We start from the raw sequence: 72,089 nt of genomic DNA, 5'->3' as shown, positions 1-72,089 counted from the left end.
ATCAAATGTAGAGTTGGCCGAAACGGTTCGCCGGCGAACGGTTGCAGGCGAACTTTGGGTGGTTTGCGTTCGCCTGCGAAGGGGAAGTTTCCCGGAAGTTCGGTTCGCCCCCATAATGCTCCATTAGGGACAACTTTGACCCTCTATATTGGCACATTGTAGCCAATCAGGCTACACTCACTCCTGGAGACACTCCCCCCCAGGCACGTGCAGAGGGGGGTGCTCTGGGTGCTCAAGCACCCCCCCCCTTTGTGTGACCCACAGTGGGAGGACCCTCTGACCTCTTGGACCCACGTGGCTGCACTCAACCCAGCATTGCTTTTCATCCCCCTTCTTTTCTCCAGCACACAGCGGGCACCGAGCAGGAGAAGCAGGACTTAGCCGACAGCTAGATGGGGAGGAGGATACTAGTAGCCAGCCAGCAGCATTCTGTGCTCTGTAGCTGCGATGTGACAGGGTAGAGTTGCTTCCGTCTGCTTTCTGATATTGCTGGTGCTCGGTGAAGAACTGGAGGAAATTCAGTTCGCTGTCAAACAGGTACTACTAGACGAGGATAACACTGAGGTGAACACCAGTAACTTGCATGCTTTCTGCAGTGAGGACCCTGGCAGCACAGCAGTAGAGCCTGATAGCAGTAGATCTTTCATCATGCTGAATGAGGGAAATAGAGGAAACATGCATGTAAGCGCCTCTATTACAGGGTGTTAGCTGGACATGAGACCAGACAGAGCCTGGCTGGCAGGAGAAGAGGGGGAACCGAGAGATGCACTGAACGGAATGTGAGGTGAGGAATGCAGGGAAGCCTGACACATTGGAGGGGGAAGCCTGCTCAAGATGTTCCAACTCCCCAGCTTTAGCTTCAAAGCAGGACAGGAGCACATAGCTAATCACAGCTGCTGATTACAGTGTGATTGATTAGCCCTCCCCCCAGTTCAACTCAGTCTCCTATCCAGGGGCGGCGCCAGGGGGGTGCTTGGGGGTGCTCGAGCACCCCCTAGAATTGTCCAAGCACCCCCAAAGCACCCCCTGGAGTGAACTGACTTCAGGCGTCTAAATGACGACAAGTCAGTTCACACAGCGGCAGCACGGAGGGCTACGGTAAGATGGCCGCCCGGAGCCCTGTTCTGCAGACTTCGAGTCTGCAGTGCATGGCTTCGGGCGGCCATTTTCCCGTAGCCCTGCTCTCTGCATGCAGGCAGGAAGTCTCGTCGTGACGTCGGGAAGGAAGAGGATCGTGGGCACGCGGGCGCTGCGCGCCACAAGGAGGTCGGGACAGAAGGTCGGGAAAGAAGGTCTTCTGGCTGTAGGTGAGTAAATGGGTTTTTCTTTTCTTTTTCAGGTGATGCTGATTGTGCATATTGGGGTCATATCTGCTACCGATTGTGCATATTGGGGTCATATCTGCTACCGATTGTGCATATTGGGGTCATATCTGCTACGGATTGTGCATATTGGGGTCATATCTGCTACCGATTGTGCATATTGGGGTCATATCTGCTACCGATTGTGCATATTGGGGTCATTTCTGCTACCGATTGTGCATATTGGGGTCATTTCTGCTACCGATTGTGCATATTGGGGTCATTTCTGCTACCGATTGTGCATATTGGGGTCATTTCTGCTACCGATTGTGCATATTGGGGTCATTTCTGCTACCGATTGTGCATATTGGGGTCATTTCTGCTACCGATTGTGCATATTGGGGTCATTTCTGCTACCGATTGTGCATATTGGGGTCATTTCTGCTACCGATTGTGCATATTGGGGTCATTTCTGCTACCGATTGTGCATATTGGGGTCATTTCTGCTACCGATTGTGCATATTGGGGTCATTTCTGCTACCGATTGTGCATATTGGGGTCATATCTGCTACCGATTGTGCATATTGGGGTCATATCTGCTACCGATTGTGCATATTGGGGTCATATCTGCTACCGATTGTGCATATTGGGGTCATATCTGCTACCGATTGTGCATATTGGGGTCATATCTGCTACCGATTGTGCATATTGGGGCCATATCTGCTACCGATTGTGCATATTGGGACCATATCTGCTACCGATTGTGCATATTGGGACCATATCTGCTACCGATTGTGCATATTGGGACCATATCTGCTACCGATTGTGCATATTGGGACCATATCTGCTACCGATTGTGCATATTGGGACCATATCTGCTACCGATTGTGCATATTGGGACCATATCTGCTACCGATTGTGCATATTGGGACCATATCTGCTACCGATTGTGCATATTGGGACCATATCTGCTACCGATTGTGCATATTGGAGCCATATCTGATAACGAATGTGCATATTGGGGTCATTGGACGTGTTTTTTGTTAAAATCTGCTCACATTACGTGTATTTTCTTGAGAAAACCTGCACAATTATGTGAATTTTCTGGGAAAAGGGTCACCAAAACTTGGGCCCTCTGTCTTTGCGTTGCACTTTTAAAGGGAACCCGAGGTGAGAATAATATTGAGGCTGCCATATTTATCTCCTTTTAAGTAATACCAGCTGCCTGGCTGCCGTGTTGGTCCTCTGCCTCTAATTCTTTCAACCATAGACCCTGAACAAGCATGCAGCAGGTCAGGGGTTTCTGACAATATTGTCAGAACTGACAAGATTAGCTGCATGCTTGTTTCTGGTGTAATTCAGTTCACTACTACAGCCAAATAGATCAGCAGGGCTGCCAGGCAACTAGAATTGTTTAAAAGGAAATAAATATGGCAGCCACCATATCACTCTCACCCTGGGTTCACTTTAAATTAGAGTTAGCCCCGCCCTCATCCGGTCATGACCACGCCCATTTTTTCGTAGCCACAGCTCCCCCGGAAATTGGTCCAGCACCTGCATAGCACCCCCTAAAAAAAATTCCTGGAGCCGCCACTGCTCCTATCTCACACTGTATAGCCCCCTTGGAAGTCAGGCCAGCAAATGTGCCTTTTCACCTAGCACTGTCCTTGCACAGCCCACCCCCTCTCCCCACTTCTACAGCCAGCTCAGTGATATAGACATATACAGAACATCATACCTCCCAACTTTTTGAGATGAGAAAGAGGGACACTTAAAGAGAACCCGAGGTGGTTTCTAAGAATGATATCCGCACACAGAGGCTGGGTCTGCCTATACAGCCCAGCCTCTGTTGCTATGTAGTGTCCCGGAGGCCTCCACTGCACTCTGCTATGCCCTCATAAGTCATAGCCGCCCTGTTGACACGCAGCGGGCTGTGTTTACTTATGTAGTATCACTCTCGCCGCTCCCCCTGCCTCCTGCATAGCTCCGGTCCCCGCCCGCGTCCCTTCCCTTCAATCAGCGGGGAGGGAAGGGACGCAGGTGGGGACCGGAGCTATGCAGGAGGCGGGGGGAGCAGCGAGAGTGACATTACATAGGTAAACACAGCCCGCTGCGACACGCTGCGTGGCAACAGCGCGGCTGTGATTTATGGGGGCATAGCAGAGAGCAGGGGGGAGGGGGGGACACTGCATAGCAACAAAGGCTGGGCAGTATAGGCAGACCCAGCCTCTGTGTGCGGATATCATTCTTAGAAACCACCTCTCTAAGCCACACCCCTGATCATGACCCCGTTACACCCCCTAGTCATGCAAACCATAAAGATTTCATAGGAAAATATATTGTTTTATAGTTCAAACCACACTGGTCCTTTCTATCCTTCATTTTAACATTTTAAAATTAGTAATATATCAATTTAAAGGATAGGAATGAAGTTTAGAGTCAAACACATTCTTTTTGTAGAAAAACATATTTTTACATAGAAAAAAGGGACAAAGTCCTGAAAAAGGGACAAATGAGGAGGAAAGAGGGACAGAGGGACAAGGCTCCCAAAGGGGGACTGTCCCTCCGAAAGAGGGACAGTTGGGAGCTATGAGAACATGCAGGCAGCCTGTTGGTCATGTTTAAAGTGTACCAGAGCTGAGTTAATAGGAAGAATCAATACTTACCTGGGGCTTCCTCCAGTCCCATAAGCACATGTGAATCCCTCACCATCCTCCTGTGGTCTGCCGCTCAGCTGCAATCAGCCCCGGTAATTGGTTCAGTCGCATCAGTCGGGGTCTTCTGCACATGCACGGGAGGTCAGCGCATGCACAGAAGGCCACGACTGACGCGACTGAGAATGTTACTGGGGCTGATCGCAGCTGAACGGCAGACCGTGGGAGGACAGCGAGGGACTCACATGTGCTGATGGGGCTGGAGGAAGCCCCAAGTAAGTATCGATTCTTCCTATTAACTCATAGTAAATATTTACATAGTAAATATTTCCCTCTTCGCATTTTATTTTCTGTGCTTTAAAAGCTCTGCCTTTTTTATTTATTTATTACAGCCTAAACTTACCATTTTTTAAAGTGAGTCTGAAGTGAAGTAAAAAAAAACAAAAAAAACCAGATATCTCAGGAGAGGGAAGGCTCTGAGTCCTTATAGAGCAGGGGTCTCAAACTCGCGGCCCGTGGGCCATTTGTGGCCCTCGATACAATATTGTGTGGCCCTCGCCGGCAAAAGCTTCCTTATAGTTCGCTTCAGTGCTCCCAAGTAATCCGCCGCATCCCTGCCGCTAAACGAGGGCCAAATCGCCAGGGGGCAATCCGCCAGCATTTCCTGGAAGGGGCAGAGCTTTCAGCTTCAGCTCTGCCCCTCCTGACCTCGAATTGCGGCGGGGACACGGCGGATTACTTGTAATGGGAGCACTGAAGCGAACTATAAGGTAAAATAGGCAAAATAGTTTGCGTCAGTGTGAATTTGATTTCGAAATAAAAATCAATGCAAGGGACGGGGGGGGGGGGGGGGGTTGTCGCAGGAGCTGCTGATTGTGAAAACCCTTATGCGGCCCAGCCTCATCCTGACTTTGCCTCCTGCGGCCCCCAGGTAAATTGAGTTTGAGACCCCTGTTATAGAGCCTTCCCGGTACTCCTACAGTTCCTGGGTTCCAGCACTGTGCTATCGAACACAGGCCATCCTGTACTGCACATGCGTGAGTGCGCTCACACAGGTGCAATATGGAGCAGCCCGTCTTCAGGAACACTCAGGCTCCCAAAGATTTCCCAAGCCTGCAGAAGTGAGCAGTCTCTGAGCCAATGGTTGGAGACTACTTATGGGGGATACAGCACTGGAACACGGGGACTGTAGGAGGAACGGGAAGGCTCTATAGGACCCAGAGCCTTCCCTCTCCTGAGATCTCTGTTTTTTTTTTTTTTTTTTACTTCACTTCAGACTCACTTTAACCATTTACCGCCATCCTAACGTATTAAAACGTCATGCTTACCTCTATTAACAGCAACATGACGTTTTAATACGTCGCGCATTCCCGCCGCTGCTACCGCCGTGTGTCCGCCGCTACCGCCGCCATTACCGTCGGGATCCCGTGCTGGGCGATTGGGGAAGAGGACTGAACAGTCCTCTACCCAATCGCAGTGCCTGGAGTGAATGGACGTGACCGCGAACAGCGGCTACGTCCATTCACATAAACAGGAAATGTAACAGTTTAATAAAGTGTGCAAAAAAAAAAAAAAAAAAAGTGAACACGTCCTATGAGTGTTCACCAGCGCCATCTTGTGGCCAAAAAGTATATTACACTTACAAAATACATACATTTTCAAGTATATACACATCATTAATAAAATTACACTTCCAACCCTCCCCCCCAAAAAAAACACTTGTAAAAAAAAAAATCAGCTTAAAAAAAATAAATAAATAGTTGCCTTAGGGACTCAGCTTTTTTTATTCTATATTTTATGGGGGAAAATTAATTTTAATTTATTACATAGGGGCTTGTAGTTATGGCCAGAACAAACAGAAAAATAACCACTTATATTTCAAAATAATATACTGTCGCCATACATTGTGGTAGGGACATAATCTAAACGGTTTAATTATCGGGACCACTGGGCAAATAAAACGTGTTTGTTTTATCCACAGGAGAATGTTTAATTTTAAAACTATAAAGGCTGAACACTGAGAAATAATGATTTTTTTTCTTTTTTTTTCTGTTTTTCTCATTAAAATGCATTTAGAATAAAAAAATTCTTAGCAAAATGTACTATCCACAGAAAGCCTAATTGGTGGCGAAAAAAACGAGGTATAGATCATTTTCTTGTGATAAGTAGTAATAAAGTTATTAGGGAATAAAAGGGAGGAGCGCTGACAACTGAAAATTGCTCTGGTCCGTTAGGATAAAAACCCTTGGGGGTGAACTGGTTAACCACTTAACATCTCAGTCGTTTTCAGCTTATGCATCCGAGCAATGTTCACCTCCCATTCATTAGCCTATAACTTTATCACTACTAATCACAATGAACTGATCTATATCTTGTTTTTTCTGCCACCAATTAGGCTTTCTTTGGGGGGTACATTTTGCTAAGAGCCAATTTACTGTAAATGCATTTTAACAGGAAGAATAAGAAAAAAAATGAAAAAATTCATTATTTGTCAGTTTTCGGCCATTATAGTTTTAAAATAATACATGCCTCCATAATTAAAACCCACGTATTGTTATTGCCCATTTGTCACGGTTTTTTCACCATTTAAATTATGTCCCTATCACAATGTATCGCGACAATATTTTATTTGGAAATAAAAGAGCATTTTTTCCGTTTTGCATACATCACTATTTACAAGCTTATAAAAAAAAAATAGAGAGAAATATTTCATCTTTACATAGATATTTAAAAAGTTTAGACCCTTAGGTAAATATTTATGTGTTTTGTTTTTTTTTATAGTAATGTTTTTTTTGTTTTTTTTTATTAAACATTTTATGTGGGCATTTTTGGGAGGGTGGGATGTTTTATTTGGGGAAATATTGGTGTAGTGTAATGTTTTTGGGTATTTGCTTGTAGTTTTACTTTTTGGCCACAAGATGGCAATCTCGATTTTTTTTACATGACGTCACTCTAAGCGTACAATGTACGCTTAGAGGGACACAGCTTCAGAAAGAGCGAAGCTTCCGAGAGAAGCTGTCGCTTTTTCAGCGGGGGAGAGGAATCAATGATCGGGCTCCCCAGCCCGATACATTGATTCCGTGGCTACCGACTCCGCGGCCGGGAGTGCGCATGCACGCGCGCGATCGGCCGCGGGAGCGCGCGGGAGCGCGCCTGTCCTCCTTGACGTTTTTATACGTCAAGGAGGACAAAGTGGTTAAAGAGTACCTGAACAATGGATAAACGTATGAGGTGGCCATACGTGGGGCTTCTTCATTGCCCTCATAAGCTCCATGTTCCTCAGATTCATATCACTGCAGGGCAAGGGGGTTGGGGTAAGGTCCCCCACAACTTGTTGGTTGGTACTGTTCATTTCGGGAGGGGGGGCCCTTTTGTAAATTTGAGCACCCCTCACTTAAGGACCCTCTGCACGGCCCTGCTCCCCCCTTATATAAGGCAGGCTCCGCCAGCCATTACGCTCACTCGTGTGCCTGCTATAGTGAGAGTAGAGCTAGCTGCTGCAGACTTTCTCCTAGGGAAAGATTAGTTAGGTTCTTGGCTTGTTAGCTTGCTCCTGGCTGAATCTTATTGCTATAATAGCACCCAGCAACAGCTCTCTTCAGAGCTAATCCTGTTGTGAATTTTTTTTTCTGTGTGTCACTGACACTTGTGTTGTTTAGACAGCTTTTGTAATTCATACTGTGTGCCAGTGTCAGCCCAGGCCAATCACACACCTGTTCTCTTCTCTTTACACAAATCTGATTTATTAATTATACACACTTTCTTGTACAAGACCACCTAAAATATAACTTTTAATTTATTATCTAAAATATTTATCTACTATTCATGATTAAATTCACATTAACCTAGTTGGGTTGTTTCGGAGACCAAGTATAAATAAAGAAGGACTAAAACCATGTTTGGTAGTCAATTCTTATCTACCCCAATACTAGGCACTAAAAATACATGTGCTGAGCTACTTCTAAATAAAGAAAAACCCTCCACCTAAACCGACATGTTTCGGCTCCTTAAAAAGGGGAGCCGTCGTCAGGGCTAGAGTACTAAAGTGCTTAGGGTGCTAAGTGCATAATAGAAAGTACACACAGCTATTTGCAAATCATGAATAAAACAAAAAAAGTGGGAGCTGTGCTCCCTAGCAAGGTGAATTTTTTTTTCTGTGTGTCACTGACACTTGTGTTGTTTAGACAGCTTTGGTAATTCATACTGTGTGCCAGTGCCAGCCCAGGCCAGGCCAATCACACACCGGTGTCAGCTGCACATTGTGCAACAACATTACTGCACTTTTGTTGTATAGACAGCTTTTGTAATTCACACTGTGTGCCAGTGCCAGCCCAGCCCAATCACACACCTGTGTCAGCTACACATTGTGCAATAACATTACTGCACTTGTGGTGTATAGACAGCTTTGGTAATTCATACTGTGTGCCAGTGCCAGCCCAGGCCAACCACACACCTGTGTCAGCTGCACATTGTGCAATACCATTACTACACTTGTGTTGTATAGACAGCTTTGGTAATTCATACTGTGTGCCAGTGCCAGAACGGGCCAATCAGACACCTCTATCTGCTGCACATTGTGCAATACCCGTTACTGCACTTGTGTTGTATAGACAGCTTTTGTAATTCATAATGTGTGCCAGTGCCAGCCCAGGCCAATCAGACACCTGTGTCAGCTGCACATAGTGCAATACCCATTACTGCACTTGTGTTGCATGGACAGCTTTTGAAATAAGTATATATATATATACATATATATATATATATATATATATATATATATATATATATATATATATATATATATATATATATATATATATATATATATATATATATATCTAGCTAGCTAGCTGTTGTGTTCAGTGAACCCACCTCATCACAGCATATACCTAGCTGTTGTGTTCAGTGAAACCACCTCATAACAGCATATATCTGACTGTTGTGTTCAGTGAAAGCATCTCATCACAGCATATACCTGGCTGTTGTGTTCAGTGAAACCACCTCATCACAGCATATACCTAGCTGTTGTGTTCAGTGAAACCACCTCATAACAGCATATATCTGACTGTTGTGTTCAGTGAAACCACCTCATCACAGCATATACCTAGCTGTTGTGTTCAGTGAAACCACCTCATCACAGCATATACCTAGCTGTTGTGGTCAGTGAAACCACAACACCACCTCATCACAGCATATACCTAGCTGTTGTGTTTAGTGAAACCACCTTAACACAGCATATACCTGACTGTTGTGTTCAGTGAAACCACCTCATCACAGCATATACCTAACTGTTGTGTTCAGTGAAACCACCTCATCACAGCATATACCTGACTGTTGTGTTCAGTGAAACCACCTCATCACAGACTATGCCTGACTGTTGTGTTCAGTGAACCCACCTACCTACGTAAGTGCACGCAGTGTGATATACCACTCTGTGCATACCTGTTAACTGCTGCACCTCGGTGACTGCACATTATATTATTCAAATCAGTGCATACCTTTCACTTCATCCCCCCGATATGGACAAAACTGACAAAACAGGTAGAGGAAGAGGTAGAGCCAGACCCAGAGGAAGGCCACCTGGCAGGTGTGTGCGAGGTCGTGTTGATGTGATTTTGTGCGGCCCTGGCCCAAAGTACAGTGCTCAGAAGAAGGCACGTCACATCACTTCCCAAGATTGTCAGGACGTGGTTGACTAACACAGAACACCCCATCTCCCGCAGCCACCAGCGCTACTACAAGCACCACATCCACTGCATTTGACACTTCGCAGGAGTTATTTGGTGTAGAAATCACTGATACACAGCCAATACTGCTACAACAAGATGAAGGCGCTAAGCAAGTTACACCACCTCACACGTCTGAGTTAGGTGGCGATACTATGGACGTAACGTGTGAGGAGGGGGATGATGAAGTACCTGGTGTTGGTGCAGTTTTGGAGGTGTCTGAGGAAAGTGAAGCTGGGCAGGATAATGATGACGATTATACGGATGTCACATATGTTCCCTATAGAGGAGATGACCAGGGTGACAGTTCAGAGGGGGAGTCAGAGAGGAGTAGGAGGAGACGAGTCCCTGAAAGAAGCAGAGGGACCTCGTCCTCAGAAACAGCTGGTGGCAGTGTCCGGCGCCATTTATCGCCAGCTATGGACAGCCAGCCAACATGTCCTTCAATGTCAGCTGCTGATGCCCCCATAGTGCCATCACCCCAGGGGGGCTTAGCGTTTTGGAAATATTTTAATGTGTGTGCCTCAGATCAGAGCAATGTCATCTGTTGTCTCTGCCTCCAAAAATTGAGCCGTGGAAAGGCCAACACTCACGAAGGGACAAGTGCCTTACGAAGTGTAACGATTGGTGTCAGCACACAGAGAGAATCTGATGTATACTTGATTATGGATGATCTGCAGAATCACCAATAATACAAGTATGACTAACCTCTGGACACCAAATGAGTGAAGTACTATATGAACTGAAAGCTATCTCCCGAAGAGCGGGAGATATAAATGGCTTGACCAGGAGCCACCTGAGGGGCAGGTGGCCCTGGGCAGTGCAGAAACTATCTCCTAGATAGCAAAGGCCTGGTAACCAGGGATCTGATGGTAAACTGTACTGCAGCCAGAGAGAGAGACCTCTGGCTGCTAACAGGCTGGACTCTCTGAGGAGCGGGAGTCCTGTATGCAGCTGACACCTGATGAAATGGTGTTACTGCTAGTACAGATTGACTGAGCACTCTGGGAGAGTGACAGCTTGAGTGGTCGGGCAGGCCAGGTCGGCAACACACGAGCAGATAAGGTACAGAAAGCGAGACTGTTTCGGTAACCAGGTACAGGCAGGGTCTGGCAACAATTAGGCAGATATGCAGAGGTACCGAATCAGAAGACAAGAACAAGGTCGACAGAGCAAATAGTCATAACCTATCAATATAACAATCTCCTAGACTGAGGTGTGAGTTCCTTGGTCTCGACACCCTGGAACTAGCCTAGAGTATGACACAGTATTGGTATAGTATTACTAAACTCGAGTGTGTGGTCCTTGGTCACAACACCCTGGAACTGGTCTAAATGATAACACAGCAATGACACAGTATCCCAAAGCTTGGGTGTGAGGTCCGTGGTCACAACACCCTGGAACTGGTCTAACGTATAACACAGCAATGCCACAGTATCCCTAAGCTTGGGTGTGAGGTCCTTGGTCACAACACCCTAGAACTAGTCTAAAGTATAACACAGCAATGACACAGTATCCCTAAACTTGGGTGTGAGGTCCTTGGTCACAACACCCTGGAACTGGTCTAAAGTATAAAACATTAATGACACAACGTATTCTGGCTAAGTGTGAATTCCCAGGTCCTCCTGGTTCTAACACACTGTGGGATCTGACTGGTCTGAGTGCTCACACGTTAGTATTCGCAATGGCAGACAACCAGCAACTGACAGGCAAGAAGTATATATAGTGCAGCGCTCCTCAGCGCTGCCCAGCCCCACTCAGCCAATCACTCACTGTGCTGGGATCAGCTGACAGTCCTGATCAGCTGATCCCTCTCCTATTGGCATAAAGGTCCTGCCTCCTAGCGCGCGTGCGTAGCTCTCCATCTGTGTGCACTAGGCTCAGACACACCAGACGCATGCTGCTGTGCAGAAACCGCCGGTCTGAACGCGGAGACAGCCGCCCCCGCTGCCAAACCGCGCGGCGGTGTCTCCGCAATCCATTACACGAAGGCACCTGGAGAAAAGGCACAAACAGCAATGGGAAGAACACCTGAGGAAAAGCAGCACACAAAAGACAAGCCACCCTCTGCATCCTCTTCCTCCTTCAGGTGCAGCTGCATCTTCAGCCGCTTTCTCCCTTGCACCTTCACAGCCACCCTCCTCCACTCCGCCTCTACCCTTGAGCGGTTCCTGCTCCTCTGCCCACAGCAGCCGGGTGTCCGTGAGGGAAGTCTTTGAGTGGAAGAAGCCAATTTCTGCCAGTCACCCCCTTGCCCGGCGTCTGACAGCTGGCGTGGCGGAACTATTAGCTCGCCAGCTATTACCATACAAGCTGGTGGACTCTGAGGCTTTCCATAAATTTGTGGCCACTGGGACACCGCAGTGGAAGATACCAGTCCACAATTATTTTTCTAAAAAGGCCATACCCAAACTGTACCGTGAAGTTGAGAGGCAAGTGGTGTCATCTCTAGCGAAGAGCGTTGGGTTAAGGGTCCACCTGACCATGGATGCCTGGTCTGCCAAGCACAGGCAGGGTTGATACATTATGTACACAGTCCATTGGGTCAACCTGGTGAATGATGGCAAGCAGGGAGTACGTGGCTGCACATCAGCCTCCACGGCTTGCAGGCAGGCCTCCTGCCACCTCCTCTCCTTCTCCTCCTGCTACATCCTCTTCGCTGTCATCCTCCTCCTCCTTGCCTGAGTGGCAGTTCAACTGGTGCTGCCATCTCTTCCTCTCCAGCTACACAGCCCCATCTCCCCAGAGCCTACGCTGCATGCCAGGTACGACGGTGTCACGCCATCTTAGACATGTCTTGCCTCAAAGCGGAGAGTCACACTGGACCAGCTCTCCGGGCTGCTTTTAACAAAGAGGTGGAGCAACGGCTGACCCCGCACCAGCTGGATATCGGCAACTTGGTGTGTGACAACAGCAGTAATCTCCTTTCCGCTTTGAATTTGGGAAAACTGACACATGTACCCTGCATGGCACATATGCTGAATCTGGTCGTTCAGAGATTTGTGTCAAAGTACCCAGGCTTAGAGGACGTCCTGAAGCAGGCCAGGAAGTTGTGTGGGCATTTCAGGCGGTCTTACACGGCCATGGCACGCTTTGCGGACATTCAGCAGAGAAACAACTTGCCGGTGAGACGCTTGATATGCGATAGCCCGACTTGCTGGAATTCGACCCTGCTCATGTTCTCTCGCCTGCTAGAACAGGAGAAAGCCATCACCCAGTACCTGTACAATTACAGTAGAAGGACACAATCTGGGGAGATGGGGATGTTGTGACCCAACAACTGGACACTGATGTGAAATGCATGCAGGCTCATGCGGCCGCTTGAGGAGATGGCCAACCTGGTGAGTCACAGTGAAGGCACCATCAGCGACTTGATCCCCTACGCTTACTTCCTGGAGCGTGCCGTACGTAGAGTGGTGGATCAAGCTGTGGAGGAACGTGAAGAGGAACAGTTACGGCAGTTATATTCGTGGGAGCGATTTTCATCAGACCCAGATGTTTCCTCAACACCTGCGGCAGCACAGAGGGGGGAGGACGTCACTCAGGAAGAGCAAGAGGAGATGGATAGTACGTCTGCAACCAAATTTGTACAGATGGCCTCTTTCATGCTGTCCAGACTGTTTAGGGACCCCCCGTATAAAAAAACTCAAGGGGAATGACCTGTACTGGGTGGCCACGCTACTAGACCCTCGGTACAGGCACAAAGTGGTGGACCTGTTGCCAACTCACCTGAAGGCGGAAAGGATGCAGCACATGCAGAACAAGCTGGCAATTATGCTTTACAATGCGTTTAAGGGTGATGTGACAGCACAACGCAATAAAGGTACCACTGGCAGTAATCCTCCTCCCATGTCCACGCAGGCAAGGACAGGACACTCCAGCAATCTCATGGTGATGTTGGACATGCGGACATTCTTTAGTCCAACGCCTCGCCGTAGCCCTTCGGGATCCACCCTCCACCAACGTCTGGACCGGCAGGTAGCCGACTAACTGGCCTTAAGTGTGGATGTAGACACTGTGAGCAGCGACGATGAACCCTTGGACTACTGGGTGCGCAGGCTTGACCTATGGCCAGAGCTGTCCAAATTTGCCAGTCAGCTGACGCGCCTCCTTCCCGCATAAAGGTCTCGTCTGTGCGCGCGCGTGTGTCAAAGCTACTCTGTGAGCCACTGACAGTCCCCTCCTCGGCGTGATGCCGGAGGGATGGGAGACATGCCTGACAGGGAAACCGAAGCAGCTGCAGAGGCATCCAGACTGCCCGCAGCTGCTTCTCCAGGGATTGTTACATGTGGACTTTTTTGTGTGTGTCTGCCTCAGATTAGAGCGATGCCATCTGTACTTTCTGCCACCAAAAATTGAGCCATGGAAAGACCAAGACCCGCGTAGGGACAACTGTCTTACGAAGGCACATGATGACAAAGCACAAATGCAATGGGATGACTACCTGAGGAAAAACAGCACACAAAAGCAAAGCCACAAACTGCAGTGGAAGATACCAGGCCACAATTATTTCTCAAAAAAGGCGATACCCAAACTGTACTGTGATGTTGAAAGGCAAGTGGTGTCCAGGGCCCATCTGACCACGGGTGCCTGGTCTGCAAAGCACAGTCAGGGCAGGTACATTACTTATACAGCACATTGGTTCCTTCTTTGGATGTGTGGTGGTAGCCGTTTCTCAGGCTCCCACTCCGGACCGAAATTGACCCCTGATTCCACGGCCATTACCCCTGGTCACCATGGTGCAGAAAGAATCAAAGAGAGTTGATCACACAGTTGGATGAATGGCAGACTTGACCTCCATAACAGATTCCCGTTAAAGGATTTCAAGTGTACTCATCATTATACAGGGCCTTGAAAGAGTCCTGTATTGTTATTTTTCGTCACTACCTCCCCGAGTCGGGACTTGCGTGCCATGCCTGTTGCCTTCCTTGGATGTGTGGTGGTAACCGTTTCTCAGGCACCCACTCCAGACCAGAATTGAACCCTGATTCTACGGCCGTACCCTTTTTTTAACAATGGTAGAGAAAGAACCATCGGCAGTCTGAGTAGTGTTGGGCGAACAGTGTTCGCCACTGTTCGGGGTTCTGCAGAACATCACCCTGTTCGGGTGATGTTCGAGTTCGGCCGAACACCTGGTGGTTCAGCGGTAGTACCCTTGTGGTACTTCCGCCCTTTCTCTGACCTCACGCTCGCTGCCCGGCCTCCCTCAACGCGTCACTCTCCGGACTCCTCCTCCTCACTCCACAGTGCCACTGCCAGGCCATCCACTATTACAGGTACTTTGCTTAAACTTTTGTATGGGGAAGCGGGCAGAGGGAGGAGTGCTAGCGGAGGGGGTGGGGGGAATTTCCGACCCCCCCCGCGATCGGGGCATGCTCCCCCCTTATGCCTGCGACCCCATAGGGCCCCCAAAAGCAGGATGTTCGGGAAGTTCGGGGTTCGGCCCGAACATGCCGAACATCTCGGCCATGTTCGGCGAACTTTCCCGAACCCGAACATCCAGGTGTTCGCCCATCACTAAGTCTGAGCAGCGATGAACCCCTGGACTACTGGGTGCCAAGGATTGACCTGTGGCCAGAGCTGTCAAAATTTGCCATTCAACTTCTGGCTTGCCCTGCCTCAAGTGTCCTAGAAAGGACCTTCAGCGCAGCTGGAGGCATTGTCAGTGAGAAGAGAAGTCGCCTAAGTCAAAAAAAAGTGTTCAGTACCTCACCTTTATTAAAATGAATGAGGCATGGATCCCGGAGGTCTACTGCCTGCCCGAAGACTAAGTCAGTCCCCACACACACACAGCATCTCTACCTGCACGCCGTGTGACTGCCTGCCCAAAGGCTAAGTCAGACCCCACACAGCATCTCTGCCTGCCTGCCTGCCAGCCGCTGCTGCCTGCCCGCCAGCCACTGCTGCCTGCCCGCCAGCCACTGCTGCCTGCCCGCCAGCCACTGCTGCCTGCCCCAAGACTAAGTCAGTCCCCACACAGCATCTCTGCCTGCAGGCCACTTGACTGCCTTCTCCCCTGCCACCACCAACAGGGTCCAGGACTCCAGGTGGATTCTGGAACAAAAAGAATAATTTTTCTGGTGCGCGTACATGCCTGCCTAATTTTTCTGGATGCACTGGGGCTGCAACAACAAAACAAAAGGCATGTACATGTGTCAATTCCCCTTTGTGATTGTTACCTTGCCGCGGTGAAGGGACTTGCATATCACAATGAAGCAATGACCTATATGAGTGTGCTGGGGGGCAGACCTGACCCAAGATAATAAGGCCATTGCTTCATTGTGGACAGACCAAATTCGATCAGCTGGACAGTCACTGTTGTTCTGTCATTGAGCTACCTCAGCCCGACCATATGGGCTTGAAAACCGCCATCGCCTGCACTCTCACCATGGTGCGCACCAGTCCAGCACGGCCATCACTACACAAACAGCTGTTTGCGGTGCGATACACAGTGAGTTTGGTCTGTCAGTATGAAGCCGTACACTAATTACATTACCGGATTGATGTATATACACACACAAGATGTTTTCAAGCACTTTATGCCTCCAATTTAACAATGCAATGTGATTTCTGCCCTTAAAACCCTGCTCTGCGTCAAAGCTGTAATTTTCCCTGGGACTTTTGGCCTGTATCCCACTCTACCATGCCCCCTCCAGGTGTTAGAACCCTTGAAACATCTTTTCCATCACTTTTGTGGCCAGAATTAGTGTTTGAAGTTGTGAAAGTTCGCCTGCCCATTGAAGTCTATTGCGGTTCACAAAGTTTTCAGGTTCGCTGACTTTTACGGAAGTTCGCGTTCGAGGTTCGCGAACCTAAAATCGGAGGTTCAAGCCAGCTCTACAGTGCGGGTGCCAGGTGGGCACCTAAATGACCTCTCTTGACAAAATCACCCATCACAGAGGCACCCTAAAGCCTCTTTTCCACAAGCAGTTGAACTGTGTGCTCAGCAAGCAGTTACCAGGCAGCAGCGAACAGTTGCCAGGCAGCAGCAAGCAGTTGTGAAAGTCTGAGAGGCATTCCACTGCCCATCAACTGCCTGTGGAAAAGAGGCCTAATGTATGAGCACAACGATTTAATGGAGAAAGTTTTCTCACTAGTAGTGGTCAATGAAATGCTAATAATACTGGTTTGCATGCAGATTTTATGCAGCTTGGAAGTTAGGCCAGCCCAAATGCATTTCCTATTGATTCTGACTACTCCAAGTCCAAGCTGCATGCAATTTACATGACATTCATACAAAAGCCAGAATTATTTCCATCTCAAAGACCATCTGCTTCTCTGTTTCATACATCGGCATTCTGGATTGTGACGGTCGGGTTCACAGGCAGAAACGCGCCATCTGCAGAATCATACAAAAATGTGCACAAGATATGAGTTGGAGAGCCCCTTTAATTCATTCGCTTGGGTTTTAGAAAATCAGTGTCCTTCCATCCCACAACCCCTGCACTGGGGGGATGTAAGTGTTTGTTTGTGCTTCCTGAGAGAAGCCATAAAACCTAAACCAGAGCCATTCACATAGCTCAAGATTTACTACAAAGGTTTTGCTAAGAAGGTACATAGACAAGAAACTATTCTGCATGTCCAAGCCATCCACACATTAGAGGAAATGGTGTGGTGCTTATTCTGCCTAGTGAGGGGTACATAAGCCATGATGGCAGAGTCACTGGTTCCTAGATGATACTAACTAGGCCAAAAAAAACACCCGATCGTAAAGCTATAAATCCATCAAAGAGACATTAGACAGGCCTGTACACTAGAAGCAGTGAGTGACCCTTATACTTTGATATATCATTCCACATGATTCCATAATTCGATGGAAATTGTGGAACCACTGGAGCCCAGTGGTCCACAATTTACGGAGCGTCATGAAGCAAGTGCAGTACACCTTCTGAGATGTCGATTGATCACATAGCTGCCTCACAGCCTGAGATATCGATTCCATAGAGAGAGAAGGTGTCACCCCAAGTAAGTTTGATATCGATTGGTTCAGAGTGTAATGACAATGTAAAATGTTGTTTTTTAAATGATATGTCTGATATCCACCAAGTTATGACCTAATTGGAGAACATACACAATTCAGTCCCTAAGACAATAGGGGCCGGACTTCAGCCTGAGGTCAGATTGCTAAGGGTGGGGAAACCTCTCTTGTTACCATCCTCAACCTCTAGCAGAGAAAGGGTTAAAAAACTGGGCACCCAAGCTGGGAGAGAGAGTCCTGCTGCAGCCATCCATATCATCATGGATTGGCTATGTTATCAAAGGACTTCCATCCCTTCCACAGAACTTTCCATAATTGGACTTCATATCTTCTGTTGGACTTATTACCGCAAAAGGACATACGGTAACTTGACACATTGCTCAGACTATCAATAGTTATTTTCACATTTAATCCTTATTATTTCTGTATCGATTTGTTACAATTGCTACATTTAGTTCTGCATTATTTCTTTAAATAAATTATTAAAAATTGTTTGTCTAAGTGCTTTTCTGAAAAAACTCCACAAAGGATTCACATCTACTTAAAAAGAGACGTTACCATAACAGTTTTGATATTAATATTGCAGTAGGAGAACAGAGGCGCCAGCAGGATAAAAAGCGGATAAAAACTTTAAAATTTGCTGGGAGAAAGCGGTGGACTTACCTCCATAAAGCAGACACGAAAGACTGTCTGAATAGTAGCAATCACATTTATTAACTAGTACCCCAAAACAGTGCAACGCGTTTCGCAGGCCCAGCCCGCTTCATCAGGCAATAAACATGGGGACAAGACTGTAGACAAGAGACAGTACATTATGCTATAGTAAATTCTGCAAATTTGCATATCAATATATTGCATATCATAAAACATACCATTTGAAAAATTGCTTCGTGGAGATGGCATAAAATAGTTGGGTGTGCAAGTAAACAATAGGGGGTAGAGGCTATGGTGCTCGTGATAGTAATGGGCTATGGGGTGTTATTTTACACAGATTTGCAATGAGTGGTATTGGTAATGGAAAAGGGTATATGTCAGACAAGAGTAATGGGTAATAGAGCATTGAGAAGAGAACAGGGGGCAAGAAATACAGGGTAAAGCGTGCAAATAAAATAACATAAAGAACTCACCAGAATTTCAGCAATAGCAGGTGTAGCGCCTCAGTGAAGTGGTGAGGACGCTCAACTCCTTATATATACAGGTTCTTGCTAAAAGGGCCAATTAGATGTATGGGAGGTGTTAGGTGGGCGGGGTTAGGGCGAGTGTGCGAGCAGCCAATGGGCTCTCGCCACCTGTGTTCAGTGAGTTGGGTTTTTGGGAAGGGTGGGTGGGGTTAGGGCGGGTTTGTGAGTAGCCAATGGGCTCTCGCCACCTGTGTTCGGTGTATTGGGTAGTTAGGGGGCGGATACAGGTATCATGGTTACCAAATGTGAAGCTGAATAGCGTACTAGTTAAGGGTGCTGCCTTTAACATGGGAGACCAGGGTTCAAATCCCGGCCGGGGCAACATCTACCCAGTGGTGTTTGGATGCTGTAATTGGGCAAAAAAATATAAATTAAGTAAAAAAGTATATGCAAAGGTCTTTTTCAAGATTTAAATAAATATAATGATTCGATCCAGTGTGAATAGACTGTATATTTGTACACATTTGTATGTGTATATTTGACAGAGGGATTGATGTGTAAAAGTATTTAGCTGCCATCTAGTGGACCAAAAAGTTATGACCCGGTCCTAAGACACAAGCATCAATAGACAAGTAAGAGCAACATAAAAAATTAATAGAATAAATAGACATGTAAGAGCAACATAACATCTATTGATGCTTGTGTCTTAGGCGCTCGGCCATGCTACACACTACAGACTTTCTGGAGTTTCTCCAATTATTGCCTGATGAGGCGGGACTGTCCCCGCGAAACAAGTTGCAAAGTGGAGCCTTTTAATAAATGTTATTTTTGATATAAAGTAACGAATCCCTGTCTGTATTTCCTTGAGGGAGGTAAGTCCACCGCTTCACTCGTTTTAAAAGGTTTTTAGACGTTTTTATTCTACCTTGGCGCCTCTGTTCAAAATTTTCAACATTGTCTAGTCCAGGACTTTTCAACCCTGTCCTCAAGTATAACCAACAGTACATGTTTTGCAGAAAACCACAAACATGCACAGGTGAGGTAATTAGTGTCTCAGCAGAGCTGATTAACTGCCTCTGTGGATTTCTACAAAACATGCACTGTTGGTGGTACTTGAGGACAGGGTTGAAAAGCCCTGGTCTAGTCCACCCTGGGTGGAGGGGTGTTACCCCACCTTTCTTCCTATCTACAGAGAGCGACTTCTTAAACCTGTGTGGGGTCAGGTAACAATTCTCCCCACCTGTGATTACAGTGGTTGCATATGTGATAACCCATGTTTGTGAGAATCATTTCACATTCTTATACAATACATTCTGAATATCGAAGGTGCTACACAATATTGGGCTCTCGGTTCTCACTTTTTCTCTTCTTACAACCAATCCAAAAGGTTACTTTGCCTGCAGTGCTGACTGCCTTCAGGATTCCCTATGGGTCTGAGGCTGAATGGTAAACTGCGGCAATGGGAACAGGAATTGGAGGGTGACTGTGCATATGTCACATGGATGATCACAGATATACCATTTTTTTTTTGAGTTGACACAAATTTATGCTAATTTTTATGCAAATGTATTCAGCTTGAAAATGAACCAATCAATTTAAACCTGGGTTTAAATTGATTGGTCCATTTTCAAACTGCATACATTTGCATACAATTTATTATTTTCATACTGGTTTGCATTGCATTTTTATATATAATTCTAAAGTTTTAGACTGCGTTTGGATGTGACGCTATAGATTCTCCAGTACTACCTCTACTCCCTAGAACTCCCTCAGGCTCGCCATGACCTTTGATTCATTCAAACAGGCCTTAAAGACTCATCTGCTCACCAATGCTTACCTGCCATCTTCATAGCTCTAACTCCCTCCCTTGGACATATAACCCCCTTACGTGTTCCTCTCCTCCACCCCTAAGCCTATTAGCCAATATGGCAGGGCCTTCCTCCCCATGTTCTCTTCTCTACCACCATACCAACTCAGAGATTTGTCTGCAATAGTTATCTCTACATTACTATCTACTTTACATTGTTTATTGTTACATCACTATTTTGTGTACTATTGTTTATTACTGTAATGCCCCGTGTAACACAGTTTATTGTTGTAATGTCTCCCCTTATTTAAACAACACTGCATAATATGTTAGCACTTTCAAAATACATTTTAACAATAATAATATTATAATGTAAGTTACTGTATTTTTCAGAATATAAGACACTTTTTATCTCTCAAAACTTGGGGAGAAAAGTGGGTGCACCTTATATTCCAACGATACAGAATATAGATATGTAGAGTGCGCAGGGAAGCTACGGGTATACTATACCTGCTCCTCCTGCCGCAATCCTCTCCCCTCAGGCTGCGGGTTCTGCATCCTTCTCAATCCTCTTCAATCTTCTCCTCCTGCAGTGCGCTCCCCTTCTGTTGTAGTAGTAGGCAGGGACACTGGCCGCCTTCCGCTGTGCAGAACTGCTGGGTCCTCCACTGGCTCTGTACACACTGATCCTGTTAACTAGCGGCACATGTACATCGGGGAAAATGCATGACGTCATGTGTAAATCCATGGTGCCCGTGCACCGCTAGTGTACAGGATCATCGTGTATGCAGCCAGAGGTATGGAGGACCCGGCAGGTCATGCACAGCAGTAGGCAGCTATTGTCTCTGCTGCGATAAGAGGAATGCAATGCCAGGAGGAGTTGATTGAAGAGGATCGCGAAGGATGCAGAACCCAGAGCCTGGGGGGGAGAGGATTGTGGAGGCAGGAGCAGGTATTGTATGAAAGTGAACTGCAGTGTAGTGTAATGTAGTTAAGGGCAGTAAAGTGTAGTTTTGCTAATTGTAGTGTAGTTTAGTGTAGTGTAGTGTTAATTTAGTTTAATTTAAGTGTTGTGTAGTGTATTGCTTTATAGCTTAATTGGCAGGTGAGCAGGGATAAGTGTAGTGTAGTTGGACAGTCTAGGGTAGATAGAGTAGCTTAGAGACAGTTTTAGGGAGTAAACGGTCCTTAAGACGCCCCTGCACCATAGACGCATCTAGCTTTAGTTATTTTGTTTTTCCTGATTTTTGCCCTCTAAACCTAAGTGCATCTTACATGCCGGGACACCTTATATTCCGTAAAATATGCTTAGTTAATGAGATTTAGTGAATATACCTCAATGTAACATGTTGTTTCAGGTTGACTTTTATGATTTTATTTTTTTAGTTCCTTCCATGTCATGGATTTTTTTTATTGTTGATTGTACATCTTGATTTCTCAAAGTATATACAAAAGGATTCAAGAGTGGAGTGAGAATGGTGTATATAAGAGCAAGAAATTTGTCATTTTGGTCACCAGAGGGTCTCATGTACACAATAAGGGCAGTACCATAGAACAGAGTAGACACTATAAGATGAGAAGAACAGGTGGAGAAGGCTTTTTGCTTGCTATCTGCACCTTTAATTTTTGAGATGATCACCAAAATGTGAATATAGAACGTTATGATAAAGATAACTGGGAAAACTGTAGAAAGAATAGTTGCTAGTATTGTGGCTAATTTACTCATGAAAGCATCAGAACAAGCCAAGTTCTGAAGCGGAGCCAAGTCGCAGAAGAAATGGTTGATCTGATTCGGACCACAGAATTTAATCTGAGCTGTGTAACCAGTTGTCATTGAAGAAAGTGCAAACCCACCAATCCACGGAGCCACAGCTAGCACTGTACACAGTTCCTTCCTCATCATTGCTGAATAGTGCAAAGGTTTGCTAATAGCCAAATGCCTATCAAAGGTCATTACCAATAATAAATAACATTCTGTCATCCCTGAACCATTGAAAACAAACAGTTGTGTGAAACATCCCAGTACAGATATCTTCTTATTTTCAGAAATTAAATTATGTAAAAGATTAGGTGCTGTGACAGTCACAAACAGGATTTCAAGAACAGCAAATGTGCTGATGAAAAAATACATCGGAGTTTGAAGCAAGGGTTCAGTTTTCACTAAGATGATAATGGCAATATTCCCTGTAGTGCAAACCATGTAGGCTAGTAAAATAAACAAAAACAATAATATCTGCCATTGTTTTAAGTTTGAAAAGGCAACTAAAATAAATTCCTGCACTGTGGTCTGGTTGACATCTGGTTTAACGCACGACTCGGATACCTGTGAATGACATACACAGAACTGTCATTAAAGATACACATTAAGAAACATGTTTTATGTTGACACATTCCAGTGTTGAGTTGAGTTGAACCTCTGGTTCCTTTTAACCACTTCACCACTGAGGGGTTTTACCCCTTGAACACCAGAGCAATTTTCACCTTTCAGCGTTCCTTCCATTCATTCATCTATAACTTTATTATTACTTATCACAATGAAATGAACTATATATTGTTTTTTTTTGCCACCAATTAGGCTTTCTTTAGGTGGGACATTATGCCAAGAATTATTTTATTCTAAATGTGTTTTAATGGGAAAATAGGAAAAAATGTGGGAAAAAAATTATTATTTTTCAGTTTTTGGCCATTATAGTTTTTAAATAATGCATGTTACTGTAATTAAACCCATGAAATGTATTTGCACATTTGTCCCGGTTATAAAACCGTTTAAATTATGTCCCTATCACAATGTTTGGCGCCAATATTTTATTTGGAAATAAAGGTGCATTTTTTCAGTTTTGCATCTATCCCTAATTACAAGCCCATAGTTTATAAAGTAACAGTGTTATACCCTCTTGACATAAATATTTAAAAAGTTCAGTCCCTAAGGTAACTATTTATGTATTTTTTTTTATTGTATTTTTTTTTATTACAAAAAAAAATAAAAATTGGGGGAGTGTGGGAGGTAATGAGTTCATTTATTGTGTAATACCAATGTATTTGTATACGTAAAATGCTTTAGGGTGTAGTTTTACTATTTGGCCACAAGATGGCCACAGTGAGTTTGTTTACATGCGACCTGTAAGCGTCCGGAAGGTCGCTTACAGGAAGCACTACGAGGCTGGGCAAATCACAATGATCGCGCTGTTTCTCATAAAAGCAGCAGATCATTGCGGGGGCTTAGATCAACGAACGGGAATGGATTTTTCCATTCATTGATCTCCGGGCAAGTGCACGAGCAGCGGGAGCGCGCGCTCGAGCGACGGGACCGCGGACATTGGCGGTAGCGCGGGAGGTACGGATTTCTCCGTCCCTTGGTTTTTTAGGGGGTGAAAAAGAGACGGAGAAATTCGTACCGTGGGGGGTGAAGTGGTTAAGGGTGCATACACACAAACAGTTTTGAGTGACCACAATCAAATTGGCCAATTTGACCACCTCCATGTAGCTTACCTACACAATCTGTTCATGTGCTTATGCATAATCTGTTGGCCCTCATACTACAAAGAAGTAGTAAAATAAGAAATCACTGGACAATCAAAATTGGATGTTTGTATGCACCCTATCTGACACATGGTCTTTTAGCCAAACCTGATTGTCATTGCATGATGGGAAAAAACAGACTCTGATTCACCTTCACATCATATGACAACCTTCAGGGTTCAGTTACTTTTGCAAATAAGTTGTTGTATAAATGTTGTGATCATTTTTCAATAAATATGTGACAAATATAGATAGCAAAGTGTGGAGGATGTGGTTAAACTTTCATGGCTGATGTTTATATTATGAATTGTTAGATTTTTTTATTATATCTTTATTGCAGGCACTTTTTAATTTGAGTTGACTTGAGAAAGTGGGCAATTACCTGCAAAATGCTTTGTGTTTTCTGACGCTTGAATAAACTCTTTGTCACTCACAATCTCACTTAGGACATCTTCTGTTTGTTGCAGCTGAGCTGCAGCCAGACAATGCTGACTCGCTGCATGCGTGCTGCTGCAAAATGTTGCATGCATTTGCAGTGAGTGTCCTATCCATCTGCAATCAGCTTGCAGTCTTCAATCAGAGTAGCAAAGGACTGAGTGTTAACCATTTAGCAGTGCTGGAATTTACCTCTTGCAGTCATAGTAAACACACAAGACCCAGTAATGCAGATATGGGGTAAACTGATCACTGTTTGTTATCTTGCCTTGTTCCCTTGGGAGCATGTGCTATTCCTGTGGTGGAGTGGAGAAAAGCAGTGTTCCCTCTTGCCTGTCTGGACGTTGCTATCACTGTGATTGGGATTGGCAGATGCTCCTTACAGTCCTGATATGTGGACGTTACAATATCTGTGGTTGCTATGGTTAACGCTCATTCTAGTCTTGTCTGTATGGACATTGGCTGATGCTTCTTCCAAACCTGCTGTATAAACTTTACAGTAGCTGTGTTTGCTATTGGTAGTGCTCCTTCTAGTCTTGCCTGTCTGGGCATTGCTATCACTGTGGTTGTGATTGGCAGAGACTCCTTCTAATCATGTCGTGTGGACATTACAATGGCTGCAGTTGCTATTGATAAGCTGCTTCCTGTCTTGTCCGGTATTGCCATTTCTATGTGGACTTTAACCATTGCTATGGTAGCAATTGGATTGGTTAATGCTCCATCCTGTCTGTCCTGTTCAATGTGGTGGTTTATAGAAATCAAGACCTGCGGTCGCTCTAAACTTCTGATGGTTCTAGGGGGTACTTGGGCTTGATATTCTTAAGGAAAACATGAAGATGAAAAGAACTGGGCACTGTCCTGTTAAAGCATTTATTCACAACTTGCAGCCAAGTGACATGTGGTAATGAGCAAAATCATAGCATCAAACCTGTCAGGTGTCTTGCATCGATATATTCATAGATACATCCAGTGAGGCTTGCGAGGGGATGTGGTGACCAGGGGATAAGGGATGTGCACAACGCTGAGCGCTTGCTCACGTGCGTATCTGGGCAAATGACGGCGCTTCTGGGTCTCGGAGATCAAAACTCGAGACTCCGCCCACGGTGCACAGCATTGGTCCGCGAGTGGAGGTTACAGGAAGTGTTTTGTGTCCAAAGGTGAAAGGACATCAGTGCTGGCGGAGGTTGCCGGGCAAAGAGTCCGTGCAAGCGCCAGTACTGGCGGAAGTGTTGCATAAGGATAATTTTCTTAAAATGAAAGGAATTAATGTGATTTAGTGATAAGAGGGAGTGATCCCATTGGTAGATGTGACATTAGAGTGATAATTATGATAAAACTAGGTGAAGCTATTGCTCTAAATTACATAAACGTCACCACAAACTATCAACCAATTCTTCTAAAACCAACACCTGTCAAAATTCTATTTTGGTGTTATATTAAATTTAAAACCATTACGTTTATTCAAAAATTACCTACTACCTAAATTAAAAACACTGTAGGGGAGCCTGTTGTTTAAGGAGGTAGTGATCCGGATAATTGCCCGATACATTGCCCGACCATGGTCATAACAACCTGGTCCTTGAAATTGGACATTTTTAAGGCTAAGGCACGCGGGGATGATACACACAGGGAGACACTCCACTGGTACCGGATTAATGCCCTGGGCTCATTGCCCCAGGGCAATACCCATAAGCCAATATGTCAGAATAGACATACAGCTCAGGCGCACACCAAGTGTGCGTCATCGCTGCAATATGTCATTATCTCCCCGGCCACGGGCATCCACACCTCAAAGGGGGGAGAGAGGTGCACCCCACTTTTTGTCCCAAGGGCATAGCGGGGGAGATGGGGCATGCAAGAGGACGGGGGGCAGCCAAAACCACGCCGACCATGATAGTTACCCCCAAAAGAGGACATGGGGCCATTGACTGGTTTCGATGGAAAAGAAAATGGCACTGTACAGCCATATATCCGTGTGTATCAGGTCAAAGCGGGGCTGCCCCCCGTGTACGCACCACCCCTCACCCACACAGCCTCAGTAACCATTACAAAAGTTTCCGGGACAGGGAGAGCCAACTGGCAAACCCCAGTGTAAATTACACTCACTGTAGGGTGCATCACCTCCTATCGGCGTGGATACCCGGCCGGATCAGACAGGGTACCCTGGGGATTGTAGACGAAGTGCGTTCCTATCAAAAAGGGAGGAGAAAGGGAGTCCCTATATAACTCACGGGGGAAGGGAAAATACTGGAAATGTTTCCTGAAGTTATAAATATTAAAGGCAAATGTATGGGGGATCAAGGAGAAAAGGGGGGCAGAAAAGAGGAGGGAAGAGAAAGGGGGCGAGTGAAAAGATCACCCATGGAAGGAGAAAGTGGGCAAAGATAGATTCTCCAGCTGGGTGGCCATCCCACATTAGGGATCAAGGAAGCATGCCAATTCTAGTCTGTCATTAAGGCCCAAAGGCCCCATTGCATCCGTCCGTAAAATAATTCGCGACTCACGTCTGGTTAACTCGCGATCTCGATCGCCTCCTCGCCTTGACGGTGCGACGTGTAAAAGGCCCGCAAATCTCAAACAGGAGGATTTACCCCCATGTGCGTTGCGGACGTGCTCGATCAGACGTTGGCACCCCTAACCACTCTTTATGGAGCCATGATGTTCCCCCACTCTCTCCTTTAAAGGCCTAGTTGTCTTGCCCACGTAAAAAAATTAGCACGGGCAGAACATAGCATATGAAACAAATTTGGTCTGGCAGGTTATAAAAGTTTTTACTTCCCAACTCACCGCGCCCAACTAGTAGCTCGTGCCCTCCACCATGTATGGGCAGAACTTACAGTGGCCGCAGTGGTGGTTCCCTTTAGGTCGTCTGGCAGATAGCCAGTTCAAGGGAGAGGGTGATCGGTACTCGCTCTGGACCAGAGTGTCTCCCAAAGTGGGTGCTCGACGAAAGGCTATTCATGGGGGTTTGGGAAAGACCTGTTGTAACGTGGGGTCCCTGGTAATCTTTGTTCCCTCCTTATTAGAAGGGAGGCCCGATCCCTATCTCTGGCTCGGTCTCTTGCTAGCTTTAGGAGATCTTTCCCATAACTTCTTGCTTCAAGGTGTTTGGTTAAGTCATCAGACTGTATCTCAAAATCCGCCATAGTGGAGTTATTTCTTCTCAGACGTAAATACTGGCCGTATGGCAAGGATTTTTTCACATGCCTAGGGTGAAAACTGTGCATGTGGAGCAGTGAGTTAACAGCTGTCTGCTTCCTAAAGCCCTCACAGATCAACCTGGCACCATCTGGCTTTATCTTTAAATCTAGGAAGTTGATTTCTCTATCACTGAGTTCGCTAGTAAAGTGCATATTGATGTTATTTGAATTCAGATAACTCATAAACATCTGAAACTCTCCATTGGTTTCCTGCCATACAGCCAGCACGTCACGAACATCATGGCTCCATAAAGAGTGGTTAGGGGTGCCAACGTCTGATCGAGAACGTCCGCAATGCACATGGGGGTAAAACCTCCTGTTTGAGATTTGCGGGCCTTTTACACGTCGCACCGTCAAGGCGAGGAGGCGATCGAGATCGCGAGTTAACCAGACGTGAGTCGCAAATTATTTTACGGACGGATGCAATGGGGCCTTTGGGCCTCAATGACAGACTAGAATTGGCATGCTTCCTTCATCCCTAATGTGGGATGGCCACCCAGCTGGAGAATCAATCTTTGCCCACTTTCTCCTTCCATGGGTGATCTTTTCCCTCTCCCCCTTTCTCTTCCCTCCTCTTTTCTGCCCCCCTTTCTCCTTGATCCCCATACGTTTTCCTTTAATATTTATAACTTCAGGAAACATTTTCAGTATTTTCCCTTCCCCCGTGAGTTATATAGGGACACCCCTTTCTCCTCCCTTTTTAATAGGAACGCACTTCGTCTACAATCCCCAGGGTACCCTGTCTGATCCGGCTGGGTATCCACGCCGATAGGAGGTGATGCACCCTACAGTGAGTGTAATTTACACTGGGATTTGCCAATTGGCTCTCCCTGTCCCGGAAACTTTTGTAATGGTTACTGAGGCTGTGTGGGTGAGGGGTGGTGCGTACACGGGGGGCAGCCCCGCTTTGACCTGATACACACGGATATATGGCTGTACAGTGCCATTTTCTTTTCCATCGAAACCAGTCAATGGCCCCATGTCCTCTTTTGGAGGTAACTATCGTGGTCGGCACGGTTTTGGCTGCCCCCCGTCCTCTCGCACGCCCCATCTCCCCCGCTATGCCCTTGGGACAAATAGTGGGGTGCCTCTCTCCCCCCTTTGAGGTGTGGATGCCCGTGGCCGGGGAGATAATGACATATTGCAGCGATGACGCACACTTGGTGTGCGCCTGAGCTGTATGTCTATTCTGACATATTGGCTTATGGGTATTGCCCTGGGGCAATGAGCCCAGGGCATTAATCCGGTACCAGTGGAGTGTCTTCCTGTGTGTATCATCCCCGCGTGCCTTAGCCTTAAAAATGTCCAATTTCAAGGACCAGGTTGTTATGACCATGGTCGGGCAATGTATCGGGTAATTATCCCGATCACTACCTCCTTAAACAACAGGCTCCCCTACAGTGTTTTTAATTTAGGTAGTAGGTAATTTTTGAATAAACGGAATAGTTTTAAATTTAATATAACACCAAAATAGAATTTTGACAGGTGTTGGTTTTAGAAGAATTGGTTGATAGTTTGTGGTGACGTTTATGTAATTTAGAGCAATAGCTTCACCTACTTTTATCATAATTATCACTCTAATGTCACATTTACCAATGGGATCACTCCCTCTTATCACTAAATCACATTAATGCCTTTCGTTTTAAGAAAATTATCCTTATGCAACACTTCCGCCAGTACTGGCGCTTGCACGGACTCTTTGCCCGGCAACCTCCGCCAGCACTGATGTCCTTTCACCTTTGGACAAAAAACACTTCCTGTAACCTCCACTCGCGGACCAATGACGTGCACCGTGGGCGGAGTCTCGAGTTTTGATCTCCGAGACCCAGAAGCGCCGTCATTTGCCCGGATACGCACGTGAGCAAGCGCTACAGAGTGCGAAACGGCTGTTGTGCACATCCCTTATCCCCTGGTCACCACATCCCCTCGCAAGCCTCACTGGATGTATCTATGAATATATCGATGCAAGACACCTGACAGGTTTGATGCTATGATTTTGCTCATTACCACATGCCACTTGGCTGCAAGTTGTGAATAAATGCTTTAACAGGACAGTGCCCAGTTCTTTTCATCTTCATGTTTTCCGCATCATTTGGGACTTCCTTCCGTGTTTCTAAAACTGTGAGCGCGTCACTGTGCATATTGTTTTGCGGCCAGAAGAGTGAGGACTTGTGAATGATACAGCAGAGCAGGTGTTGTTTATCCCCATTTTTTGCCGGGTGCCCAGCATCCATTCTTTCTTTATTTTTCACTTGATATTCTTAACCAAGAATAACAAATTTAGAGTTTTAGAAAATGATAAATCTTATGTAAACAACACTAAATTAGTGTGTTAGCTAATTAAAAGCATTAGTAAATGCTTGGAAATTGTTTAGAACCAATTGTCATATATATATATATATATATATATATATATATATATATATATAGATATAGATATAGATATAGATATAGATATAGATATAGATATAGATATAGATATAGATATACAGTGGGTTGCAAAAGTATTCGGCCCCCTGAAGTTTTCTACATTTTGTCATATTACTGCCACAAACATGAATCAATTTTATTGGAATTCCACATGAAAGAGCAACACAAAGTGGTGTACACATGAGAAGTGGAACGAAAATCATACATGATTCCAAACATTTTTTACAAATAAATAACTGCAAAGTGGTGTGTGCATAATTATTCGGCCCTCTTTGATCTGAGTGCAGTCAGTTGCCTATAGACATTGCCATGAAGTCCAAAGAACACACAAGACAGGTCAGGGATCAAGTTATTGAGAAATTTAAAGCAGGCTTAGGCCCGGTTCACATTAGCGTTCGCTATCCGGATTTTCCGGATCTGATCCGGACCGCATACTGTACAAACGGAACGTACGTTCCGCATAGCAATGTAAAGTCTATGCGGACGTTCACACGCGTCCGTTACGTATGTACCGGAGCCGGATCGGATCCGGACTCCGGACTCTTTTCCAACATGCGCTATTTTTTGGGTCCGGACAGCACCATCCGGAACACAGAAACCCATGGGAAACGGAAGGCACAGAACACACTGCCTACAAAAACCTGACGTTCTACCCCACTTCCTATGCGTATCCAAGCGGCCATTTCGGATGGGGACACATGGGCCAAGCATGTCTGGAGTGGAGCAGCAGTGACAGACGTGCTGGAGCTGTTTGGCAGAATGTCGGAGGTGGAGGTGAGGCCTACAGCGGAGGAACCTGATTCTACAGATGCACCAGGTGCACCTTCTGCTGACCCCAACATTTTTTTCTTAAAATTTCGCTATTTTTTGCCCACGGATCCGGATGGCAGCCTGATGCATGCCTGATGCAAACGGACCGGATCGGATCCGGATCGGAACCAAACGGTTCCGATCCCGATCAGGTCCTGATCCGATCAGGATCCGATCAGGATCCGGTCCGTTTGCATGGCAAAACGCAAGTGTGAACGGGGCCTTAGGCTACAAAAATATTTCCAAAGCCTTGAACATCCCCAGGAGCACTGTTCAAGCGACCATTCAGAAATGGAAGGAGTATGGCACAACTGTAAACCTACCAAGACAAGGCCGTCCACCTAAACTCATAGGCCGAACAAGGAGAGCACTGATCAGAAATGCAGTCAAGAGACCCATGGTGACTCTGGACGAGCTGCAGAGATCGACAGCTCAGGTGGAGGAATCTGTCCATAGGACAACTATTAGTCGTGCACTGCACAAAGTTGGCCTTTATGGAAGAGTGGCAAGAAGAAAGCCATTGTTAACAGAAAAGCATAAGACGTCCCATTTGCAGGGGACGCCTGATCCCTCTCCTCCGATCATCAGCGACTTAAGCAGGCACACAACAGCCCTCAAATGGCCTCCTCACCTCCCTCAACCTAGGGGGAAGAACCCATGGACTCAGAGGTCTCACGGAAGAGAAAGAAGGGAGACGGACGCCCACGGAAATTATACTCCATGTTGGCCTGGACAACATCCCAGCCCCTTATAGACTAGAAATTACACAGATCTTATGCGTCACCCGACATCTGATAGTATCAAACTGGCGCATTCCATCACCACCCACATTAGTACAAATCGTAGCTCAAGTCACCGCCAACATGAATATGGAGAATAAGCTACGACATATGTCTAACCAATTGCCCTAATGCCTTATCCTCACTATAATTTTCTAAGGAATTCCCTTCGCACTACATCACTACACCACACAAATATAGCCCCAGATTTGTTCTTTGTTGTTTCTTGATGTTGCTTTGTTCTGGTTCTTAAACCCAGCAATTTTTAAATTCTCTTTCATTAAGTGTTTCTTTGATCAACACCTGTTTATGCCAAATGCCAAATGTATGCTCTCCTCTAGGTACTGATGCTGTGTATACTTGTACCCATACATCTTTGGCAATAAAAATTAATATTAAAAAAAAAAAAAAGTCCCATTTGCAGTTTGCCACAAGCCATATGGGGGACACAGCAAACATGTGGGAGAAGGTGCTTTGGTCAGGTGAGACCAAAATGGAACTTTTTGGCCAAAATGCAAAACGCTATGTGTGGATGAAAACTAACACTGCACATCACTCTGAACACACCATCCCCACTGTCAAATATGGTGGTGGCAGCATCATGCTCTGGGGTGCTTCTCTTCAGCAGGGACAGGGAAGCTGGTCAGAGTTGATGGGAAGATGGATGGAGCCAAATACAGGGCAGCACGGTGGCGTAGTGGTTAGCTATCTCGCCTTGCAGCGCTGGGTCCCTGGTTCGCATCCCAGCCAGGGCACTATCTGCAAAAAGTTTGTATGTTCTCTCCGTGTCTGCGTGGGTTTCCTCCGGGCACTCCAGTTTCCTCCCACATTCCAAAAACATACAGATAAGTTAATTGGCTCCCCCTAAAAAATTGGCCCTAGACTACAGTACTTACACTACATAATATAGACATATGGCAATGGTAGGGATTAGATTGTGAGCTCCTTTGAGGGACAGTTAGTGACAAGATATATATATATATATATACACTGTACAGCGCTGCGTAAGATGTCGGCGCTATATAAATACTAAATAATAATAATCTTGGAAGAAAACCTCTTGGAGTCTGCAAAAGACTTGAGATTGGGGTGGAGGGTCACCTTCCAGCAGGACAACGACCCTAAACATAAAGCCAGGGCAACAATGGAATGGTTTAAAACAAAACATATCCATGTGTTAGAATGGCCCAGTCAAAGTCCAGATCTAAATACAATCGAGAATCTGTGGCAAGATCTGAAAACTGCTGTTCACAAACGCTGTCCATCTAATGTGACTGAGCTGGAGCTGTTTTGCAAAGAAGAATGGGCAAGGATTTCAGTCTCTAGATGTACAAATCTGGTAGAGACATACCCTAAAAGACTGGCAGCTGTAATTGCAGCAAAAGGTGGTTCTACAAAGTATTGATTCAGGGGGCTGAATAATTACGCACACCCCACTTTGCAGTTATTCATTTGTAAAAAAATGTTTGGCATCATGTACGATTTTCGTTCCACTTCTCACATGTACAGCACTTTGTATTGGTCTTTCACATGGAATTCCAATAAAATTGATTCATTTTTGTGGCAGTAATGTGACAAAATGTGGAAAACTTCAAGGGGGCCGAATACGTTTGCAACCCACTGTATATATACATATATATATATATATATATATATATATATATATATATATATATATATATATACCGTACTTTTCGGCGTATAAGACGCACTTTTTCTCCCCAAAAAATGGGGAGAAAAAGTCCCTGCGTCTTATACGGCAAAGGCAGGGAATCCCCGACTTACGAACACCCGCCGATACGATCCGCAACCCGCCGTCGGGGATTCCCTGCCTGTGCATCCTCCTGTGGCCGTCTCCTCCTTCCCGCCTGCTTGCCCCCCTCCTCGTGTCCCCCGTGTGTGTGCCCGGGCCCCCCTGTGATTGAGAAGCGGCAGCTCTTACCTCCTCCATCTTGCCCGCGGCGATTGAAGACATCCGGCTTCTGTGGGCGGCTTCCTCTAGTGCCGGCTTGTAATGACGCGTCATCGATGACGCGTCATTACAAGCCGGCACTAGAGGAAGCCGCCCACAGAAGCCGGATGTTTTCAATCGCCGCGGGCAAGATGGAGGAGGTAAGCAGCTGCCGTTTCTTAATTAGGGGGGGCCCGGCGAGCACACACACGGGGGGACACGAGGAGGGGGACAAGCAGGCGGGACTCGGCGAGCAGACACAGGGGGACCTGGCGAGCAAACACAGGGGGGACCTGGCGAGCAAACACAGGGGGGACCTGGCGAGCAAACACAGGGGGGACCCGGCAGACAGCAGGACACATGGGGGCAGACAGCAGCACACTGGGGGCAGATAGCAGGACACATGGGGGCAGACAGCAGGACACATGGGGGCAGACAGCAGCACACTGGGGGCAGACAGCAGGACACATGGGGCAGACAGCAGCACACTGGGGGCAGACAGCAGGACACTGGGGGCAGACAGCAGCACACTGGGGGCAGACAGCAGCACACTGGGGGCAGACAGCAGCACACTGGGGGCAGACAGCAGCACACTGGGGGCAGACAGCAGCACACTGGGGGCAGACAGGAGGACACCATTTGGGGGAGGTCATGTACAAGACGCTCCTGAAATATGGACGCACCAGGTTTAGTTTATTTTTTTTTTTTCCCTGGATTTTGCCCTCTAAACCTGGGTGCGTCTTATATTCCGGAGCGTCTTATACGGCGCGAAATACGGTATATATATTTGTCAAGGGGTACTTGTGATAATGTTTACTATGCTAGGGGGTACTTGGTGAGAACAGGGTTTTAAAAGGGTTACATACCAATAAAATGTTGAGTAACACTGCTCTAAACAACCATCCTGGTCTTGTTTATTGTGGTGGGTATAGGATCCTCAGAGCTGCAGTCGCTCTAAGCAACCTTCCTCCCTTTCTCTAGTCTAATACTCCTGCTGTGATCCGTGTTGTCTCCTCTACAAGTGCATTCTGCCTAATTCATGATAACACCCAGTAACATTAAGGGGTTCTGGTAGTACTCTTGTCTTCTCAGCCTCAGTCTCTATACCGATACACTATACCTATACTACTTATACATTTGCTATATGTTGAAGTCCTGCAGGGTAACAGTAGTTGGGTAGGCATACTTGTCTCCCATTCATGGAGGGGCTTATTGTTTAGGTGAACAACATGGTAATCAGGGGCGTAACAATAGGCCCTGCAAGGGATGCAGCCGCAGGGGGGCACAGAAGTCAAAGAGGGCCCCGTCCTGAGAAACTGACAACTATAGGCAAGGAGAGAAAAAACATTCTGCTCTCTGCACAATTGTTGTAATGACTGCATCTGCTCAGCCACTGATAAGAAATCAAGTAGACAAAGATTTGTAGACAGTCCCTATTCAGAGTGCAGCAGGATGTACAGCGCCCAGCCCCCAACCTTTCTACCCCTCCCCAAGTGATGTGTACTTTAGTGATGTTTCAGAAGTCTACAGATCCAGTTCTGTCCAGTTCTGCTCCATCAGGGGCAGTCAGAGTGAGTGTAATACGTTGAGTGTAATAAGCTGTCTGTTTTTATCTGCATGGGGAAAACACATTCAAGTGTACACTAGTCAAATGAATAACATTAGTGGGGTCAGGCTGTCAGGTTTGGTTGGGGGATGTTAATGGAGGGGGCCCCATCCAAAGTTTCGCAGGGGGGCCCAGTGATTTCTAGTTACGCCCCTGTATAGATTGGGGTATAGAGGCTGAAGGATGGCGATAGATCTGCTAGGCCTTACACTCTTTTTGAAGTAAGAGTGGCCCTTTTCTTTAGGAGAGGTATGACCAGCACTGCCTCTCATTTTTGACAAAGCAATATACTCTGTATAGCACTGCAGAAGTTGTCGCACTATATAAATACTAAATAACAAAAATAATAATGGGTGCATCCACCCCTTGCTATTATCAGTTTTACACCTTTGCTGGAAGAAAGGCATTTTTTAGCTCTATCAAAAGAACCTTAGGAGTGCAAGCACGCAGTTCCTGTTTACAGACCTGGAGTACCTAGCAGGAAAGGTTATTTTCCTACAGGCTCTAATGGTAGTTGCAAGGCATTGCAACCCACCTTTGTTAGTATAATAGTCTACAATATTAATCCACCAATCTTGTAGCGATATTACACCATTGGGCTCCTTGTCTCTCCCTTTTTTATCTCCTAGGTGATCCTGGGGTCTTGTTTACCACAGGAATATCATTATAATTTATCATAACTAAATATAGTAAATTTTGGTTCATTAAAGGTGCACTATTGCAAAAGTACCCAAAAAATAAAATGAAAAATGTTTACATAACAAATAAATAAAACAAGTAAAAGCTGGTGATATATCCATATGAAAAACAAATGTCCATCAGAAGATCCGCTTACTGACAGACTTCTCCCAAAGGATTAACAATTGTAAAACCGTTGTTTACACCTAGCTATACTGTCCTAATGACACCATAGCAACTAGAGGATACCATCACACTTACAGGCTCTACTGAAATGTAATGCGCACATCACAATGCTGCTTATATGCCGTACTTTAGTGGAACAGTAAAATTATTTATTGAGTCGCTTGCCCTCACTGTTTTTCCACTTACACTGACATTACTTTTTTTATTTTATTTTTTTTTTCAATGAAAAACCAACCTAACAGTATTTTTTTCTGTTTACATTTATAAATGTTGTTCTTTTTTTTTTTTTTTTTTGATGTGACAACATAATTTTTTTGTGCCAACAGAAAAAAAGATAAGCTATTCTGTTGATCGCAATTCTGATCCAGTGGCTGCCAGCACAATCCTTTCACTTTCACCCTCTTATTCTGGGAATACACTGCTCGATTCTGAGATGGCTCGATAGATAATGTCCGACATGTCTGATCTCCCGCCCGATCGTTTCTGCGCTCGATTCCGCATTGAACACAATGGAAAAAGATAAGAAAAACGAGCGGAAGATAAGAGAATCGCCTGCGGAATAGAGCAGGGAATCGAGCGGTAAAATGGAGCCATGTATTCCCAGCATTAGGTGCAGCTTACTTGCCTTGCTAGGTGTAGGCGGGGAGGCAGAGTGTGTGGCGTGTTCAGCACTTCTGCTCCTATTGGTTTGGTGTGAGAGGGCAAAGTGCCTCTATATTGAGTGGGCAACTGCACTTGCCCCAGGGCAGTTTCTAGGCTAAATAGCTCTCTGAGTGTGTGTATAAAAATGTCTCCCCAACATACACACATACATGCATATGATACTAAATGAAATTGGAAGTTTAGCGATGTTGCTAGAAATGATATTTCTAAATATATTTATTTTATATATGAATAAAATATCAAAATAATCAAAATATCAAAATAAATGTATTTTAATTTTTGTTCCATACACAGACAAATAATATGATTTATACTGCCCATTATTAATGAGATATAATCTGATGGTAATGATGAACACTATGATCCTAATACAATACAAATTAAAAAAAAATGTTAAGCACAAGATGTGTGAAACGACCAACATTTGTGTTTGGGCTTTACTAGCTTTTTAATTTAGCATTAAATATACATTTTCTTTAAAGATAATGTCTGCTTACTAGAGATTTCTTATCCATATTGAAGACTGGAAGTAGCATTGTGATGAAATAGATAACATTCTGGTAATATTTCCGAGGCAGATAACATTAAGCTTACTGGTAATTTTCATGTAGATTCCTGTATAAATAGTGCCCTTATATGTGTTGTGAATCAGAAAATAAATTTAGAAGGGCCTTGTGGAATTAATACACACAGGGACCATTTACCTATCTTCTCAAACTGTTTATTCCCATTTCAAACAAAGCTTTAGAATACCCAAATAAATACAAATAAAAAATTGGTTTGATAATTCTGCCTATTGGGTAATTTGTTCCTATTTAAATTAAGTTCCCATTTGTATTTGAACCCAGCTATGATTTCCTAAACTTGCTAGGAAGTTCACATTTCCTATCAGTGTGAAAATGGTAATCATAAACACACTGGTCAACAGAAACTTTGCTTTGTTGTATATAATGAGCTTATATGGGTCTGTGATTTGTTTACACTGAACTGTTAGGGCTGAAAGAAAGATGGGTAGACACTATTTAAGAGATGGGTCTTGAGGGCATGTTTGCATGTGGGAAAAAACAGCTGGAGCAGCACTACACAAGTATTAGAGTTGTGCCTGGGAATAGGGTATGAATATTGAGGACATTATAAGCCATTTCATGACTACAAATATTAGTTGTATTTTTGTATGACATCAAACATATATGAAGGAGAGGACATATCCCATTGGTAAGTGTAATAACTGATGAGAAACCCTGGCAGCAATTTCTAAGATGATTTTACTATGGTTCTCCACTAGCTCGGTTTAGTGTTGGCGGTGAGCAGTGGGGGGTCAGCTTGCATGGGTGTCAGGGGTGCTGTGGGTGCTGGGAGGGGGTGCTATGCATCTCAATGCTATGCAGTTCAATGCATAAAGGCCCTAGACAAGGCCTTAGGATCAATAATGAAAGGTAAGTATTTTTGTTATTTATGATAAATAAATGGAATACAGTTGGGGACATCAAACTTGGAGAAGGACTTAGGAGTACTCATCGACAACAAGTTAAATAATCGTACTCAATGCCAAGCAGCTGCAGCTAAAGCTAACAAACATTTTGGGATGCATTAAAAGGGAAATAAAAACTCGAGATGCTAGCATAATATTGCCCCTGTTTAACTCTCTAGTAAGGCCACATCTGGAATATGGAATTCAGTTCTGGGCACCACATTACAAAAAAGATATTGCAGTTTTAGAGCAGGTGTAGAGAAGAGCAACAAAATTGATACGTGGGATGGAAGGTCTCCCTTACCAAGAAAGGTTAGATAAACTGGGTTTATTTAGTCTAGAGAAAAGATGCCTTAGAAGAGATCTAATTAACACGTATAAATACATCAGAGGGCAATATAAAAGCTTGGCGGATGAGCTTTTTGTCCCTAGGCCTTCCCAAAGGACTAGAGGACATGATCTGCGCATGGAGGAAAAACGTTTTAGCCATTTATTTAGGAAAGGGTTTTTTACAGTAAGAGTGATTAAGATGTGGAATGCATTGCCACAGGAAGTCATTATGGCAAACTCTATACCTGCATTTAAAGGGGGCTTAGATGCTTTCTTTGCGTTGAAAGACATCCATGGCTACAATTACTAGGTTATGCCTAATGATGTTGATCCAGGGATTTTATCTGATTGCCATCTGGAGTCGGGAAGGAATTTTTCCCTTTTGGGGCTAATTGGACCATGCCTTGTAAGGGTTTTTTCGCCTTCCTCTGGATGAACAGGGATATGTGTGAGGGAGCAGGCTGGAGTTGTACTTTGTACTGGTTGAACTCGATGGACGTATGTCATTTTTCAACCAAAATAACTATGTAACTATGTAACTATTACTAATAAATGAACTTATTCATTGTTATGATTTTATTAAACATTTTATACTAATTGTGGAAACGGGTAAGTGGTATATTAGTACTTCAATAACAATTTTTCCTGGAAGTGATTTTTTTTTAATGTGGATTACAGCTATTTTTTCCAGGGATCCTTATACAGCAATATTGCAGCCATACAGCGATCCTTGGCTATGATTTTCTAACACCATAAGTTTCCCTGTTTCTGGGGATGTACAGTATATAAATTTTCAATAACGATGGGTAGATAAAGTATTTTCCATTTAACTGCATTTTAAAAAAAAAATCATATTGTAACAATAAAATGTTCTAAAAAATTACAAGGTATTTTTGAAAAGGAATGTTCTTTTGTTCCCACTGTTCTCCTTAACATATTTAGCAAATCTGGTGATTCAATTTCTAGCATGTATGGGAACTTTGCTATTAACCACTAAAGCTGCACCAATGATTTCAATGCAATTTGTAAAAGTGTTTCAGAATTTGCAGTACCACCTAAAGTTGGAGAAAATTATTGTGAGACAGTTAGTGGTATATTCGCTCATCCCTACTCATTAACAGATGCCAGACTTCCAACACGTTACACCAGTAATACCCTTTACCCTTTACTGGACGGTCTTCTATGGGGCTAGCAGGAGATCGCACACAGGCTGTGCGCATCTCCTGCTTAGGGGGCGGAGCTCTGCCCCGCCTTCAGGCTCCGAACGGCGATCACCGCTCAGGAGACTGTTAGATGGTGAAACCGCCATCTAATCACTTTATACAGCATTGCGATCTGCAGCAGAGCTGTACTGGGGACAGCCAGGTGACACGGCTGTCCCCTCCATAGGCTGGGGAGTGATCGGCTGACAGCTGAGTTGGACGGCCCTGCAGCTTGGCCTTAAAGCTGTAGTGGCCATTTTAGTAAAAAATAGCCTGGTCACTAGGGGGGTTTAACACCATGGTCCTCAAGTGGTTAAGCAACTGCCACTCTCTGGTTGATGGTCAACAAATTTAATCCCAAACTGCAGACGTCACACTTTCTATAGAATGGTCTTTATCTTACCTCCAGTTTACAAAGGGGGTGAGGGAGAAGTAGATAAAACTGAATTAAAAACAGGTAAAAATAGAAAAATGGAGGTGGCTTACCTCAATAACAACAAGTTCATTTAAATATTAATTTTATTAAGCTAATTATTTTGTTATTGAGGTACGCCACCACTATTCTTCTATTTTAAGCTGTTTTAAACTCAGTTTTATCTACTTCTGGACCTCTTACCCCCTTTGTGCTTTTCACCCTCCTTTGGGAGGGATGTATGTTGGTACCTAATGGCTTTGTCATCGATAGTACCTTTGTTGTTTTTCCCCAGAGTGTGACCGCATCTAGCTTCTGCCGGACACCCGAGTGAAGTCAGGTTTATAGATCTCCACCTAATCCTTTTTGTTTTTTATCACTCTTCTTGTGACATACTGCACCATTTGGGCTCCTGTGTTCTTTTTTTTTATGGTGTTTGGCCATCCTACTTTGCAGTACTAAAATGCTTGTACATGCTCTAATTATGTCTTGTTTTGATTACTGTAATATCCTACCAAAAAACATCCTGCACCTTTCCACTCCCTACTGAACTCTGCTGCTCACCTTATCCACCTCAGCTCCCACTCTTCTGATTCAGCCCCACTATGCCAATCCCTTCATTGGCTACCAATCACCCAAAGGATCCAGTTCAAACTCCTAACCCTATCATAAAAAGCTCTACATAGGTTATAGCCTCTATACATTTCCTTATTAATCTCCAGCATCCATCCCAGAGCCGTTGCTCCTCCCCAGAGACCCTCTTGTTTTCCAGCTTGTTCATCTCCTCTCACTCTTCCATCCAGGACTTCTCACGCGTGTCACCTCTCCTTTGGAAATCTCTACCACATCCTATCTGCCAGTGGAGTGGCATGCCAGTGCTGGTGCAGAGTTTGGGGATGCCTCCTGTGTCGCAATCCCTGCTTCTCAAAATGCCACTAGAGGATGTCATAGACATGAGATAAGGGATTGCGACACATGAGGCATCCCTGAACACTGCACCAGTGCTGACACGCCACTCCGTTCCACAAGCTAATATAAGCCGAGGGGGTAACTTTTCAGCAAATTTTTTTGTGCTGGAAATTTAGACTTATAAGCAAGTACAGTGGGTTGCAAAAGTATTTGGCCCCCTTGAAGTTTTCCACATTTTGTCATATTACTGCCACAAACATAAATCAATTTTATTGGAATTCCACATGAAAGACCAACACAAAGTGGTGTACACATGAGAAGTGGAATGAAAATCATACATGATTTCAAACATTTTTTTTACAAATGAATAACTGCAAAGTGGTGTGTGCATAATTATTCGGCCCCCTTTGATCTGAGTGCAGTCAGTTGCCTATAGACATTGCCTGATGAGTGCTAATGACTAAATAGAGTGCACCTGTGTATAATCTAATGACAGTACAAATACAGCTGCTCTGTGAGGGCTTCAGAGGTTGTCTAAGAGAATATTGGGAGCAACAACACTGTGAAGTCTAAAGAACACACCAGACAGGTCAGGGATAAAGTTATTGAGAAATTTAAAGCAGGCTTAGGCTACAAAAAGATTCCCAAAGCCTTGAACATCCCACGGAGCAATGTTCAAGCGATTATTTAGAAATGGAAGGAGTATGACACAACTGTAAACCTACCAAGACAAGGCCATCCACCTAAACTCACAGGCCGAACAAGGAGAGCGTTGATCAGAAATGCAATCAAGAGGCCCATGGTGACTCTGGACAAGCTGCAGAGATCTACAGCTCAGGTGGGAGACTCTGTCCATAGGACAACTATTAGTCATGCACTGTACAAAGTTGGCCTTTATGGAAGAGTGGCAAGAAGAAAGGCATTGTTAACAGAAAGCCTAAGAAGTCCCGTTTGCAGTTTGCCACAAGCCATGTGGGGGACACAGCAAACATGTGGAAGAAGGTGCTCTGGTCAGAGAAGACCAAAATGGAACTTTTTGGCCAAAATGCAAAACGCTATGTGTGGCGGAAAACTAACACTGCACATTACTCTGAACACACCATCCCTACTGTCAAATATGGTGGTGGCAGCATCGTGCTCGGGGGGTGCATCTTTTCAGCAGGGACAGGGAAGCTGGTCAGAGTTGATGGGAAGATGGATGGAGCAAAATACAGAGCAAACTTGGAAGAAAACCTCTCGGAGACTGCAAAAGACTTGCGACTGGGGCGGAGGTTCACCTTCCAGCAGGACAATGACCCTAAACATAAAGCCAGGACAACAATGGAATGGTTAAAAACAAAACATGTGTTAGAATGGCCCAGTCAAAGTCCAGATCTAAATCCAATCGAGAATTTGTGACAAGAACTGAAAACTGCTGTTCACAAATGCTGTCCATCTAATCTGACTGAGCTGGAGCTGTTTTGCAAAGAAGAATGGGCAAGGATTTCAGTCTGTAGATGTGCAAAGCTGGTAGAGACATACCCTAAAAGACTGGCACCTGTAATTGCAGCAAAAGGTGGAGTTTTGACTCAGAGGGCCGAATAAATACGCACACCGCACTTTGCAGTAGTGTTGGGCGAACACCTGGATGTTCGGGTTCGCGAACGTTCGCCGAACATGGCCGCGATGTTCGGGTGTTCGCGCCGAACTCCGAACATAATGGAAGTCAATGGGGACTCGAACTTTCGTGCTTTGTAAAGCCTCCTTACATGCTACATACCCCAAATTTACAGGGTATGTGCACCTTGGGAGTGGGTACAAGAGGAAAAAATTTTTAGCAAAAAGAGCTTATAGTTTTTGAGAAAATCGATTTTAAAGTTTCAAAGGGAAAACTGTCTTTTAAATGCGGGAAATGTCTGTTTTCTTTGCACAGGTAGCATGCATTTTGCCGCCATGCAGTCATAAATGTAATAAAGATAAGAGGTTCCATAAACAGGGACCGGCAACGCTAACCCAGCAGCAGCACACGTGATGGAACAGGAGGAGGCGCAGGAGGAGAAGGCCACGCTTTGAGACACAACAACCCAGGCCTTGCATGAGGACAAGAAGCGTGCAGATAGCATGCTTTTTGCCGCCATGCAGTCATAAATGTAATAAAGATAAGAGGTTCCATAAACAGGGACCGGCAACGCTAACCCAGCAGCAGCACACGTGATGGAACAGGAGGAGGCGCAGGAGGAGAAGGCCACGCTTTCAGACACAACAACCCAGGCCTTGCATGAGGACAAGAAGTGTGCGGATAGCATGCATTTTGCCGCCATGCAGTCATAAATGTAATAAAGATAAGAGGTTCCATAAACAGGGACTGGCAACGCTAACCCAGCAGCAGCACACGTGATGGAACAGGAGGAGGCGCAGGAGGAGAAGGCCACGCTTTGAGACATAACAACCCAGGCCTTGCATGAGGACAAGAAGCGTGCGGATAGCATGCTTTTTGCCGCCATGCAGTCATAAATGTAATAAAGATAAGAGGTTCCATAAACAGAGACCGGCAACGCTAACCCAGCAGCAGCACGCATGATGGAACAGGAGGAGGCGCAGGAGGAGAAGGCCACGCTTTCAGACACAACAACCCAGGCCTTGCATGAGGACAAGAAGCGTGCGGATAGCATGCATTTTTCCGCCATGCAGTCATAAATGTAATAAAGATAAGAGGTTCCATAAACAGGGACCGGCAACGCTAACCCAGCAGCAGCACACGTGATGGAACAGGAGGAGGCGCAGGAGGAGAAGGCCACACTTTCAGACACAACAACCCAAGCCTTGCATGAGGACAAGAAGCATGCGGATAGCATGCTTTTTGCCGCCATGCAGTCATAAATGTAATACAGATAAGAGGTTCAATAAACAGGGACCGGAAACGCTAACCCATCACAGATGGTCATTGTTCATGTTACTTGGTTGGGGTCCAGGAGTGTTGCATAGTCGTTTCCAATCCAAGATTGATTCATTTTAATTTGAGTCAGACTGTCTGCATTTTCTGTGGAGCGGCGGATACGCCGATCTGTGACGATGCCTCCGGCAGCACTGAAACAGCGTTCCGACATAACGCTGGCTGCCAGGCAAGCCAGCACCTCTATTGCGTACATTGCCAGTTCGTGCCAGGTGTCTAGCTTCGATACCCAATAGTTGAAGGGTGCAGATGGATTGTTCAACACAGCTACGCCATCTGACATGTAGTCCTTGACCATCTTCTCCAGGCGATCGGTGTTGGAGGTGGATCTGCACGCTTGCTGTTCTGTGGGCTGCTGCATGGGTGTCAGAAAATTTTCCCACTCCAAGGACACTGCCGATACCATTCCCTTTTGGGCACTAGCTGCGGCTTGTGTTGTTTGCTGCCCTCCTGGTCGTCCTGGGTTTGCGGAAGTCAGTCTGTCGGCATACAACTGGCTAGAGGAGGGGGAGGGTGTCAATCTCCTCTCTAAAGTCTCCACAAGGGCCTGCTGGTATTCTTCCATTTTGACCTGTCTGACTCTTTCTTCAAGCAGTTTTGGAACATTGTGTTTGTACCGTGGATCCAGAAGGGTATAAACCCAGTAATTGGTGTTGTCCAGAATGCGCACAATGCGTGGGTCGCGTTCAATGCAGTCTAGCATGAATTGAGCCATGTGTGCCAGAGTCCTGCCAGAATCCTCATCATCCTCTTGTGAGCGTTGTGATAGTTGTTGTGATGCACCATAGTCGTCACCTTCTTCCTGGTCTGCTTCTGCTGACCATTCGCGCTGAATTGTGGAAGTCCAACGTGCACCGCTCTGGCCCTCGTCAGTGGTGGCATGAAATTCCTGCTCCAACTCCAGCTGTTCCTCCTCCTCTTCTTAGTCATAGCTGCTGGGGCCAGCGTTTCATGAGGCAAATGGCCTGATGTTGGTATCATCACGCTGATCGTTTTCTCCTTCAGATTCCCCCAGTTGCATCATGACAGCTGTTTCCTTGATTTTCAACATTGACTTCTTCAGTAAACACAGCAGTGGTATGGTAATGCTGACTGAAGAGTTGTCACTGCTCACAAGCAACGTGGATTGCTCAAAATTTTGGAGGACTTGGCAAATGTCCAACATGTTGGCCCAATCGGATCCACAGAAGCTTGACAGCTGTCCGGATGCGCCTCGGTACTGCGCCGTCATGTACTGGACCACTGCACTCTTCTGCTCGCAAAAGCGGGCTAGCATGTGCAGCGTAGAATTCCACCGCGTAGGGACATCACACAGCAAGCGATGGTGGGGGAGATTGAAGCGCTCCTGCATCTTGGCGAGTGCCCCCGAAGCAGTACTGGAATTTCTACAATGTTTGGCCACTCGTCGCACCTTCAACAGAAGATTGGCCACGCCTGGGTATGTCCTCAGGAACCGCTGAACTACTAGGTTCATCACGTGCGCCAGGCAAGGGATGTGTGTCAGCTTAGCCAACCTTAAAGCGCGAATGAGATTACTCCCATTATCACACACAACCATACCCGGTTTCAGGTCCAGCGGTGCCAGCCACAAATCCGTCTGTTCCTTTATTCCCCTCCAAATTTCCTCCCCTGTGTGCTGCTTATCCCCAAGGCAGATCAGCTTCAGCAACACTTGCTGACGCATGCCAACAGCTGTGCTGCACTGCTTCCACGATCCTACTGCTGCTGGGTTAGCGTTTCCAGATGAGGTACAGCTTTGAGATGCGTTGGAGGAGAAGGAGTCAGAGAGGTAGGTGCTGCTTTTGTTATCCAGTGGGAGGGACGGCAGTGCAGCTGTTTGCGGTGTGGGCAACACGTAGCAGGTGAGGAATCGCTGCCAGGCTCCACAAGGTTCACCCAGTGCGCGGTAAGGGAGATGTATCGACCCTGGCCGAACGCACTCGTCCAGGTGTCAATGGTGAGGTGAACCTTGCAGGCAACGGCATTCTTCAAGCTTCGGGTTATTTTGCTGACCACGTGCTCATGCAACTCTGGCACTGCAGAGCGCGCAAAGTGGTAGCGGCTGGGAACCACGTAACGTGGGATGGCCACTGACATCATGCCCTTGAAGCTGTTTGTCTCCACCACTCGATATGGCAGCATTTCGCAGGCCAGAAGCTTGGCTATGCTGGCTGTTAGTGCCACGGCCCGGGGGTCATTTGCTGGCAATTTCCTCTTGCGCTCAAGCATCTCCGAGACAGACAACTGAACCGTAGGGCTGCACACTGAACGGCTGTTGGTTGTTGTGTTTGATGACTGGGAGACCTCAAGAGCACTATTCCAGAAAGTTACAGTGTCAGCGTTGTCTGATGTTTGTGAATGTTGTTGTGAACCACGCAATGGCTGGGCTACTGCTGCTGCTGAGGAGGGTCTGGTGGTGAGTCTGGTGACCCCAAGGGAGGCAGTGTTGCTGGTACCCTGTCCTGGCGGCCACAGAGTGGGATGTTTGGATACCATGTGGCGGGTCATGCTGGTGGTGGAGAGGTTGTTAATATGTTTCCCCCTGCTCAGGCGGGTCTTGCACACCTTGCAAATCACCATGGTACCATCCTCACTGCAGTCTTCAAAGAAAGGCCACACTTTGGAGCACCTGCCTTGCTGGCGATTTCTGTTTGCGCCTCTTTTGCGTCTCACTTGAACTTCCACGCTTGTGGTGCCTGAAATTTCGCGCCGCCTACCTTGTGGCACAAGGCGAACTCGTGCAGCAGTGGGTTCTTCAACAGACTCATCTGTGCTGCTGCTACGACGGCGATGTTCTCCTTCACATACAAAGTCTGGGTCTCTGTCAACATTGTCCATACCCTCCTCCTCTTCCATCTCCTCAAACTCGTCATATGTGATTGTGGGCCGCCGCCGTGGAGTAGAGCTCCCCACAACAACCTCTGCGCAGCACACTCCAACATCGTCTTCAAGATCTTCTCGGCCGACCTCCTGCAATTGAAACCCCTCCTGCTCAACTTGTTCTGGGATTTGGGTTTCAAAGTCCTCCTCGGACTCGCCTTGCATTTCAGTGCGCGGTGCATTTCCCACAGTCAATGGTTGTTAATCCAGGCACAAAATTTCTGGCTGTTCCATTGACCTTTAAAAGGTGGAAGTTTGTTGGGCTGGGAATAGCTCCTGCGAATACCCCATTGTGTCCTGAGGAAATTCTTCGGACTGGTTATTTGGCAGTTGTATGCGTGGTGTCGCTGCCGGTTGTGTCAGCTTTGTGCCCACTGGCTCCTTGTAACTGGCTGAGGACTCGGACCTCGTGCGTGATGTGCTGGTGCTGCTTAACCCACTGCTGGACGCTTGAGAGGTCATCCAATTAATTATCTGGTCCTGTTCTTTTGGATTTGTGAGGGTTGATTTCCTGGACAACATGGGCGGTATTGAGTGGGTTTTCTTCGGTGCTCCACTGTGGCCTGTACGTGAACCTTCAGGGGGAACACCTCTTCCCTTGCCCCTCCCTCTTTCACAGGATTTCTTCTTCATTTCACTTATCCTTAAAGTACACGCTGACTGGCAGCAGTACAGTGGCAGTACAGAAATGCTATACAGTGGCGGGTGAGCGGTGTACTACTATTCCCAGCAGCGACACAGAGCACAATGCTATACAGTGGTGGGTGAGCGGTGTACTATTATTCCCAGCAGCGACACAGAGCACAATGCTATACAGTGGTGGGTGAGCGGTGTACTACTATTCCCAGCAGCGACACAGAGCACAATGCTATACAGTGGTGGGTGAGCGGTGTACTACTATTCCCAGCAGCGACACAGAGCACAATGCTATACAGTGGTGGGTGAGCGGTGTACTACTGTTCCCAGCAGAGACACAGAGTGGCAGTAAACACAATGCTATATAGTGTGGCTGAGCGGTGTACTACTGTTCCCAGCAGCGACACAGAGCACAATGCTATACAGTGGTGGGTGAGCGGTGTACTACTATTCCCAGCAGCTACACAGAGCACAATGCTAAACAGTGGTGGGTGAGCGGTGTACTACTGTTCCCAGCAGAGACACAGAGTGGCAGTAAACACAATGCTATATAGTGTGGCTGAGCGGTGTACTACTGTTCCCAGCAGCGACACGGAGCACAATGCTATACAGTGGTGGGTGAGCGGTGTACTACTGTTTCCAGCAGAGACACAGAGTGGCAGTAAACACAATGCTATACAGTGGTGGCTGAGCGGTGTACTACTGTTCCCAGCAGTGACACAGAGCACAATGCTATACAGTGGTGGGTGAGCGGTGTACTACTATTCCCAGCAGCAACACAGAGCACAATGCTATACAGTGGTGGGTGAGCGGTGTACTACTATTCCCAGCAGCGACACAGAGCACAATGCTATACAGTGGTGGGTGAGCGGTGTACTACTGTTCCCAGCAGAGACACAGAGTGGCAGTAAACACAATGCTATATAGTGTGGCTGAGCGGTGTACTACTGTTCCCAGCAGCGACACAGAGCACAATGCTATACAGTGGTGGGTGAGCGGTGTACTACTATTCCCAGCAGCGACACAGAGCACAATGCTAAACAGTGGTGGGTGAGCGGTGTACTACTGTTCCCAGCAGAGACACAGAGTGGCAGTAAACACAATGCTATATAGTGTGGCTGAGCGGTGTACTACTGTTCCCAGCAGCGACACGGAGCACAATGCTATACAGTGGTGGGTGAGCGGTGTACTACTGTTTCCAGCAGAGACACAGAGTGGCAGTAAACACAATGCTATACAGTGGTGGCTGAGCGGTGTACTACTGTTCCCAGCAGTGACACAGAGCACAATGCTATACAGTGGTGGGTGAGCGGTGTACTACTATTCCCAGCAGCAACACAGAGCACAATGCTATACAGTGGTGGGTGAGCGGTGTACTACTGTTCCCAGCAGCGGCACAGAGCACAATGCTATACAGTGGTGGGTGAGCGGTGTACTACTATTCCCAGCAGCGACACAGAGCACAATGCTATACAGTGGTGGGTGAGCGGTGTACTACTGTTCCCAGCAGAGACACAGAGTGGCAGTAAACACAATGCTATATAGTGTGGCTGAGCGGTGTAGTACTGTTCCCAGCAGCGACACAGAGCACAATGCTATACAGTGGTGGGTGAGCGGTGTACTACTGTTCCCAGCAGAGACACAGAGTGGCAGTAAACACAATGCTATACAGTGGTGGCTGAGCGGTGTACTACTGTTCCCAGCAGAAACACAGAGTGGCAGTAAACACAATGCTATATAGTGTGAGTGAGCGGTGTACTACTATTCCCAGCAGCGACACAGAGCACAATGCTATACAGGGTGAGCGGTGTACTACTGTTCCCAGCAGACACACAGAGTGGCAGTAAACACAATGCTATATAGTGTGGGTGAGCGGTGTACTACTATTCCCAGCAGCGACACAGAGAACAATGCTATACAGGGTGAGCGGTGTACTACTGTTCCCAGCAGACACACAGAGTGGCAGTAAACACAATGCTATATAGTGTGGGTGAGCGGTGTACTACTATTCCCAGCAGCGACACAGAGCACAATGCTATACAGGGTGAGCGGTGTACTACTGTTCCCAGCAGACACACAGAGTGGCAGTAAACACAATGTTATATAGTGTGGGTGAGCGGTGTACTACTATTCCCAGCAGCGACACAGAGCACAATGCTATACAGGGTGAGCGGTGTACTACTATTCCCAGCAGACACACAGAGTGGCAGTAAACACAATGCTATATAGTGTGGGTGAGAGGTGTACTACTATTCCCAGCAGCGACACAGAGCACAATGCTATACAGGGTGAGCGGTGTACTACTGTTCCCAGCAGAGACACAGAGTGGCAGTAAACACAATGCTATATAGTGTGGGTGAGCGGTGTACTACTATTCCCAGCAGCGACACAGAGCACAATGCTATACAGGGTGAGCGGTGTACTACTGTTCCCAGCAGACACACAGAGTGGCAGTAAACACAATGCTATATAGTGTGGGTGAGCGGTGTACTACTATTCCCAGCAGCGACACAATGACCGGGGGACCCTGGCTAGCCTGGCTGGAGAGAGAACTACCCTGCCTGCCTACCCAAAGCTAAACCCACAGACAAATGGTGGAGAAATGACGTGGATCGGGTATTTATTTACCCGAACCACGTGACCCGTTCGGCCAATGAGAGCGCGTTCGGGTCCGAACCACGTGACCCGTTCGGCCAATCACAGCGCTAGCCGAACGTTCGGGTAACGTTCGGCCATGCGCTCTTAGTTCGGCCATATGGCCGAACAGTTTGGCCGAACACCATCAGGTGTTCGGCCGAACTCGAACATCACCCGAACAGGGTGATGTTCTGCAGAACCCGAACAGTGGCGAACACTGTTCGCCCAACACTACTTTGCAGTTATTGATTTGTAAAAAATGTTTGGAATCATGTATGAGTTTCGTTCCACTTTGTATTGGTCTTTCACGTGAAATTCCAATAAAATTGATGCATGTTTGCGGCAGTAATGTGACAAAATGTGGAAAACTTCAAGGGGGCCGAATACTTTTGCAACCCACTGTATATACAGTACAATTTATTTTAATGCAAAAAGAGGGGACACCAAGAGCCCAAAATAGTGTAGTATGTACTGGTTGTAGAGATTAGGATGGTAGAGTAATTTAAGTTATACACACAAGCAGGCTCGGACTGACCCACCAAACCACCGATTTTTCCATTGGTGGGCCCCGGCCGCCCCAACTCCTGGGGGCCCCAGAGCTGAGAAGGAGGGGGGCACAGCGCAGGAAGAGGGGAAATTGTGCACAGAGCAGCGGGGAGGGGGAAGCCTTCCCCCTCCCTCACCTAGGGGCCCCCCTTCTGCGCTCCCCCCCTCCAAAATTGCAGCCAGCCAGCGGCAGCAGCGAGGAATAGCTTACCGGCATGATATCCATGGCTCTGCGTGCCGCTGGCTGGTCTGGTCTTCTGCACTGATGCTATCCAATCACGCTCTCGCAGTACTTCCTGTGAGAGCGTGATTGGTCAGTGTAGTGCAGGAGACCAGAGCAGCAGCGGCATGCAGAGCTATGGATCTGATCATCCCGGTAAGTGATTCCCCGCTGCTGCTGCTTGCTGGCTGCAATTTTGGAGGGGGGAGCGCGGAAGGGGGGGGGGCCTAAGTAAGGGAGGGTGGGAGGCTTCCCCCTCCCCGCTGCTCTGTGCACAATTTTCCCCATTCCTGCGCTGTGCCCCCCTCCTTCTCAGCTCTTGGGCCCCCGCCTAGCTGGGGACCTGCCTTTGTGTGGATATCTGCAGCCAATCTGATTGTATTTTGTGGGGATATCTGCTGCCAATCTAATTGCATTTTGTGGGGATATCTGCCACCAATCTGATTGTATTTTGTTGGGAAATCTGCCGCCAATCTGATTGCATTTTGTGGGGATATCTGCTGCCAATCTGATTGTATTTTGTTGGGAAATCTGCCGCCAATATGATTGCATTTTGTGGGGATATCTGCCACCAATCTATTTGCATTTTGTTGGGATATGTGCTGCCAATCTAATTGATATGTGTAGGGATATCTGCCACCAATCTGATTGTATTTTGTTGGGAAGTCTGCCTCCAATATGATTGCATTTTGTGGCGATATCTGCCGCCAATCTATTTGCATTTTGTGGGGATATCTGCTGCCAATCTAATTGCAATTTGTGGGGATATCTGCCGCCAATCTGATTGTATTTTGTGAGGAAATCTGCCACCAATCTAATTGCATTTTGTGGGGATATGTGCTGCCAATCTGATTGTATTTTGTTGGGATATCTGCCACCAATCTAATTGCATTTTGTGGGGATATCTGCCGCCAATCTAATTGCATTTTGTGGGGATATCTGCCGCCAATCTGATTGTATTTTGTTGGGAAATCTGCCACCAATCTGATAGCATTTTGTGGGGATATCTGCTGCCAATGTAATTGCAATTTGTGGGGATATCTGCCACCAATCTGATTGTATTTTGTGAGAAAATCTGCCACCAATATGATTGCATTTTGTGAGGATATCTGCCGCCAATCTATTTGCATTTTGTGGGGATATCTGCTGCCAATCTAATTGCAATTTGTGGGGATATCTTCCACCAATCTGATTATATTTTGTGAGGAAACCTGCCACCAATCTAATTGCATTTTGTGGGGATATCTGCTGCCAATATGATTGTATTTTGTTGGGAAATCTGCCACCAATCTGATAGCATTTTGTGGGGATATCTGCCGCTAATCTATTTGCATTTTGTGGGGATATCTGCCACCAGTCTAATTGTATTTTGTGGGGAAATCTGCCACCAATCAAATTGCATTTTGTGGGGAAATCTGACAATCTGATTGCATTTTGTGGGAATATCTGCCGCCAATCTATTTGCATTTTGTGGGGAAATCTGCTGCCAATCTAATTGCAATTTGTGGGGATATCTGCCGCCAATCTGATTGTATTTTGTTGGGAAATCTGCCGCCATCTGATAGCATTTTGTGGGGATATCTGCGCCAATCTATTTGCATTTTGTGGGGATATCTGCTGCCAATCTAATTGCAATTTGTGTGGATATCTTTCACCAATCTAATTGTATTTTGTGGGGAAATCTGCAGCCACCGATCAAATTGCATTTTGTGGGGATATCTGCCACCAATCTAATTCCATTTTGTGGGGATATCTGCCACCAATCTGATTGTATTTTGTGGGGAAATCTGCCGCCAATCTGATTACATTTTGTGGGGAAATCTTCCGCCAATCTGATTGTATTTTGTGAGGAAATCTGCCACCAATCAAATTGCATTTTTTGGGGATATCTGCCACCAATCTGATTGTATTTTGTTGGGAAATCTGCCACCAATCTGATAGCAATTTGTGGGGATATCTGCCACCAATCTATTTGCATTTTGTGGGGATATCTGCCACCAGTCTAATTGTATTTTGTGGGGAAATCTGCCACCAATCAAATTTCATTTTGTGGGGAAATCTGCCACCAATCTGATTGCATTTTGTGGGGATATCTGCTGCCAATCTATTTGCATTTTGTGGTGAAATCTGCTTCCAATCTAATTGCAATTTGTGGGGATATCTGCCGCCAATCTGATTGTATTTTGTGGGGAAATCTGCCACCAATCTAATTGCATTTTGTGGGGATATCTGCCGCCAACCTGATTGTATTTTTTGGAGTAATCTGCCACCAATCTCATAGCATTTTGTGGGGATATCTGCCGCCAACCTGATTGTATTTTTTGGGGTAATCTGCCACCAATCTCATAGCATTTTGTGGGGATATCTGCCGCCAATCTATTTGCATTTTGTGGGGAAATCTGCCGCCAATCTAATTGCATTTTGTGGGGATATCTGCCGCCAATCTGATTGTATTTTTTGGGTAATCTGCCACCAATCTAATTGCATTTTGTGGGGATATCTGCTGCCAATTTAAGTGCAATTTGTGGGGATATCTTTCACCAATCTATTTGCATTTTGTGGAGAAATCTGCCGCCAATCTAATTGCAATTTGTGGGGATATCTGCCGCCAATCTGATTGTATTTTGTGGGGAAATCTGCCACCAATCTAATTGCATTTTGTGGGGATATCTGCTGCCAATTTAATTGCAATTTGTGGGGATATCTTTCACCAATCTAATTGTATTTTGTGGGGAAATCTGGTCCAATCAAATTGCATTTTGTGGGAATATCTGCCGCCAATCTAATTGCATTTTGTGAGGATATCTGACGCCAATCTATTTGCATTTTGTGGGGATATCTGCCGCCAATCTATTTGCATTTTGTGGGGATATCTGCCACCAGTCTAATTGCATTTTGTGGGGAAATCTGCCACTAATCAAATTGCCTTTTGTGGGGAAATCTGCCGCCAATCTGATTGCATTGCATTTTGTGGGGATATCTGCCACCAATCTATTTGCATTTTGTTGGGAAATCTGCTGCCAATCTAATTGCAATTTGTGGGGATATCTGCCGCCAATCTGATTGTATTTTGTGGGGAAATCTGCCACCAATCTAATTGCATTTTGTGGGGATATCTGCCGCCAATCTGATTTTATTTTTTGGGTAATCTGCCACCAATCTGATTGCATTTTGTGGGGATATCTGCTGCCAATCTATTTGCATTTTGTGGGGATATCTGCCGCCAATCTATTTCCATTTTGTGGGGAAATTTGCCGCCAATCTAATTGCATTTTGTGGGGATATCTGCCGCCAATCTGACTGTATTTTGTGGGGAAATCTGCCACCAATCTAATTGCATTTTGTGGGGATATCTGCCGCCAATCTGATTGTATTTTTTTGGGGTAATCTGCCACCAATCTGATTGCATTTTGTGGGGATATCTGCTGCCAATCTATTTGCATTTTGTGAGGATATCTGCCGCCAATCTATTTCCATTTTGTGGGGAAATCTGCCGCCAATCTAATTGCATTTTGTGGGGATATCTGCCGCCAATCTGATTGTATTTTGTTGGGAAATCTGCCACCAATCTGATAGCATTTTGTGGGGAAATCTGCCGCCAATCTAATTGCATTTTGTGGGGATATCTACCGCCAATCTAACTGCATTTTGTGGATATATCTGCCACCAATCTGATTGTATTTTGTGGGGAAATCTGCCGCCAATCTGATTGCATTTGTGGGGAAATCTGCCGCCAATCTGATTGTCGGGAAATCTTCTGCCATTTGACTACTTGATAATTTATCATGAGGCATGTAACTACTTGAATATTTTATCTAAAATGTATCTGGTCAGACCTAATGTCTGTGAATAACACCGCTACTTATTTTGTGTTTTTTTTATTTTTTTTATTTTAAAGTCTGCCCATGACTCATCATGACCACGCCCATGTTCTAGTGCATGTTGACACTCATTTATTTTTGCTGTGATGCGCTGCGCGCGCCGCATGTGGCCATATCCCTATTGGAGACTGTCCTCAGAAGTGCTCACAATCTATTCCCTACCATAAAATCATGCAAAATTTCTAGAGTACATGTGTATGTGAGCCCAAAATGGGGGGGGGGGGGGAGGAGAGAGGATTGGGGGGGAGGAGGAGAAGAGGGGGGCGGGACCCAGGCTGAAAATTCCTTGGTGGGCCCTTAGTGTCCCAGTCCGACCCTGCACACAAGTCAGGGTTACCACATAGGCAACCACTGTAAATGCAGGGGGTAGATTAGACCTAACCCCACTCAGGATTAAGAAGTCGCTCAACGTACAAAAGCAGGTAACATCCCTCCACCAAGGGTGGACTGGTACAACATAGTATGGATACAGAGATGCCAAAAGAATGAAAGTATCTAAAAAGTTTAAAACTTGAAGAGGAAGTGGTGGACTCACCTCCTCCAAGCAGACACAAGATTTGCCAATAGTATTAAATAAAGCAAAATTATTTACATACTCCAGGGAACAAAGCAACGCATTTGGCAGGTATGACCCCCCCCCCCCCCCCCCATCATCAGGCAATAGATTGGAATAAGTACAATGCAGGTCTGTAGCTGTGCCAAGCGCCTCTGGGAGATGTGTTGCTTTGTTCCCTGGAGTATGTGAAACGCTTTGTTTTCTTCCCTCGAGTATGTAAATACATTTGCTTTATTTAAAACTACAGTGGGATGCGAATGTTTGAGCAACCTTGTTAATTGTCATGATTTTCCTGTATAAATTGTTGGTTGTTACAAAGCATCTCATTCAGGTTTGATGGCTTCTGAGCATGAACAGCTCTCTTTAACTCACACCACATATTTCCAATTATATTCAGGTCTGAAGACTAACATGGCCATTCCAGAACGTTGTACTGGTTCCTCTGCATGAATGCCTTAGTGGATTTTGAGCAGTGTTTAGGGTTGTTGTCTTGTTGAAAGATCCAGCCCCAGTGCAGCTTCAGCTATGTCACTGATTCCTGGACATTGGTCTCCAGAATCTGCTGATACTGAGTGGAATCCATGTGTCCCTCAACTTTGACAAAATTCCAAGTCCCCGCACTGGCCACACAGCCCCACAGCATGATGGAACCACCACCATATTTTACTGTAGGTAGCAGGTGTTTGTCTTGAAATTCTGTGTTGTTTTTCCTCCATGTACAACGCCCCTTGTTATGCCCAAATATTTCAATTTTAGTTTCAGCAGTCCACAGCATCTTATTCCAAAATGAAGCTGGCTTGCCCAAATGTGCTTTAGCATACCTCAAGTGGCTCTGTTTGTGCTGTGAGCAGAGAAAAGGATTCCTCTGCATACAGCATCTCCTTGTGTAAAGTGCGCCGAATGGTTGAACGATGCAGAATGATTCCATCTGCTGCAAGATGATGTTGTAGGTCTTTGGTGCTGGTCTGTGGGTTGACTCTCACTTTTCTCACCATTCATCGCTTCTGTTTATTTGAGATTTTTCTTGGTCTGCCACTTCGAGCCTTAACTTGAACTAAACCTTTGGTTTTCCATTTCCTCAATATGTTACTAGCTGTGGAAACAGACCTCTGAAATCTCTGAGACAGCTCTCTGTATCCTTCCCCTAAACCATGATGTTCAACAATCTGTGTCTTCACGTCATTTGAGAGTTGTTTTGAGACCCTTAAGTTGCTACTCTTCAAAGAAATTTAAAAGAGGAGGTAAACTTACAATTAACCCCCTTAAATACTCTTTCTTATAATTGGATGCATCTGTGTATGTAGGTGAGGGGTCACTGAGTTTACCAAGCCAATTTGAGTTCTAATAATTAGTTCTAAAGATTTTGGAATCAATAAAATGACAACAGTGCCCACATTTATGCACCGGCCTAATTTTGTTTAAACAATTATTGAGCAGTTTCTGTAAATGCAATAAACTTAATTTCACTTCTCAAATATCACTGTGTGTGTCTCCTATATGATATATTTAACTGACATTTTGTATCGTAACAACCAACGATTTATACAGGGAAATTATGACAATTACCAAGGTTGCCTAAACTTTCGCATCCCACTGTATTGGCATGTCTTGTGTCTGCTTGGAGGAGGTGAGCTAAAGACTCAAAAAGGAAAGTCCTGAAAGAGAAGGGGAACTTATCAACAGGAGTTTTTAAACAAGGTGCAATCGGAATGGCTGGGTTTAATGTAGATAAAAAATCCCAGTTTACAAAACTATGTACACAGTTAATATACTCTAGCAAAGACTCTGGGAAGATTTTAAAAAAAATCACTTGTATCGATGAGTATTAGCAGTCTGGGAATGCATTTCAATAGAGTTACATAAGCAGAGGGTCTTGTTCCTAAACTCCTAAAGGTGTAATATGAATTAACTTTGAAGGTCAATTTCCAAGTTCAATTTGAACAGCCTTATTTGTGGTGCTGAAAAAGCTTGTGAAGAGCTTGTAGGTCCATCCCCTTACTAATGGTAGACATTAAAATCTTAAAATGATGGATATCTTTTCCACTATCACTAATAATGATTAAGCAAGCTTGAAGCCTGGAAAGAACACTGCTATGAATATTAATTAAGTTCTTAAAGAGGGACTTTAACTAAGGATTCAATATCATCCCAATCAGTAGCTGAAACCCCTTTTCCCCACGAGAAATCTTTTTTATTATTATTAAAGAAAGCTTTATTAAAGCATAGAATAGAAATTGGATATACCAACAAACAAACAATGAACAATACAATATTCATAGAAAAATAAAAAAACAACAGGTTGAGCATATACATACAACTTAAGAAAAAGTACAAATCTGATCCACCTGGAAAATCGGGGACTAGAACCACCCTACTGAGATTCCAGGGATCAACTCAAATTTAAAGTCTAGTAAAGTCTGTAAGCTCACCAAACCTGTGTAAAAAGAAAGGCAAAAGGAAAAACAACAAAATAAGACAAACCATGTCATATCAAGTAGTATCAAATATGGGTCCTGATAACCAAGGGAGGGTTTAAGAGAAATAAAAAAAAGGAAGAATCCAAGGAATGTAAAATATCCATAGTAAGATAATCAAGTAGGCCCTTCATAATTGTCTATAGAGTTTCCAGTTTTTCCAGATAAGGTTGAATTTAGTTAGATTCTCTATACTAAGATAATACCATCTAACCATTAACATAATTATGTCCAATCTCTGAGCAACCAAAGAGATGTCAAGGGTAGAAGATTTTCATTGGAAGGAAATACTCCACTGGGCAGCTAGAAGCATATATCTATACAGAATGCGAAAAATACCAGGTACATTGTCATTGGGGATATATAAAAGAGCTTGAGAGGCCGACAGTGAAATCAGAAATCCAAAAACCTGGCAGGCCATAGTTTTCCATTTGTCCCAAAATTTAATGGCATTCCCAAAACATGTGTACCATCAGAACGACATCCACGAAAGCAGAGCGAAGACACAGAATAGTAGAATTTATGTAATTTGGCTGGGGTGTAATACCACCGAAAAAGGAGCTTAACAGCTGTGTCTTTAACAATATTAGATTTGACTACCTTAGAAATTGAGGCCCATGAAACTGACCAGTCTGATAAAGAAATCTGAATTCCCTATTCACGTTCCCAAGCTCTCATATATAGTTTCTCATCAGGGTTACGTCCAAGAAGTAATGCATGAAATAAGACCCATACATCTAGAAAACCCAAAATAAAGAGATTTAAACATTTTTAGTTCATTATTGGGAGGGAAAGGGAATTGGGAACAAATAAAATGTTGAATTTGACAATACCACAGTGTTTCACTAAGGGGGGCACCTCTACCAAATCTGAACACCGAAAAAGAAATGCATTTCCAAAGAAACCAAAATGTATTAGCTGAGGTTAACCCCCGTTCTCTCCACCAGGAGAATACCTGAGGACTATAAAAAGCAGGGGTAAAAAGAGGGTTCCCCAAAAAGGATAACCTAGAGGAAGGAAGGGACATCAAATCAAATTGAGGGGCTATAGACACCCAAAGTTTAGCTAGTGATGATACTATCGTGTTTTTACGAGAAAAGGAAGTTATGTCATGACCAGTTACCACTGTGATTAAAGAGGGCAAATAAAAAGAAAAAATTGACGATGATTCAAAAGGATAACAAAGAGGAGTAGTAGATTCTAGGCCCCAATCCAATATCTGTCTCAGTTTAGCTGCCAAGTAATAGTGCCAAACACTAGGAAGGCCCACTTCACCTGTAGCGGATGCTTGTACATTACATGAGACCTAACCCTGGCTGGTTTATTATTCCAAACAATCCTGTTCAGCTGAGATTGCAGGACCGATAGAGAGCGTTTCGTGAGAGTAATAGGAAGCAAGCAGAATAAATACAATAGCTTAGGTAGTATGATCATTTTACATGCCAAACATCTACCTAGCCATGAGACCTTATATGAGGACCAACTTTTTAAAAGTTGGGAAATCAGCTTCAGAGTAGAGGGAAAGTTCGCCTCATACAGGTCGCAGTATCGAGATGTAAGATAAACGCCAAGGTATTTAAATTTAGAAGTACATCAAGTAAAGTTAAAATTTGCTTCTAACAAGGTGTGTGGGAGAAGATTAACTGAGAGAGCAGCGGATTTGAGAAATCTTTACCTTTTCTCGAATAGATCATCAGGGTAGTTTGTATGGCTGATATTGTAGTGAAAACCCTCCCACAGTGTGATGTCATAACCTTGTTCCCATGGGCGTAACAATAGATCCTGCAAGGGATGCAGCCGCAGGGAGGGCCAGAAGCTGCAGGGGCCCCGTGGGGGGAAGAAGTTTATTTTCCCTGTCCTGAGAGATTGATAACTAAGAGAACAGAAAGAAAAAAACTTTCTGTTCTCTGCACAATTGTTCTAATAAGTGCATCTGCTCAGGCACCAATCAATAAGGAATCATACAAAGTTTTGTAGACAGAGATTTGTAGACAGTTCCTATTCAGTGTGCAGCCGGATCTTGTGTACAGCACTCGGCCCCCAACTTCTCTACCCCCCTCCAAGTGCTGTATACTGTAGTGATGCTGGACAAGTCTGCAGTCCCAGTTCTGCTCCATCAGAGATGGACAGAGTGAGTGTAATAAGCTGAGGCTGGGAGTATACTTGTCTGTAAGTTTTCTGTATGCGTTTCATGCACACCATGTGTGTCAGTATGTATGAAAACATGCACATTTTATCACAGACGCTAATGTAATTGATAGAGAAAATGCCTGCATTGCTTCACTGAATAACATCAGTTGTCAGTTCACCTGTGCAGAAAGCGAGGGGGGGAGGGGGCCCCATCCAAAGTTTTGCAGGGAGGCCTAGTGATTTCTAGTTATGCCCCTGCTTGATCATGACAGTTTGCTGTCTGTAAACCTTGTTGCCTTGTGGAAAGTAGTTCCTCTTTAAGAGCATCCAGTGCAAATTGCAGAGAGCAGGTGGATTGCATATGCCTGAGTGAATGCCCAACACTGCCAGTGTTGGCTCCCAGTTGAGAAACAAAGGTGATTTTTATATTGTTAATGGACAATTTTATGCTTATATTAACAATTCACAAAAATGGAGAAGCACCCATGCAAGAAGACATTTGTGTGCCTTAGCTCATGGTCACAGTACCTAGTGACCCAGTAACAAAAATTCCACAAAGCTGGCACCACCGAATGTAGTAAAAAAGCTGTTTATTCAAACGTCATTAAAATGACATTCAGTCAGTAATCAAAAAATGTAGCAATGGCGACAGCCCACTGTTTCGAACTTGACGTCCTTTGCAGGCGCGGAGCTAGGGGGGGTCGGGGCAGGTCAAGTGCCCCCGGGCGCCGGGTCCCTAAGGGCGCCCAGCTGAGCTGTTTTTTTTTTTTCTCTGCGGAGGGGAGCAGCGCAGAGAAGAGAAGAGGGAGAGCTATGAGGACGGTGGAGAAGGGGGCAATCTCCCCCCCTTCTCTCACCTTAGGGCTCTCCCTCCCTCGCTGTCCCCTCCGTTATTGTCCGGGTGTCTGGCGCAGCGGGCGGGACTTACCTCCATCTCGCTTCAGCGCCGCCCGGAAGTTCGGGTCCCGCAGCCGCTGCTCTGGTCTGGACTAGACCAGAGTAGCGGCAGATCAATCCGCGCTGCGACGAGACGGAGGTAAGCTCCGCCCGCCGCTGCCAGCACCCGGACATTAATGGAGGGGACAGCGAGGGAGGGAGAGCAGCTCTCCCTCTTCTCTGCGCTGCTCCCCTCCTGCTGGGGAGCTATGGAGGGGGACACCTGGCTACCTACTCTGGGCATATATACCCCTGGCTACATATACTGGGCATATATACCCCTGGCTACATATACTGGGCATATATACCCCTGGCTACATATACTGGGCATATATACCCCTGGCTACATATACTGGGCATATATACCCCTGGCTACATATACTGGGCATATATACCCCTGGCTACATATACTGGGCATATATACCCCCTGGCTACATGGATTGGGCATATATACCCCCTGGCTACATATACTGGGCATATATACCACTGCCTACATATACTGGGCATATATACCCCCTGACTACATATACTGGGCATATATACCCCTGGCTACATATACTGGGCATATATACCCCTGACTACATATACTGAGCATATATACCCCCTGGCTACCTACTCTGGGCATATATACCCCTGGCTACATATACTGGGCATATATACCCCTGGCTACATATACTGAGCATATCTACCCCCTGGCTACATATACTGGGCATATATACCCCTGGCTACATATACTGGGCATATATACCCCCTGGCTACATATACTGGGCATATATACCCCCTGGCTTCATGGACTGGGCATATATACCCCCTGGCTACATATACTGGGCATATATACCCCTGGCTACATATACTGGGCATATATACCCCCTGGCTACATATACTGGGCATATATACCCCTGGCTACATATACTGGGCATATATACCCCCTGGCTACATGGACTGGGCATATATACCCCCTGGCTACATATACTGGGCATATATACCCCTGGCTACATATACTGGGCATATATACCCCTGGCTACATATACTGGGCATATATACCCCTGGCTACATATACTGGGCATATATACCCCCTGGCTACATGGACTGGGCATAAATACCCCTGGCTACATATACTGGGCATATATACCCCTGGCTACATATACTGGGCATATATACCCCTGGCTACATATACTGGGCATATATACCCCCTGACTACATATACCGGGCATATATACCCCTGGCTACATATACTGGGCATATATACCCCCTGGCTACATATACTGGGCATATATACCCCTGGCTACATATACAGGGCATATATACCCCCTGGCTACATGGACTGGGCATATATACCCCCTGGCTACAAATACTGGGCATATATACCCCTGGCTACATATACTGGGCATATATACCCCCTGGCTACATATACTGGGCATATATACCCCTGGTTACATGTACTGGGCATATATACCCCCTGGCTACATGGACTGGGCATATATACCCCCTGGCTACATATACTGGGCATATATACCCCTGGCTACATATACTGGGCATATATACCCCTGTCTACATATACTGGGCATATATACCCCTGGCTACATATACTGGGCATATATACCCCCTGACTACATATACTGGGCATATATACCCCCTGACTACATATACTGGGCATATATACCCCTGGCTACATATACTGGGCATATATACCCCCTGGCTACATATACTGGGCATATATACCCCTGGCTACATATACTGGGCATATATACCCCTGGCTACATATACTGGGCATATATACCCCTGGCTACATATACTGGGCATATATACCCCTGGCTACATATACTAGGCATATATACCCCTGGCTACATATACTGGGCATATATACCCCTGGCTACATATACTGGGCATATATACCCCCTGACTACATATACTGGGCATATATACCCCTGGCTACATATACTGGGCATATATACCCCTGACTACATATACTGAGCATATATACCCCCTGGCTACCTACTCTGGGCATATATACCCCTGGCTACATATACTGGGCATATATACCCCTGGCTACATATACTGAGCATATATACTCCCTGGCTACATATACTGGGCATATATACCCCTGGCTACATATACTGGGCATATATACCCCCTGGCTACATATACTGGGCATATATACCCCCTGGCTTCATGGACTGGGCATATATACCCCCTGGCTACATATACTGGGCATATATACCCCTGGCTACATATACTGGGCATATATACCCCCTGGCTACATATACTGGGCATATATACCCCTGGCTACATATACTGGGCATATATACCCCCTGGCTACATGGACTGGGCATATATACCCCCTGGCTACATATACTGGGCATATATACCCCTGGCTACATATACTGGGCATATATACCCCTGGCTACATATACTGGGCATATATACCCCTGGCTACATATACTGGGCATATATACCCCCTGGCTACATGGACTGGGCATATATACCCCTGGCTACATATACTGGGCATATATACCCCTGGCTACATATACTGGGCATATATACCCCTGGCTACATATACTGGGCATATATACCCCCTGACTACATATACCGGGCATATATACCCCTGGCTACATATACTGGGCATATATACCCCCTGGCTACATATACTGGGCATATATACCCCTGGCTACATATACAGGGCATATATACCCCCTGGCTACATGGACTGGGCATATATACCCCCTGGCTACATATACTGGGCATATACACCCCTGGCTACATATACTGGGCATATATACCCCCTGGCTACATATACTCGGCATATATACCCCTGGCTACATATACTGGGCATATATACCCCCTGGCTACATATACTGGGCATATATACCCCCTGGCTACATATACTGGGCATATATAACCCTGGTTACATATACTGGGCATATATACCCCTGTCTAGATATACTGGGCATATATACCCCTGGCTACATATACTGGGCATATATACCCCCTGACTACATATACTGGGCATATATACCCCTGGCTACATATACTGGGCATATATACCCCCTGACTACATATACTGGGCATATATACCCCTGGCTACATATACTGGGCATATATACCCCTGGCTACATATACTGGGCATATATACCCCTGGCTACATATACAAGGCATATATACCCCTGGCTACATATACTGGGCATATATACCCCTGGCTACATATACTGGGCATATATACCCCCTGGCTACATGGACTGGGCATATATACCCCCTGGCTACATATACTGGGCATATATACCCCTGGCTACATATACTGGGCATATACACCCCTGGCTACATATACTGGGCATATATACCCCTGGCTACATATACTGGGCATATATACCCCCTAGCTACATATACTGGGCATATATACCCCTGGCTACATATACTGGGCATATATACCCCTGGCTACATATACTGGGCATATATACCCCCTGACTACATATACTGGGCATATACACCCCTGGCTACATATACTGGGCATATATACCCCCTGGCTACATATACTCGGCATATATACCCCTGGCTACATATACTGGGCATATATACCCCCTGGCTACATATACTGGGCATATATACCCCCTGGCTACATATACTGGGCATATATAACCCTGGTTACATATACTGGGCATATATACCCCTGTCTAGATATACTGGGCATATATACCCCTGGCTACATATACTGGGCATATATACCCCCTGACTACATATACTGGGCATATATACCCCTGGCTACATATACTGGGCATATATACCCCCTGACTACATATTCTGGGCATATATACCCCTGGCTACATATACTGGGCATATATACCCCTGGCTACATATACTGGGCATATATACCCCTGGCTACATATACAAGGCATATATACCCCTGGCTACATATACTGGGCATATATACCCCTGGCTACATATACTGGGCATATATACCATACCTGGCTACATATACTGGGCGTGGCTGGAGCGCGAACTACCCTGCCTGCCTACCCAAAGCTAAACCCACAGACAAATGGCGGAGATATGACGTGGTTCGGGTATTTATTTACCCGAACCACGTGACAGTTCGGCCAATCAGAGCGCGTTCGGGTCCGAACCACGTGACCCGTTCGGCCAATCACAGCGCTAGCCGAACGTTCGGGGAACGTTCGGCCATGCGCTCTTAGTTCGGCCATGTGGCCGAACGGTTTGGCCGAACACCATCAGGTGTTCGGCCGAACTCGAACATCACCCGAACAGGGTGATGTTCTGCAGAACCCGAACAGTGGCGAACACTGTTTGCCCAACACTAACCCCTGCCTACATATACTGGGCACATATACCCCTGGCTACCTGTTCTGTGGACATCTCTACCCCTGGCTACCTGTTCTGGGGACATCTATACCGCTGGCCACCTATTCTGGGGACATCTATACTGCTGGCCACCTATTCTGGGGACAACTATAGACCTGGGGCTACCTATTTTTGGGGAACCACGTCAGATTGAGTGTATTTTGGAGAACTGCTGTCAGGTGAGAGGTGTCTACCATATTAAGGGGCATTCTACCTATTTATGTGAAATGCTGTCTATTTATGTGACTCATGACTGCTGAATTTGTCTTGTTGGAGGCCTCATGGTTACTGAATTTGTCTTGTTGGGGGCCTCATGATTTGTTGGGGGCCTCAAGATCGCTGAATTTGTCTTGTTGGGGGCCTCATGATTGCTGAATTTGTCTTGTTGGGGGCCTCATGATTGCTAAATTTGTCTTGTTGTGGGCCTCATGATTGCTGAGTTGGTTATGTTGGGGGCCTCATGATTGCTGAATATGTCTTGATGGGGCGGGCTCATGATTGCTGAATTTGTCTTGGAACATGCTGGAAGGTACATACTGAGGGAGGGTGGGTGAGCGTGAGCCTGCTAACCTCCATATACATTTGGCTCCACCCATAACTACGCCCACATTTATTATGTGACCACGCCCCTTTTTGGCGCGGCACGACCTTGACTTTGGGGGGCGCATTAATAGTCTTTGTCCCCAGGCGCTGAAAACCCTAGCTACGCCTCTGGTCCTTTGTCAAGCCATACTGCTATCACTAATCATAAAACACACCTCCTTTAAATAGTGGTCAGTTACACAATCAACCAATGAGTTTGAAATCTTAACAACCAATGGAAATACCTGACAGGGGGTGAGGACCTGATGGGGAACTGCTCTAAATCATGTGATCCATGGTAGACCAATAGGAACGCAGATCGCGTGAACGCAATACGCATGCGGACAAAAATACGCATAAAAATACGCATAAAAACTTCCGGTACGTAAAAATGATGTCAACGCGTGCCGTACGCGTAAAAATTTACGCATGCGTCACCGGATGCGTACATTTACCAATACCATATCATAGGTGTCCCCTCAGTGTGGCCGGTTAAAAATTTCCGAAAGCCTCTCAAAAAAGCATAAGTCTGATCATAAATGAAAAGACATGAGAAGGCCACATCAAAAAGAAAACAGCCGGCACACACTGTGGAGAGCACCGAAACAAGGAAAGGGGAGGGGGGGAAGGGGAGGGGAAGACGGCCTCACCACAGATCATCAAAAATAAAAATAAAAACATCAGGAAAAAATAACAACCCCTGACGGCATCGCCACCAGTTTACAAAGACAGAAACATGAACTATAGGCCAACAGGATCAAGGCCAACAATACTGAAGCATCAAAAGCTAGTACAGAATTAAATACAAAAACTCAAATCATAATCTCGATTCAAACCCCCTCGACCCATAACCCCCAGGCGTTCAATCCACCAAGCTTCTCTACGTGCTAATTCTTGTTTGCGGTTCAATTTTCCTCGCCAATCAGGGGGAACACTATCAATCACTTGGACTCTCATTTGTGAAATGTTATGTCGTGCTTCTGTAAAATGACTGGATACTGTCTGGGTAGAATCCTTGTTACGGATGGCAGTCTTGTGACCCAACATCCTAACTTTAAGAGGTTTAGTCGTCATCCCAACATACCCAAGACCACATGGGCATACAATTAAGTAGTGGGATGTGAGTGTCAAAAACACCCTCTAGTGAAAAGATACAGGAGACAAAAGTGGGAGCCCAATGGTGTAGTATGTCAAAAACAATGGAACGTAATAAAAGTAAGACATTACTCACAAAGGTGGGTTGCAGGGGGGCAACCGACCACAGGAAGCAGGTGGAGACAACAAACCCGACTCCACTCGGGGTGGTCCCTAGGGACCTGGATGCGGTCGCTCACCTTGGTAAAAGAAAGGGGACAGATATCCGCAGTGGTCGAAGCCACATGTGGTCTGTACCCACCTCTCAGACGGGTGAGGTAAGGGGGTATGATTGCACAATAAGGGTATAAGAGGCGCCCTGGTGTAATAAAAGCATCTAAAAGCAGTTTAAAAACGGAAAATAAATTTGAGGTAGCTTACCTCAGTGACAAAAAAATCTTTGTATTTTACAAAGGTTTTTATTAGTAGCACATGCAACGCGTTTCGCGGGTCAGAACCCGCTTCCTCAGGCCAATAACAGTATCTAAAAGCTGTAGGCACTGTTATTGGCCTAAGGAAGCGGGCTCTGACCCGCGAAACGCGTTGCCTGTGCTACTAATAAAAACCTTTGTAAAATACAAAGATTTTTTCGTCACTGAGGTAAGCTACCTCAAATTTATTTTCCATTTTTAAACTGCTTTTAGATGCTTTTATTACACCAGGGCGCCTCTTATACCCTTATTATACAATTAAGTAAACTACATAATTTGAGTCACAAGAGTACCGTCCCCTAACAACAAATCTTGTACCTTTAGAAGAGTGAGTAAAAGTACCGCCCTTAGTAATATCACTGCATAGATGACAATTAACCACTTAACGACCGCCTAACGCCCATAGGCGTCGGTGGGTCGTTAGTCGTATAGCATGGAAACGGCCGCTCGATCGAGCGGCCTTTCCATGCTAGTTCACGGAGACTGTCTCCGTGAACAGTGTGCGAGCCGCCGATCGCGGCTCGCACGCATAATGTAAACATCCGGGGAAGAAATCCCCGCTGTTTACATCACACGGCGCTGCTGCGCAGCAGCGCCGTGACGTAGATCGGCGATCCCCGGCCTCTGATTGGCCAGGGATCACCGGCATCTGATAGGCAGAAGCCTATCCTATCCAGCGCAGGATGGAACTCCGTCCTGCTCCGCTCACAGGATAAGGGAGAGGGAGGGAAAGCCGGGGAGGGCGGAAAGCGCTGTGGAGGGGGGCTTTGAAGAGCACCCCCCCGGAAAGTGCGGGCAGCCGGCGGCGATCAGACCCCCCCAGCAGGACATCCCCCTAGTGGGGAAAAAAGGGGGGAAGTCTGATCGCCCTGGCTATTTCCTGATCGGTGCTGCAGGCTGGAGAGTCCACGCAGCACCGATCAGAAGAAAATCATGTGGTCCTTAAGTGGCAGGTATAGGTACCTTTCCTAGCATTATCAGGAGGCCTGTCCCTTGATACCCGGTGGTGAAAAACCTTATCCCTAACAGTAGGGGCTCTCTTAAAAGACAAGAGAGGAGGGTAGCGGAACTCAGGAATACGCGGAAAAGCCCCTTGTAAAAGGTGCCAATGTTTACGAATGGCCTTGCCTATAGCTTATATAGACCATATTAATAACAATAATGAAAATTTAAAATTTACGTGCAATTATAGTACTAACCAAATAGAGTACCTAGATTTAATTATTTCCAACGACAATGGCAATGTGAGGACCCACACATTCTTCAAGCCCACTGATCGCAACAGCTACATTCACAAAGACAGTTGCCATCATGAGTTGTGGCTAAAGTCAGTACCTAAAAGTGAACTCCTCAGAGTGTATAGAAACTGCACCCATCCTGAAGATTTTCGGAAGGAAGCGGATATACTGACAGCTAGATTTGTAGAAAAGGGATACACAAAGGAGGAGATTGATCATATTAGGCTGGAAATTGAGAAGAAAGATAGAAAGGAGATCATTCACAAACAGCCAATGGAGAGAGATAATGGGAGAGAAGTCTCCATGATCACAGATTACAGTACACAGCATTGGGAAATAAAAAGGATTTTAAAGAGACACTGGCATGTATTGATGGCAGACCCTGAAATGGCTGATATTTTACCAGAAAATCCTACTGTCACCTATAGGAGAGCTCCGAACTTGAAAGATATTGTCACTAGAAGCGCAATAGATATACCCACACAGGCTTCCGGACGTCTTGTAGACGTCTTGTCTATAAATGTGGCAGTTGTTATGCATGCAGACACTGTACCACAGTTGCACGGAAAACCACTTCCTTTTACAATAACACAAGTGGGGAAAAATTTGAGATAAGGTCCTTTTTGAACTGTGAATCTAAGATGGTGGTGTATCTCCTTGAGTGCCCTTGTGGCTTACAATATGTCGGTTTGACCACGAGGGCACTCAGGGAGAGATTGTACGAATATGTTAACAACATCAGGAAGGGTTATATGGACCATTCAGTTTCGGCGCACTTTAAGGCGTATCACGACTGCAATCCTAGGGGTCTTATATATTCGGCCATAGATCAGATCACAAGAAAGTGGAGGGGTAATAATCAGGATAGGGATCTAGCAAGAGCAGAGATGAATTGGATTATTAAGTTAAATTGTATGTCTCCGAGTGGTCTTAATATAGATTTTAATCTTAATTGTTTTTTAGCTAATTCATGAATTGCATGGAAACATTCGTTTGTCTTATGGAAGGTGGGACTATTCATCATTTATAACTTTTATCTTTGATTGTACACTGTACACTGAATGCATTTATTTTTTATATGTTTAGAGATGTCATATTCCCATTTCCCATTTAGGAATAATATTAGTAGTAACAGATGTGGAGATTTGAACAGATGGAAGAATCTTTGAATATGTAAATTTCTTTGGGATTAGGTGCAATACTTTGGATGGACAGTAGATGGTGCTATAATAGAAGTGAAAGATGGACACTTGTTCTTTGAATCTAATGCTATTTTGCTCTTAGATATACTTTTTATATTATGTATTTTATGATTAGGATTTATGAGTGTAATTATTGGTATTTTACGTATTTTATATTTTATATTGTATTTTGATTATGAAATAATGACTGGGATGCCGCTGCTGTTACAAGCAAGGTTGCACACATATGAGCTTAAGACGTGCATTTCCTTATGTCTATGCGACGTCTTCTTTTTCGCATATATTCCGCATAGTGGCATTGACAATTTGCCACGGCTGTATGTAACTTTATGTCTATGCGACACTTCGCATAAAAATACTGGTGGAACGTATATGCGTTCCAATCACGTAACCCGGATCCAGTATGGCCGCCGACCGGAAGTGCTCTTCAGAGCGCTCGGCGCTCCGACAGGTGACAGCAGCCGCACCCAGGAGAGGTAACTACGATATTTTATCTATATATATGTGCCCTAGCCTGCTCGCTCTCGTATCCCCTGATGACGGCAAAAGGCCGAAACTAGTTGGGACGAGAGTGGGCTGGACACTGCTGATCGTATTCCTAATAGTTCTGAGTACCACAAGGGTGGGAAGCGAAGAAGCCAGAGGGGGTCCTATATTGGCATGGGACCCTCCTGATGTAAGTTATGTGTTATCTTTTTCATTGATGTTCCTTGCATGGTGAAATAAAAGCTGATATATCCACTGAGGGAAACATCTCTTCTGCTTCTCTGTTTTGTGCACTGAGTCACATAGGAGCAGAGCAGATGTGCAAGAGCTATCCCTGGAGGTGGATTGGAGTGCTTATTACCAACTGAGCCCCTGGCGCTGTGACACTGAATAACTTGCCTATAGCTTCACTACTAGTATTAAAGGTAGACACAAATAGCATATGATGTTGTTTTGGTTGTCTCTTACCCCGTCTACGTTTGTTGGATCGGATGTCAGAAGGATATCCTCTTGCTCTAAATTTAGATTTAAGGGCCTCTTGTTCCTCTCGTTTGATGGGATCGGAGACAATTCTCGAAACACGGGTCATCTGGCCAGAGGGAATAGCATTCTTAATACCAATCGGATGAAAACTATTAAAATGTAAAAGTGAATTTCAGTGGAGAACTGCTCTAAATCATGTGATCCATGGTAGACCAATAGGAACGCAGATCGCGTGAACGCAATACGTATGCGGACAAAAATACGGCGAGTGGACCTGGATCTACATGCCAAAACTCTGGTTGAGTATTGTCGCAATAAGAAGATCCCTCGAGCTGTACGCTCTACGATCTATCCAATGTTGTTTCCTAATGATGCGGACTTTTGTTCCACGTGGGAGCGCATATGGAATAAAGCATCATTTGATGCCATGACGTGTACAGTAGCTCGGATACAGAAAGAATTACCCTCTATTGACGACAAGATTAATATCATTGGTGAGCAATTGAAAAATATCCTACCCCCTGATGAATTTCAGACTTACGTTGGTGACCTGAATAAGAGGATGGAGACCTACAGGAAGACCGGTGAAGATCTTAAGAGATCCAAATATCACAGAGATCTGGCTGATTATGCCACAGGATATGTTTATGCCTGGCAGAGACCGGTGGTTCCAGTCAGAAACAGACGACCTGGTAAACCTTTAAAACCCAGACCCAAGGGCTCTCGTCCAGTCACCTCTGAGGTTAATTCCTCCTCCAGTGATTTTTTACCGTCATCCCGGGATGCGTCCCCGATGGCCCGGGAGGGCGGAGACGCAGGGGCGGTAGAAGGTACCAATGTAGGAAACGCCAGGGGACAAATGACTTTACGGCAGAGGAAAGATCCGAAAGTCCGACGTTAGTCGTTAACATCTCAAGTCATCCTTTGACGGCTGTGGAAGAACGGGTCCTTAACTATGGACTATCCTTCAGCCCAACCAATTCATCTGATTTTTTTCTGATCGATCAGGAACTGGTTCGTTTTTTTTGGAACTTAAGCATTTTTTCGATTCAAATCCCTTTGTAGGTGCAAACTCAGGGACTACTGAAGATATTAACACACTTTCTCTTTCAGGGACTGGCTTACGAAATAAGAGTAGTTTCTTACCCCCGAGTCATCCTGTCATTGACACCTTTATTGACGGT

The 72,089-nt window shown here is 45.5% G+C and overlaps 1 protein-coding gene across 1 annotated transcript; it reads right to left on the bottom strand.

Moving 5' to 3' along the window:
• Window positions 1-21,953: 21,953 nt before the first annotated feature.
• LOC137533511 (olfactory receptor 10A7-like) lies at window positions 21,954-71,011 on the bottom strand. The gene is made up of 3 exons (XM_068254887.1): window positions 70,891-71,011; window positions 57,886-57,890; window positions 21,954-22,910 (listed from the first exon to the last, which is right to left on the bottom strand). The coding sequence occupies exons 1-3, from the start codon at window positions 71,009-71,011 to the stop codon at window positions 21,954-21,956; spliced, it is 1,083 nt and encodes a 360-aa protein (XP_068110988.1).
• Between the last annotated feature and the right edge of the window lie 1,078 nt (window positions 71,012-72,089).

The sequence above is a fragment of the Hyperolius riggenbachi genome, chromosome 9 (genome assembly GCF_040937935.1).
Source record: "Hyperolius riggenbachi isolate aHypRig1 chromosome 9, aHypRig1.pri, whole genome shotgun sequence".
Lineage (NCBI taxonomy): Eukaryota > Metazoa > Chordata > Amphibia > Anura > Hyperoliidae > Hyperolius > Hyperolius riggenbachi.
Note: the sequence above shows the minus strand (reverse complement) of the source record. Positions and strands in the feature narration are given on the sequence as shown.

What these genes read in the sequence shown, in the direction of transcription:
- LOC137533511 (XM_068254887.1), bottom strand. Translation starts at nt 71,011, where the DNA reads ATGACCCGTGTTTCGAGAATTGTCTCCGATCCCATCAAACGAGAGGAA.